General features: G+C 39.2%; 4 protein-coding genes, 1 long non-coding RNA gene and 1 other non-coding gene across 13 annotated transcripts; 2 read left to right on the top strand and 4 right to left on the bottom strand.

Moving 5' to 3' along the window:
• Positions 1-4082: 4082 nt before the first annotated feature.
• On the bottom strand, positions 4083-6059 carry LOC126597045 (uncharacterized). Its single transcript, XR_007614115.1, has 3 exons — positions 5776-6059; positions 5555-5651; positions 4083-4294 (listed from the first exon to the last, which is right to left on the bottom strand). It is a non-coding gene; the product is annotated as an uncharacterized LOC126597045 (long non-coding RNA).
• A 12040-nt stretch (positions 6060-18099) lies between these two features.
• LOC126596557 (formin-like protein 15) lies at positions 18100-22256 on the top strand. Of its 4 annotated transcripts, none has more exons than XM_050263180.1 (8): positions 18102-18466; positions 19052-19465; positions 19898-20012; positions 20199-20511; positions 20941-21013; positions 21363-21453; positions 21535-21675; positions 21968-22152. In XM_050263180.1, the coding sequence occupies exons 1-7, from the start codon at positions 18383-18385 to the stop codon at positions 21636-21638; spliced, it is 1194 nt and encodes a 397-aa protein (XP_050119137.1). In that variant the 5' UTR covers positions 18102-18382; the 3' UTR covers positions 21639-21675; positions 21968-22152. The 4 variants fall into 4 exon arrangements, 3 of the variants coding, with proteins under 3 accessions (XP_050119138.1, XP_050119137.1, XP_050119136.1); XM_050263179.1 differs by having other exon boundaries at positions 18103-18466; positions 21535-21614; positions 21968-22256; XR_007613992.1 differs by lacking the exon at positions 21363-21453 and having other exon boundaries at positions 18100-18466.
• A 672-nt stretch (positions 22257-22928) lies between these two features.
• On the bottom strand, positions 22929-28910 carry LOC126596555 (uncharacterized). The gene is made up of 9 exons (XM_050263178.1): positions 28516-28910; positions 27645-28196; positions 27228-27284; positions 24319-26708; positions 23970-24239; positions 23815-23895; positions 23553-23664; positions 23400-23466; positions 22929-23218 (listed from the first exon to the last, which is right to left on the bottom strand). Exons 1-9 carry the CDS (start codon positions 28628-28630, stop codon positions 23122-23124), a joined length of 3741 nt encoding a protein of 1246 aa, XP_050119135.1. The 5' UTR covers positions 28631-28910; the 3' UTR covers positions 22929-23121.
• A 520-nt stretch (positions 28911-29430) lies between these two features.
• TRNAP-UGG (transfer RNA proline (anticodon UGG)) lies at positions 29431-29502 on the top strand. Its single transcript has one exon. It is a non-coding gene; the product is annotated as a tRNA-Pro (tRNA).
• A 576-nt stretch (positions 29503-30078) lies between these two features.
• Positions 30079-35148, bottom strand: LOC126596802 (uncharacterized). 2 transcript variants are annotated; one of them, XM_050263462.1, is made up of 3 exons: positions 34890-35148; positions 34245-34344; positions 30079-33548 (listed from the first exon to the last, which is right to left on the bottom strand). In XM_050263462.1, exon 3 carries the CDS (start codon positions 33383-33385, stop codon positions 30479-30481), a length of 2907 nt encoding a protein of 968 aa, XP_050119419.1. In that variant the 5' UTR covers positions 33386-33548; positions 34245-34344; positions 34890-35148; the 3' UTR covers positions 30079-30478. The 2 variants fall into 2 exon arrangements, with proteins under 2 accessions (XP_050119419.1, XP_050119418.1); XM_050263461.1 differs by having other exon boundaries at positions 30079-33539.
• Positions 35149-39422: 4274 nt separating this feature from the next.
• LOC126595168 (chromatin structure-remodeling complex protein SYD-like) lies at positions 39423-60468 on the bottom strand. 4 transcript variants are annotated; one of them, XM_050261549.1, is made up of 35 exons: positions 60327-60468; positions 59443-59562; positions 59260-59321; positions 58300-58388; positions 57384-58205; positions 56832-57007; positions 56247-56413; positions 56079-56143; positions 55359-55967; positions 55022-55191; positions 53185-53282; positions 52516-52701; positions 52183-52363; positions 51907-52101; positions 51788-51831; positions 51447-51503; positions 51160-51256; positions 50901-51073; positions 50604-50817; positions 50336-50461; positions 50144-50233; positions 48536-48652; positions 48378-48458; positions 48107-48214; positions 47787-47956; positions 47050-47128; positions 46885-46959; positions 46655-46752; positions 46470-46577; positions 45874-45931; positions 45511-45741; positions 44180-45395; positions 43928-44086; positions 40677-43816; positions 39423-40372 (listed from the first exon to the last, which is right to left on the bottom strand). In XM_050261549.1, the coding sequence occupies exons 2-35, from the start codon at positions 59545-59547 to the stop codon at positions 39620-39622; spliced, it is 10119 nt and encodes a 3372-aa protein (XP_050117506.1). In that variant the 5' UTR covers positions 59548-59562; positions 60327-60468; the 3' UTR covers positions 39423-39619. The 4 variants fall into 4 exon arrangements, with proteins under 4 accessions (XP_050117506.1, XP_050117505.1, XP_050117504.1 ...); XM_050261548.1 differs by having other exon boundaries at positions 40677-44086; positions 55359-55403; positions 55482-55967; XM_050261547.1 differs by having other exon boundaries at positions 40677-44086.
• Between the last annotated feature and the right edge of the window lie 10779 nt (positions 60469-71247).

The following is a 71247-nucleotide window of genomic DNA, read 5'->3' as shown; positions in this document are numbered from 1 at the left end:
TGTGACAAAAGATCTCAAGCGGTTGAGAGTCAAAACATTTGTAATGTGTATGCCTTCTTATAATAACATTTCATTCAGTACCTAGTCCTCCACTTTGAAAGAGTGAGGCTTGGCCCCATAGTCATAATAGTCGACGGTACGTTCACTTCTAGTTGTCTTGATACGAACTTTTATACCTCTTGTTGTAATGGGCTTGCTGAGAGTAAAAATCATTCCTCTTACCAAGAGATAGATACATTTAATGACTTAACGAGTAGCTAAATGAGGCAGGAGATGATGCAATGGGTGTCTGAATGGCCAAGATCTCCTCACTTGGTAGAACTTGACTTCCACTTCCCACTTGTTGATAAGGGTTAACCATATAAGGGTTCCCTTGGTATGTGCTTGCTTCGGCGGAGGCGTGGTTGTAAGCCTGTGCCATCACCTCAGAGTAAGTCTTCCAAGTGTTGGCATTGATCATGTACTTGAAGAAACAATCACGTAGGCCTGCCGTGAAGGCCTTGAGGGCGGTCTTGTCATCTGCCTCAACGCAGCGAGAATACTCATGGCTGAAGCGACCGGCATACTCTCGTAATGACTCGTCCGGCTTCTGGCAAATAGTGTACAAGTCATCTGCAGAATGCAAGTGATCGGTTTGGAAGATGTGTTGAGAGACAAACAGTTTCCTCAGTTCCTCAAATGAGTCTACTGTCTCAGGTGGAAGACGGTAATACCAGTTTAGAGCTCCGCCAGAGAGGGTGGAGGGGAAGAAAAGTCATTGCTCTTCGTTGGTGTGCATCTGATATGCCATGGTGGACTCAAAGAGGTTAAGGTGTTCAATTGGGTCCTCCCTTCCAGTATAGAGTTGTAAACCAAGCTGTTGTTTTGTCTTTGCTTGAAGGGGGGTGTCGAGGATCCTCCTTGTGAGAGGGCCAGGCCTGGGTTGGTTCCAGTTAGGTATCTCGGCCTGACGTTTGGCCTTCAACTTGTTTACTTCCTTAATGAGCTATAGGACAAATGAGTCCTGAGTGGAGTCATGTACCACTGAAATTTTCTTTCGTAAGTCTCCATTGCCTCTTGGAAGTAGGAAAGTTTGAGCAAAAGCATGTGGTTTTCCCTTGGACTCGCTGTACTGACTTCTAGGGCGAGTCTGTCAGAATACCTCAGAGTCATTTGTACCTTCATGTTCCTCTGGGACCTGTTGTTCATTCTCTAGATTGGCAGCTAACCTGGGTCGTGGGATGAGACTGAGTCTTTCAGAAACCATTGGGTCATTGATCTTCGAGCATATGTGGAGGGGATTCTCTCGACGTTGCTTTAGGAAGCCTCGGCAGCCGCGATAAACGGCTTTCGATCATTCCAACCCTTCTGCAAGGAGGTGTCTTCTTCCACTTCTCCTGCTTCGGGTCGAAGCATCTGGGTTGAGAGAAGTCTTATGTTGATCAATGTTTTGATGATTAGCTCGCTCCTCATCAGGGATACCCATGTCGAATGGAGGTGACCCTCCGTGTTGGGGGGCACCCAGATGATGGTTGATGTCCACAGGGGCAACGAGCTCGCGTGTTTGAGTACGTCTAGTTTTGTGGAGCGTCTCAAAGAGCTTCTCATACTGCTCCTGGAGGACCTCATTCTTCATTGCTATCTTATTGTTCTGAGCTTCTAGCTCATCGACTTTAGCTTGAAGAGCAACCTTCTTTCCTTTCTTCTTTCGTTGCTTCGCACTAGGTGCAAGAGGGGTGTCATTCTATGTGTTGTGGCTTCCTTCGCTCCCCATGTTGGAGAGCGATGCCTAGTCAAAAGAGAGTGTACGAATGGTGGAAACCACCTTAACAAAGTTGAAGAGAGTAGGAATAAGTGTCGTTTCCCACAGACGGCGCCAAATGTTGATGCACAAAATCAGTGAGGACTTTGGTACAACAGAAAGTGTTAAGTTTGTGACCTTCGCTAGATTGCTCCGGTCACTAGTATGGATAAGTATGTAAATGGATAAAGATAGGGAAGCAAACACAAGATGTACATGATTCACCCAGATTGGCTACGTCCACGGAGTAGAGGAGTTCTCATTAATTATGAAGGGTTTACACAAGTACATAGGTTTAAGCTCTCCTTTAGTGAGTACTAGTGAATGATTTAATACAAATGACATTAGGAAATATTGTGAGAGAATGATCTCTATTTATAGAAGAGAGTTTCTAGTTTCATTCTGACATTGACACGTGTCGTGTTATGATTGGCTTCTTATGTTGACACGTGTCGCGCTATGATTGGCTTCTGATGTCGACACATGTCGCGTTGTGATTGGCCTCCTGGTTGAAGGGAAACTCTTCTGGGTCCTTGACGATATAACGTTGACCGGTGCTCAGTAGTTTCGAGATTGGTTAAGTATGGTACAAACAAAATATATTCGTAAATCCGTAGAATTTTATATACGAAAATCCAATGATTCATAACCTTTCGTAAAACGTAAATTCGATAAATCATAAATAATGCATAAAACATAAAATCATGAAATCATGCTTTTCGTGAATGCAAGCCTAATATTTTATAAAATACAATAAAAAAAACATGCAAGTTAAGAAGAGGTCCACTCATAGATTTGCCCGAGAGCCGCTCGAGCTAGAAAGGACGGTGTCACTTCCCACCGACGAACCTAAACACAAATAGAGGCCATTTAATAAAACTCTACTAAAATGACATAATTTGGAAAAGTGAACAGCAGATTCAGATTCGGCATGTTGAAAAACCTGTCGCCACTGCACGTACCGAGACGGGCCACCAAAATATTAGCTGGCGACGCTGTGGACGGCAGCGGAACATGTTACCCTCGGGGGAGGCGCGTATGCTCCATACGCCGGCCATGCGCACCTATGCATCGACCATGGAAACTGGGCTTGGGTCTAGGTCGAGTCAGATCTGGGCTTGGTCAAGCCGTTGGGTTGGGCCAAGGGCTTGGGTTACATGGGCCAAAGGTTTAGGCTAATTTTGGATTGGGCTTGGTTTGGGTTACGGGTCGAGTTTGACCCGATTGGGCTCACTGGTTGCACTACCGGAGCCAAAAGTAGAAAAAGGCCAGAAACTGGAGAAATTTTCTCAAGCTCCGATCAAGGTCAAAACTCAACCATTTTCAGCGTATAAATAGTCAAATTGAAGCTAGGGAGATAAGAAGTAAGATTATACTGTCGTGGTCACTCGTCGTGGCCTGACTTGGCAGAAAAAAGGTTTGAAACCTTCGAACTTCGCTGGAATCTAGGAATTAGTTTCCCCGTGCTATTTTCTGTCATAAAACCAATCCAAAACACACAAACATGCTGAAAATCAAACCACGAAGACGAATGTATAAGATTTAGAGTATTCCCGAGGCTCACCTAATCAGAGGTGGTGGAACTCGCCGAATTCGTCGACAACGGTGGTAAGTCTTTGCACTTACAGAGGGAGAAGAGGAACGAGATATGCAAGAGGGTTCAAGAGGGATGAAGGAGAACAGAGAAAGAAGGTTGGTGGTCTGCATGTGTGTGGGTGTTGCTCGGAGAAGGGGAAAGAGTTTCCCGAGGAGGATCAAAGAAAGATAGAGAAAAAAATAAAGAGATAGTTCCAAAGAGAGAATCAGGGAGGGAGAACACAAGGAAGAATGAGAAGTGAGGTATGGACCCCATGGGCACACCAAACAAAGTAAGAAAAGATGAAACGGGAAAATATCTCGTGGGACATAAAATTACCAAAATACCCTTATCGTTTCAAATTTTGTACTCCAAGGATAGCCAAAAAAACGAATCTTACGGGACATGACAAGACGGTCAACAAAAGTCAACATTTTTGCCTCAAAGGGCATTTTTGTAAAATCACGTTTAAAATTATAAAAACCGTAATATTTGAGGCCGGGTCGTTACAAGAAAGATAGACTGGTAGGATACAACCGGAATGGAAGGGACAAGTTTTGGTCTACTAGAACACCCTGAATTTGCTATGCAACGGGATGCTTGATGCATATATTTTGGCAGCAAGGTTTTAGTTTTGTAGCCATGGCACATAGAGAGCGAAGAGACAAAACAAGAGTAACATAAATTTTCTCAGTGTATTCATTCGTAACTATAGATGCATACAAGAACCAACCAAAATGGCTACATTCATATTCTTTCAAAACTGTTGATCATGTTCCCCAAGACAAGAACGATATAAGTTAAGTTATATAAATCGAAGGAATGAAATAATTTTCGGGATGATCAAGGTCACCTCTCACGTTGTTCAACTAAAAGAAACAATGTCATCTTTTACAGTATTTCTCAATTGATCTCCTGCCAGTACTGTTATCTTCTTCCTGCAAAGCCACACAAAAAAACTGTTTAGTTTTTAATAAACCGAACTTGTTTACAGAAAATCTTCAGCAGTTAGATAATGTAACAAGCAAGTAAACCGTAGGTGCAGTTTGGAGAGTTAAAATTCTCATAAATCAGATGTTTTGTTGTGATACTTTCCATGCATAGTTCAAGCCGAGTCAATAAACATATTCTAATACTATCAAACTATCATCCAAATTTTGTAAACAAATATATTAGTAAAATCAGTCAATCATGGAAAGAAATGGCCACGTCCATAGAATAATGTATGTGATATGTAACTCTAATGGATTATTTGAAACAAAACAAGGCAGCTAACACCCTCAATAAAAATGGTTTAGAATCATGACCCAGCCAGAAGTTGAATAAGAAAACAAAGAAAACAAGATAGTGAATTAGAGTTTGCGAGAAACTGTGAATGTCAACAAGATCAAGATGTCCATAAGTAAAGCCAGAAAGCACGCAACAAATCAGCAAATAAAATCTCCTAAAATTGAAACAGTAATGAGAAACTCCATTAAGCAAACAAATTGCAGATTTCCAAACAAGTGAAAGAGCAGTTTTAGACAAAATGTCCACATATGAAAGTAACTTATCTTCTGTAAAGATGGGCCACTACAGATTGGAGGCTTTTTGCAGAAAACAAAAAGGAACAACTTAGCTTAGTGGAGACCCGAAGTTAGAGGGCGGTGGGAGCAAAGGAACAACTTAAATGGCCCAACCATTGTAAAACTCAAAGGGCACCTCCAATATCAGTTCAAATGCGGAGCAAGACAGACCAAAGGAAATATTTAGTCAAGACAATTGTTCCCAATGATCAAACTCTAAATCTTTCAATCCTCGAAACCACTTGGGGAGTAACCAGTACAACAACCGGTAATTGGTTACATTTGCACACAAACTCCAATTGAAATGGTTCAAAATTCGATAAAATCCGAGTGAATGTGAAGTCTCATCTAAGTTGAGTTCAACCAACACAAATGATATGTTTGTATCCAACAATGAAAGCCCACATGAAATGTTGTCTGAGCCATTTTCACAATTTCCTATTGCAACTCTGTTTTCTTATCTGACAAACTATAATCTAATTTACAAAACAACAAAGTACAAATTTTGAACAATTATTTGCAATATTGCTCCATCAATTGTGTCACATAAAAAAAAAAAAAAAAAAAACACAGCAGGTGCATAATCAGAAGAAAGAAAGACAAGGGTAAAGATGAAATGGAGAGTTCTCACACAGAAGCCGATCTCGATCATGAAAAGCTCCATGGACGCTCCAATCAGAGCCGACCCAAATGCGATCTTCAAATACCAATCCACAAACTTCATTTTCCACTATACATAAACAAGAAATCAAAACTTCAATTTCAGCAACCACTATGTATATATAATACATATTATAATCAGGGCATGCTTTCGCTTAAAGAATTACAAGGTAAGAACGAGAGCTAGATATTACATGGCCGAAGTCTGAACAGTAGGTGGAGCTCTGGGAGGCTAAGACTCTCTCCGGCCGCGAAAGTGGCGAATTTCTCCGTCTATTCGAGTTTGGACTGGACAACTTCGGAGATGGGCCTGTGTTTTGGGCTACAGGTGTCACATCCCGGCCCAGGACGGACCACTTCTCGAGCCCGCTCCACCACCGTAGCACGATATTGTCCGCTTTGGACTCCGACTACACCCTCACGATTTTGTTTTTGGGAACTCAAGAGCAACTTCCCAGTGGGTCACCCATTCTGGGAGTGCTCTAATCTCCTTCTCGCTTAACTTCGGAGTTCCTACGGAACCCGAAGCCAGTGAGCTTCCAAAAGGCCTCGTGCTAGGTAAGGATGAGAATATACATATAAAGATCATTTCCATGAGCGATGTGGGATGTTACAATCCACCTCTCTTAAGGGCCCGACATCTTCGTCGGCACACCACAGCCAAGGTTAGGCTCTGATACCATTTTGTCACATCCCGACCCGGGACGGACCACTTCCCGAGCCCGCTCCACCACGACACGATATTGTTCGCTTTGGGCCCCAACTACACCTTCACGATTTTGTTTTTGAGAACTCACGAGCAACTTTTCAGTGGGTCACCCATCATATGAGTGCTCTAGCCTCCTTCTCGCTTAACTTTGGAGTTCCTACGGAACCCGAAGCCAGTGAGCTCCTAAAAGGCCTCGTGCTAGGTAAGGATGAGAATATACATATAAGGATCATTCCCCTGAGCGATATGGGATGTTACAACAAGTTTTTATGTCAAACCAAACTAAAACCCACCGATATTTGTTTTCTTTTGTGAAAAGTTTAGAAAACGTTGGATATCTATTTCGTTTTTTATTTTTATTTTTCGATTTTTTAAAAACTGAAAACTCATTTTGTTATGTAAGTCCTTTTAGTTTTCAGTTTTTAAAAGACTTTTTATTACAAATGGTCTTTGAGATTGATCAAACTCATCATTTTGGTCTCTCACTTTCAAAATCAATCAATGACGTTCCTAACATTCACTACCACACATCAATTTAGTCATTTCATTAAGATTCCGTCAACTATTTTATTAGTTTGTATGTGGGCCCACAAATCCAATAAAATGGTGACAGTTTTCAATATTTGGTACATGAAGTTTTTTTCGTCCCAGAGTCATACCTAAAGTGTTAATTTTGGGACGGTCTCATACATCCGTTAGTCTGGCTGTTAAGTTTCCTATTAACTAATGACGTGGCACTCATGTGGACAATGATTGGACGCCACGTGTCATTAAGGTCCACGTGTCATTAAAAACCTAGAAACCTTCATCTTTCTGTTCGAAAAAAATTCTCCCAAACCTTCACAAACCATAGCTCTCAAATCCTACTGCACATGAGGGCGGTGGTAGAATGAATCCACTCCCTTTTTTCCGTTCCTCATATCTGTAGCCAACTCTCTTCCCTTACCTCCCGTCCAACTGGAATGAGAAAGAATTTCGTCCATCTGCTTCTCAAGAAGTTGCAGGTGTATTGGCAGCAGGAGTGACACCGGTCTTCGATTTGGCGTCCTCCGTCATCACCAACTCTGATTCCGAAGACAACCCATCGCTGCTGCAGCCTAATCCGAAAAATCCAGTTGGCTGGCTGGCTGATAGAAAGCTCAGTCTCGAATAATGCTGGGTGTTTCACGGTCAAATGCACGACCCAGATCCCAACCGGATTCCCGATTCAGAATTGCAGGGGTCGAGGGGCAGGGTAATGGGAATTGCAGGGGTCTAGGGTCGTCTCTTACCCTTCAATCCAGGTTCAAATTTTTATGCCAATTTCAATATGCAATTTTGTCGAGTTGGGTTTGCAGGATTATGGAAAAATGTCAAATTTGTGGAGTTGGGTTTGCTAGATTTTGAGAAATATTGAAAATTTGTGAAATCATATTTGCTGGGTTTTATGAAGAGTTGAAGATTAAGCAACAGGAGCTCCTAGAGATAGTGATGGTGGAGATCAAAGAAGAGAGATGAAGGTTGTTGCTGCTTTGAACAGAAAGATGAAGGTTTCCAGGTTTTTAATGACACGTGGACCCCTTGATGACACGTGGTGCCCAGTCATTGTCCACATGGGTGCCACATCATCAGTTAACGGGAGACTTAACAGCCAGACTAACGGATGTATGAGACTGTCCCAAAATTGACACTTTAGGTATGACTCCGGGACGAAAAAAACTTCATATACCAAATGTTGAAAACCACAAAACTTGAGGATAGTAAACTGAGATTTACCTTTTTTTTAAGATTTAAAACAAAAAGTAAAAAAGAAACTAAAAACCAAAACTAAAAGAAAAAAAATAAGCCATCGTCGTCTTCATCAGTGTATACTCAAAAGAAAAGGAAGGCACCATGACACCACTAAGTACTTAGTTTCCTAAACTCACTCCTTATTCTCTCTAGTTAGTTATAATCCTAAATCCTATCAAATTTGAATTGAATTTGGATTCAATTTTATCGAATTTAGATTGAGTTTTTCTTCCAATTGGAGTTATGCGATGCGAGAAAAATGACAGCCCGGAATACTCTTCCTTTGGTTTACCCTTAAAAAAATAATTTCTTATAATTAATCCACGTTGAGCCATATAATTGGATTAGTGGGACCACATTAACGGAGGAAATAAATTGATGTGCGGTAGTAAAAGTCAGGGACCAAATTTATCGATTTTTGAAACTCAATGACCAAAATGAGGAGTTGGGTCAATGTTAGGGACCATTTGCGTAAAATCCCTTATTTTGTGTAATCCACGTGTCACCATTTTATTGGATTTGTGGGTCCCACATACAAACTAACAGAATAATTGACGGAATCTTAACGGAATGACCAAATTGATGTGAGGTAGTAACTGTTAGAGACGACATTGATTGATTTTGAAAATGAGAGATCAAAATGATAAGTTTGCTCAATCTCAGGGACCATTTGTGATAAAAAACCGTTTTTAAAATGAACATTGGAAAACTTAAAACTACATTCTTGAAGTTTTCAAAATTTGGCCTTGAGTTTTTCATTTTCTTAAAAACTGAAAATTAAAAATAATTACCAAACAAGATTTCAGTTTTTAGTTTTCAAAAAAATAAAAACTGAAAACGAAATAGTTCTCAATCCGCCCTTAGAATTATTTCATGTTGAAAGTTGAAACCTCCTAAAATTGCACAACTTTCGTAAAAGTAAAATAAAATAATAAGAAATCGGAGTCTTACTTGTGAGTGTCCTAGATTAAAAAAGAATGCTTTAAAGTTTTAATGAAAACTTTACAACATGCCTCCCAATCCTAAATCATGGTATAAATTAGAGTAATTTTACCGCTTGCAACAAAACTTAAACTAACCAAATCAAGTTTCAATGGATTGACCTCAAAACAGCCTAAACACAACCAAATCGCGTAATCTGTATTATTTGTTGCAACATTTTTGATATTTTCTTATTGGTCATCATTATTAATGTATAACATAAAAAACCAAAATCCATAGAGCATTCGAATTTGATGTCGCCTCTCACAAAATCTCAAATGTACTCATCTTCAAACAGTAATAATTTTTCTCAACTATTATTCAATGTACGCGTATCAAGTGTAATATGATTAGAGTAGTGATATTGCTTACAATAAAACTTACACTAACCAAATCATAATTTATTTGGCTTGACCTCAAAACCACATAATCTATATTATTTGTTGTAACACTTGTGATATTTTCTTATTGTTCATCGCCACTTATTAATGCTTAACATCAAAAACCAATATCTATAGAGAGCATTTGAATTTGACGTCATCTCTCTCAAATCTCTCCGTCTTCGAAAGGTAAACCTTTATTCAATGTAGCACACATATGAAGTTCAATACGAAACTATAACAAAAGATAAACTATTATTCAATGTACACGTAAATATAAAGTTTGATATGAAAAGAAAAAGAATCTGATACCATAATAATCATAAGTCGCGGAGGACAGAGGTTCGTAGGCTCGTAGCTTCCCTGGAAGGATCCTTTCCTTTGTGCTTCCCCTTTCTCTTTTTGGTTTGTCTTTGATGATGACGATGCTAAATATTCAATGGGAAGGGCCCCACACAACCACAAGTAGGTTATTTGTCATCATCTCATGTATACAAGTAGATTGCTTTGCTCTATACTTTACAGGAATATTTTCATTCACTACTCTTAAATGATGGTTGGTAACATTCGTCACTTTATTTATTACTGTTTGCTTGATGTATTTGAATTTTAAGATATATACAGTGAATATATATAAATCTCAAAATTAAACTCATCAATAGTAATAAGTAAGGTGGTGAGCAAAAATGTATCACAACTTTGAAATAATGGTAATGCTCACCACTTGGAAGGTGATGAGCAAAAATGTATGGTATCCTCTCACTTGGTGAAACAAAAAGGGGTACAAAAATGAGGTGTTGCATGCCTTACTTATATCACGTCTCTTGATTTCATTTGATTTACTCAACTTAAAGGTAAAATACAAACATGAGTGGGCAAGGGAATATCATTTCCAAATTGCTTTTGCCACTTTGAGCTCAACCAACACAGTTGAGTACTGATCTGTAAAATTTTAGAATTGTATAATTATATGGATATCACAATATACGTGTGTCTATATATATATATATATATATATGTATGTATATATATATTTATGTATGTGAAATTCTTAAGAACTTTTCCATCAGTTGGTAGAAGGCAGAGGCAAAGGCATATAAGTTGTCCTTGTTCACTCTGAATAATACTTGTCTTTGTGTAACTCTATTATTTTGAAAAGGCCAATGGCAAAGACAAGAGCAAGTACTATTCACAAATATATATATATAGGAATCCCTTAACAAGAGGGATCCCCATTTTTCAAAAAAAAATGAGGACACCCTCTTAACCGTTGGATTGGCTTTAATGAAATTGTGTGGTTGAGATTAAATCACAGGCCACACAATTTCATTAAAGTCAAATTTAACGGTCAAGATAATGTCCCTATTTAAAAAAAAATGAGAATCCCTCTTGTTAAAGGATTCATATATATATATATATATATATATATATGTTGTAAACATTCCTAGTTTAAGTATGATTGTGTAAATCCTAGATAAGATTTGATTCTAGTTATCCTTTCCTATTACAACTTGTATTACTTGGAGAAGAAGGAATATCTTCTCTCCCTTTACTACTATAAATAAAGGCACAATGTAGGAGGGATAACAACACACACATTCCCTTACAATTCTACAAACACACATCTCTCTCCTTTCTCTCTCTGCCGCCGGCCCTAGTCCCTCTGTCAAATAAAATAGACCACAACACATTATCAGCACGCTCCTACCGCTGCGCTTAGGAATCTGACGTTGGAGATTTTTTCTGCATCAAACCAGTTCATCCATATCATCACGCAATCAGGTTCTTTCCAAACAACGGCTTTTAACTCGATATTTTGCAAGCCCTGATAGCATGAACATTCACCATGATGCATGACCCAACTTTACGTTTAACGTATTTTAGATTCTACATAAATTGTGTATGCTTCATCATCAAAATTGCTACAATTATGTGAATTTGATATTTGTCATGAATTGAATCCTACATATGTACATGCATTGAAACTATTATTTGCATATGCATCAACGTAAATATGTGATTCATTAAAATTATACATGCATATAATATAATTGAATACAAAAAAAAAAAAAAATATATATATATATATATATATATATATATATTTTAGGGCTGCACACAGCAGCCCATTCCCCTCTTCTCACCCCGTGGGCCTGTAATCCCACCCGAGGGTTCTTGGCTTATACTTTTAGGCCCCGAGATTTTATTATTTAATATTTTTTTTTAAATATGGGTTTTTATATTTTCACCCACACTTTAATTTGGCCCCGAAGACCAAAAATAAATTAATTCACTTATCATTATACAATATTTCTGCATATATTCTTTGCATATTTGTTTGCATATATATTTGTGTTTGCCTGCAGGAATATATGAACCTGAAGTTCATAATTACTTTGAAGCCCGAAGTTTCTTATACACATGCCTTGTTTGAAAACCCGAAGTTTTCACTTAAATATATCACCCATGAAAACCCGAAGTTTTTCATGCAAAATTAAACCAATACATGTCTACTAGAACCTGTATGTTCTACTCCTATGTGAATGGATTGATTTTTCTCCATTACACTAACCACATCTTGTCCATCTATTTTGTGATAGGAACATGTCGAATTTGAACAAACTCGACTTCACCGCTTTGGAGGTTTCTGGAATGAACTACCTCAAGTGGGTTCAAGATGTGAAGCTCCACCTCACTGCAAAGAACTTGCGTCCTGCTATTGAAGAAGCAACAGATAAACCTGTTGGCGAAGCTGAAAAAGCCACTGCTATGATCTTCATTCGAAGACATATCCATGACGCTCTACAAACTGAGTACCTTGCTGAGGAGGATCCACGTGCATTATGGGTCGCTTTGGCTGATCGTTTCAATCACCAAAAGGACATATTCTTGCCTGAAGCAAGACACGACTGGCAGCACTTGCGCTTCCAAGACTTTAAGTCTGTGAATGAATATAATTCTGAAGTTTGTCGAATCCGATCACTTCTCAAGTTTTGCAATGAAACTTTGACTGAAGAGGATCTCCTGGAGAAGACCTACTCGACCTTCTCTGCTTCTAATATTGTCCTGCAGCAACAATATAGAGCTCAGAAGTTCACTAAGTTCTCGGATTTGATCTCTGTTTTACTTCTTGCTGAAAAGCAGAACCAGCTGTTGATGAAGAATCATCAAGCTCGACCTACTGGGGCTACTGCTGTGCCTGAAGCACATTATAGCACTAATCAGCACCCAAAACGCCAAAAGAGGCATGGTAAGGGCGGCCAGAAGCCATCCCACCAAGGTCAACAGAGCCAAGGCCCATCCAAAGGAGGAAACAAAGCCCAGAAGCGCCCAAACCTCGCTCCCAAGGCCCCGAACTTCAAGAATAAGGGCAAAGCACCTGCCACAATGAATGACGATATGTGCTATCGTTGTGGTTCCAAGGACCATTGGTCCCGTATTTGCCGTGCTCCCAAGAAGGTTGTGGATGCATATCATTCTCGTCGTATGAAGTTTGAATCAAACTTCCTGCAAGTGGACGAACCGGAGACTACAAAGATGGAGGTTTCTGATTTTCAGGAGGATACCACTCCTATGGAAGATTAGAATCTTAGACATAGACTTATTTTTCAGTTAAAATAAGACAATTGGGGCCGAATTCCACCTAGTGGCTGAACCCCACCTTGTTTTTGGTTGATTTTGAACAATTTTCCTTTATGTTTTGGATTATTAGTTGGCGATTTATTTTGGATATTAAGTTTTTTCCTTGAATAAATGAAATTATTTTGAATTGATACTTGTTTTTATAAACTTTTATGCATGTGACCGATTCAAATTAATTTTTCATTCTAGGTATGACTAGTGGGAAAGTTAGTTGTCTGGCAGATAGTGCAACCACGCATACTGTTTTGCGTGCACGCATCTATTTCACTAACTTCGTACCTAAGAATGCACCTCTGACAACCCTCTCAGGCCCATCCAACCTGATCGAAGGATACGGTAAGGCACGTATAATGTTGTCCAATGGTACAATCTTGACCATTGCTGAGGCACTCTATTCTCCACGTTCCGGAAGAACGTTACTAAGTTTCAAGGACATTAGAGATAACAATTACCACGCTGAAACCCACGTAGAAAACGGAGTTGAATTTCTGTGCGTAACTTCCTACGAATATGGCCAGAAGCGTATTCTAGAGAAGATGGAGCGTAACCCGAGTGGTCTGTATACTACGACCATACGCCCCATAGAATGCCACTATGTGGCCGGCCCTACCACAGGGACCGCGCACGAAATTACACTTTGGCATGATCGTTTGGGACATCCTGGACGAATAGCGATGCGCCGTATCCTCAAAACTTCACACGGGCATCCACTAACCCGAAGCTTAGGTTCGATCCATGAAATTGCATGTCAAACATGTTCTATGGGAAAGCTTATTACTAAGCCTTCTTATGACAAGATTCGTTCGAATCCTCCCATTTTTCTACAACGGATTCAGGGGGACATTTGTGGACCGATTCAACCTCCCTGCGGACCATTTAGATATTTTATGGTTTTGGTTGACGCTTCTACACGTTGGTCACACGTGTGCTTGTTGTCCACAAGGAACGCTGCATCTCCAAACTGTTGGCTCAGGTTATCAAGCTCAGGGCTCACCACCCTGATTATCCGATCAAATCTATTCGATTAGATAATGCTGGAGAATTCACATCTAAAACTTTTGATGACTATTGCATGTCGGTTGGGGTTGAAGTTGAACATCCTGTACCCCATGTTCACACCCAGAACGGCCTGGCAGAGGCTTTCATTAAGCGTTTACAAATGATTGCTCGATCGTTGGTCATACGTACCAAGCTCCCGATCGCTGCTTGGGGCCATGCAATATTGCACGCAGCAAAGTTGGTCCGCCTGAGGCCTGTTGCGACACAACCATTTAGTGCCCTTCAGTTGGTCACCGGATGCGAACCCGACATATCGCATCTGCGTGTTTTTGGTTGTGCGGTCTATGTGCCGATCTCGCCGCCCTTACGTACAAAAATGGGGCCTCAGCGAAGGATGGGAATCTATGTCGGATATGATTCTCCTTCGATTATTCGTTACTTAGAACCTTTGACAGGCGATCTGTTTACCGCTCGTTTCGCGGATTGTCACTTCTATGAGACAGTCTTCCCGTCGTTAGGGGGAGATAAGAACGTCAACGTTCCTAATGAACGACGCGAATTATCGTGGACGACTCCCACTTTGTCTCATTTAGATCCCCGCACCGCTCAGTCTGAAGCTGAAGTGCAGCGCATATTAGATCTCCAGAGCATAGCTCAGAGCATGCCAGATGCTTTCACCGATCTAGCGCGCGTGACAAGATCACATATTCCAGCTGCGAATACGCCTGCAAAGATGGATGTACCAAATGTACGACGGACTACCCTCTTGGAAGCCCGGGACGCCAATTCTGGTGATCCACGTACATTAGCGGCTAGCCAATCATCTGCCCCTACACAAAAGCGTGGCAGACTCCTTGGTTCAAAGGATTCACACCCCCGGAAGAGGAAAACCACGGCACAAGGTCCTGAAGAGCCTACCGTGAATCCGACTATCGCTTACTTATTTTACCCAACTTATGAGGAAATTCTAGATTATGGAAGCGTCCTTGAAGAGACGAATCCTCCTCCCGAGAATCGTGAGATTTCGGTCTATTATGCTAGCTTAGATGATGTGTGGCGTAGAAATGAGATGATTGTCGACGATGCATTAGCATTTGCAGTAGCTACTGAGATCATGTTGAGCGATGACATTGAACCGCGTTCCGTTGATGAATGTCGACGTAGAGCTGATTGGTCAAACTGGAAACAAGCAATCCAAGTCGAACTTGATTCACTTGCGAAACGTAAGGTGTTTGGACCTGTAGTTCCTACTCCTCCACATGTGAAGCCCGTTGGCTACAAGTGGGTTTTCGTTCGGAAGCGTAATGAGAAGAACGAAATTGTGCGTTACAAAGCTCGTCTTGTAGCACAAGGTTTCTCACAACGCCCCGGGATTGACTATGACGAAACTTACTCACCCGTTATGGATGTGATTACTTTTCGATACCTTATCAGTTTGGTAGTTTCCGAAAAACTGGATATGCAGCTGATGGACGTAGTAACCGTGTATCTCTATGGGGATCTTGATACGGAAATTTATATGAAAGTTCCCGAAGGACTTACATTGACTGGTTCAAATATTTCCAAACCCCGGAACACGCTCTCAATTCGGCTAAGGCGTTCACTATACGGTTTGAAACAATCCGGAAGAATGTGGTATAACCGTTTAAGTGAGTATTTGACTAGTCAGGGATATGTGAATAACGAACTATGCCCTTGTGTGTTCATTAAGAAGTCACATTCCGGATTTGCGATTGTTGCAGTATATGTCGATGACATGAATCTCATCGGAACTCCTGAAGAGCTCGCGAGAACTGCTTCGCACCTGAAGTCGGAATTTGAGATGAAAGATCTAGGTAAGACTCAATACTGTCTCGGCCTCGAGATAGAGCATTGTTCGGATGGAATCCTAGTACATCAATCGAACTACACCCAGAAGGTGTTGCGCCGTTTTAATGAGGATAAAGCGAAGCCTTCGAGTACTCCTATGGTCGTTCGTACGCTAGATGCAAAGCGAGATCCCTTCCGTCCGAAGGAGGATGATGAAGAGATTTTGGAGCCTGAAGTTCCTTATCTAAGTGCGATAGGCGCTTTATTGTACTTAGCTCAATGCACTAGACCCGACATCTCCTTCGCTGTTAATCTTTTGGCAAGATACAGCAATGCACCAACACGCAGACATTGGACTGGCGTGAAAGACATCTTCCGTTACCTTAAGGGTACTACGGATTTGGGCTTATTCTATCCCTACGAATCCTCGAGTGATGCCGCACCCTATGCTCATCGGGTTGATTCTCGCCTTGTTGGTTATGCCGACGCTGGATACTTATCTGATCCGCACAAGGCGCGTTCTCAAACGGGTTATGTCTTTACCGTTGGAGGCACCGCAATATCTTGGAGGCCAACTAAACAGACCTTAGTTGCCACTTCGTCTAACCATGCTGAAATTCTCGCCTTACATGAAGCAACTCGGGAATGCTTTTGGTTCAGAGCAGTAGTGGGCCATATTCGAAGCTCCTGTGATCTTCATCCCGCCGTTAATGCCCCGACGACGATTTTGAAGACAACGCAGCTTGCATCGAACAGCTCAAGAAGGGTTACATCAAAGGAGACAACACCAAGCATATTGCGCCGAAGTTCTTCTTTACACATCAACAACAAGAGCATCAGAAGATTGAAGTCACGCAAATCCGATCACAAGACAATCTGGCCGACCTCTTCACCAAATCACTACCGAAGGCGACGTTTCAGAAGCTTGTTCATGGAATTGGTATGCGTAAACTTTCTGAGTTGTAACTTTGCTATTTCTCTTTGGAATTATGTCAAACTCAGGGGGAGTATCTTCTGGATACTTGCTTGATCTTAATGTACTCTTTTTCCCTACGATTAGGAGCATTTTTCCCACTGGGTTTTTGCTACCTAACTAGGTTTTAACGAGGCACCCACCTTGGGCTGGTCATATCCCTGATGACGTCCTGTAGACGTTTCTTTTGACTTTGCATTTCTCACGCATTTTTCCTTAGACTATGGATTTTGTCCCTACTTGGGTTTTTGCCATAGCCTTAGGGTTTTTTAGTGAGACTTACTACTTATGCAAGTTCCTACCTTATTGAGAATAAGCGTTGTTCCTTGGAATCAGTGCCAACGAGTCGACTTCCTCAACTTCTGCATGATGCTGAATCTACCTTGAGTATTTACCCACTCAAGGGGGAGTGTTGTAAACATTCCTAGTTTAAGTATGATTGTGTAAATCCTAGATAAGATTTGATTCTAGTTATCCTTTCCTATTACAACTTGTATTACTTGGAGAAGAAGGAATATCTTCTCTCCCTTTACTACTATAAATAAAGGCACAATGTAGGAGGGATAACAACACACACATTCCCCTACAATTCTACAAACACACATCTCTCTCCCTTCTCTCTCTGCCGCCGGCCCTAGTCCCTCTGTCAGATAAAATAGACCACAACAATATATATATATATATATATTCATGCTTTGAAAAATAAAATGATTGTTTAGTTTCTAATAAATTATTTCAAATACAAGACAAAAGTATAGTATCACAACAAACATAACTACTTAAAAAAAAGAAAAAAAAGTCCCTTAATAATATAACCAACTATGAAATTGAAACAATCTTATTATTCTCAATAGCATTCAACCTAGGGGATAAAATCACTATGACTGCCACTTAGTACTATGATTTAATGGTATTCTTCTTCACTTGTAAGTGAAAGATATTAGGTTCGATTTTCGCCTAAGGCAAATTTGGACGATATTATTGCTAGCTCATTGTGAGAGTGAACTCATCGTCACTTTTTAGTGTAGATAATATCATCTTCTGTTAAAAAAAATAAAAAAATATCAGTGTGGCCCAGTCCGTCTTCCCTTAAAATGTAAGGAACTTCCTCATCTTCCGCGAGGAATCCTATTCCTACCTGATCTTTCTACACTGCATACTTCCTTATCAAAGATTGACTTGTGCTTAATAGAAAATTGAGCTTCATAGAAGCGTTGAAGTAATGTTTTTATGAAGCAGCGAGTAAGAAAGTTTACCAAGAAGGGCGCGAGTGGGGGAAGTGAATGCGGCAACGAGACGAAAGATTCTCAAACAAAACTTGTCGTCATCCTTCCTACGCAAACCGGACCAGACCAGCGTCCTCCCAGTCCCTCCCTCCCAATAATTCCATGTTTTTTTTCTCACCAATACAATAAAGTAATAAAAACTTTCCACTTTCCAAATTCCTTAACAAATTTTTCATTCCTCGCTCTGTCAGATTTGCCACTCTTTTTTTGTTTTCTGGGTTTTTTTCTTGGGGAGGGGCCTAAAAAATAACAATGCAAGCAGCTCAATCAGTCTCCAATGGAGCTGTAGAATCTCCTCCTCCTCCTCCTCCTCCTCCTCCTCCTCCTCCCCCTCAGGTTTGTATCTCAACTACCCCACCTTTTTACTGTTTTATTATGTTTCCATGTTTGCGTTTACTGTTTCTGTACCTATTTGGATGCAACTTATGCTTTCTTCTTGCAAGATTTGAACTTTTTTGTGGACAAAATGCAAGATTTGAACTTTGATTTTCATTCTTTAGCTCAAGATATCAAGTGGGTGGTCTTTTTTTGTCTGTTTATTTCCTCCCACTTTTTCTAAGAATATTTATTTGGTGCGCCGCTTTATTAAATTAGAGTTGGGACTTTTGGTGATATTTTGGATTTCAGATACCAAACTGTTACATTCTCTTTTGCCCTCCTTTATTAGTATTTTGCAGATCTTGATTGTGTTCTGCAAACTGCTTTTCTGTTACTTTTTGTAATTATTGCAGATCTGGACTGATTTAAATAACGGTTAAAAACCCCGGAGTATTACCAGAAAATCCCTCCATCTTTACAGCCATTTGGGTTGTTTTTGTGAAAAAAAAAAGTGTCTTTTTATTAAAAAATTTACATTGATATAAGAAATCTTATGAAAGCTTATAGACCAAATGACAAGTAGTGTTAGATGTTATGATGTAGGGTGGTCTCCAAAATCTGAAGACAGTAAAGGAAGAAGGCACCGAACCAGAACCTCCCGGGAGGCGCCCGGATATATCACTTCAGATACCCCCAAGGCCTGCAGGTTTTGGCAGTAGCCGTAGCGGAAAGGGTTTACTACAGTCTCAAGGTTCCTCTAAGGGTAGCTCGCTATCAGGCGGCCTCTTTCGGGGTTTAAGCTTCAAGAAAAAAGGTAACCAACCGGATGGTGAGAAAAGCTCCCTCCTTAATTCAGGCCCCAGTAGAGCTCCTGAAAGTCCTACAATGGCCAATTCAGTATCGCCATTTTCTTGGAAAAGATGTACCTCTCTTCCTGTTACGCCGGCATCAAATTTGTCCCCCTCTGTTGCTACGCCTATATCCGCAAGGATGTATAATGAAGCGCACAAGCAACATGTAAGTGGTCATGCATTCTAGAGTTTCCCCTAGATTTTGAAATTCCACATCAACTTCTTTACATTTGGAGGTATAAAACTGGTGTGCAATAAAAGATCATAATCTTCCGAACAAAAACTGTGATCGACGATTTACCTACAGACATTGTAGATATCTCTTTCTTTTCCTCTCTTAAATGCTGTTTCCAAGAATGGTGTCTGTACATTCATTGTTCCGTAAGTGGAATCTGATTTACATTTCCAGTTCAGACACTCAAGATACCTCGTCATCGTTTTATATGATAATTCAGGTCAACTTCGCAATTAACCAATCTTTGTGCTTCTTTTAATTCTTTTTCCGCTGCTAATGCTTAAGCTTCCATAGAAATGGCTTGTAAATCCGGAAATCATCCATCCGAAAAAAATTGAGATGGTTGTGATTAATTTCGTGCAGAAAGAAACTACAACAGTTTCGAGATCCCTTTCTATGCCTGGACAAAATAAAGTCATTGTAAGATCCGTATCTTTTGCAACTAGAAATGGGCAGACTCAAACAGATCCTAGTGATGGTATGTAGTGAATCTATTATTCTGGTTTTCTGTTCATGCTGCCTATGCAACTTACATATTTGTAACCATGAATGAATTTACTCACTATATTTCAACTACTTTTTGGCTTACGTCTCTCTCTCTCTCTCTCTCTCAAAGATTATTCACTATACATAATCCCTTTGAAATTTATTTTCGGCAACTCAGATCAAATAACTCCAGTTCCGGTGGAGGCCAATGATGAAGAAATTCCTGAAGAAGAAGCGGTGTGCAGGATATGTCTTGATGTATGTGATGAACAAAATACGCTCAAAATGGAATGCTTTTGCAAAGGTGCTCTCAGACTTCTACATGAAGAGTGCGCCATTAAGTGGTTTAGCACAAAAGGAAACAAGAAATGTGATGTATGTGGTCAAGAGGTTCAGAATTTACCTGTAACATTGCTTCGGGTGCAGAGCACTGCTCAAAGGGGTAGCAGACAGCAGCACAACCAACAGGGTTTGCATCCAGAAACGATAAGGTATGATAATGCAGTATTGAGATCCTTCTGTTGAGGACTTTGATAGGGGGATGATATATATAGATTCATGATATCATGACTATTAAAGGTAAAGAAAAAACAGGTAGAAACCTATTTGCGATGCATCCATTTCCATTCATTCACGATTGAACAGTCATGAACGTCCAAATAGAGTTCTTAACATGTAATGTCAGAAGAGGATCTAAGTCATATCGTTTGGATCCAAACCATAATTTCTTATCTCGTAGAGACAAATGTCAGCCATCATACCCACGTCATTGATTTATGAATAGGCAGGCGACAGTGCTACCGTACAGTTTTCCTTTTTATCATGTCACCCCTCCACATTATTTGTAGAATCCAACTTATGATAGATATCGTGCTTCCTTTTTACTCTTTTGTAGCTAATAAAAGTCATATTTTATGCAGTGCCTGGCAGGACTTTGTGGTACTGGTTTTAATTAGCACCATATGCTATTTCTTCTTCCTTGAGCAGCTACTGGTATGCCATTCTTCTATTGAAAAAAAATTAGGAACTAAGAATTTGATTTCCACTATACTAACTTGTTCATGTCTCCTGATGAGTTCAATATCCCCCAATGAAATTCAAAATAATCCAATTGAATTGTATATAATCATACCATACCGAGTGCTATGCAAGACATTGTGTAACCTAAATTATGCGGCTCTAGGTGCCATGAAATATTATCTGTTCATTTGTATGGTCTACAAACTATCTGAGATCATACAGGGTCCCAGAAAGTACGCATTGAAAGGAAGGACCGAGCTGGTTCAAATTGTGACTGATAGTTGGCATAACGATGCTAATTCTACTCTTTGCAAATGTGTAGATTCGTGACATGAAAAATCAAGCCATTGTAATTGCAGCACCATTTGCATTTACATTGGGCCTCTTGGCATCCATATTCGCCATCATCCTTGGTATAGCAGAGCCTCTGAGATTTCTGGTTCTCTTCTCTTTATAAGTTTATAACTGTAACCATTTGCTTGTTTAATGTGCAGCAATCAGGGAGTATATATGGACATATGCAGCTCTTGAGTTTGCACTTGTCGCCCTAATCGTCCACCTGTTCTACAGCACAGTGAGTGATGCATTCGATTTCTGATCCAAACCCTGTCATTAATATGCTCCATGGTTTGCATGTGTGTTTACATTGCTTACTGCGGTTTTTTCTAAGGAAAACTAATGAAAAGGGCTTGAAAACTTTGAGTTTTAATGATAAAGACAAAATAAAGGGTAAAGTGAATAGTACAAGGATTGACTTTTTAGTGTAAAAATGTGGTTTTTCGTTAAAGTAAACAGTACCGGATGCTTTTCATTAAAGTTCCCTTTTTTCTATGGTGCACCAAACTGCCTAATGCCAGACTGAGTGCTTTGATTACTAATTACTTCACTATGCCTTGGGAAGTAAAGCATTTGTGTTCTTTCTTTCAGCTTCATCTGACTGCCATTTACTCGATATTGCTCGCTGCGGTATTGGGTTTCGGGATAGCGATGAGCCTCAACTCATTGTATATCCAATATTACACCTGGAGAGTTCAAGTCGCACAAACTCAAAGCTCTAGCCCTGTATGACTGATTCCTGTAATTAACAAGCAATTGCATTTTGTGTTGGTAAATTGTAATCTTATATACTCTGGCTGGCCAAGTTGAATGTACGAGTTTTTGTATTATAGAAAGATGAAGCTTGGAGTTAAATAGTAAAGTGCTAAATGTTGCATCCCTTCTTCTGTCTATATTTATATTTTTTTACTTTAGTTTTCTAAACAATGTCGTGCCATTTGGGGCGGGAGAATGGAGCACAAGACCTCGAGTACAAGGATAGACCTCTTACCCACTTAGGTTTGGTTGAAGGACGTAAGATTTACACGTTAAAGCAAGCGTGGTTTGCTTTAGGAGCTCCAAACCAAAACTCCCATAAAATGAGAGCTCAAAATTTTTCGGGAACCATTGTGTCGAAACAGTAGAGCAATTAGTGCTGGAACGACGACTCTGAGGCATTGAGTTTAGGTCTCGGCGGTGGTTTGTATTGGATTGGATTGGATTGGATAAGCTACCACATTCTAGGTATGTTGATACAACAAATGGATGTCGACTTTGAAACCTTGTTCAAGCTAAAGGTGGACGATGAATTAGACATGAAGGAAACTTACCCCGTCCACCTTCGTTGGATTGGAATGAGAAGTTTCCTTTCTCTAATCCATCTTCTACCTTTAACTTGGACACGCTTGGAAGTTGATATCCATTTCTTGCTTCAACATAATCCAATCCAATCTGATACACACCAAATGAGGCCTCAAAGTACAAGATATGTACGATGGAAAACCAGAACTTGATGCCTTTACAGTATGCAAATCTTTAGATGCAGTATCCAGTAACTAGCTACATCACCCAATTAAAAGGGGAGAACAAAGAAACCTTTCCACATATTTGCAAGTAGTACGGTTATATACAACATGGAGATTTTTACAGGGAAAATTTAAAGAAGAAAACTCAACTCAATTAGTAATGCACATCATCACAACGAAAATGCCTGACTGAAGGAGGAAAAATATTTGAGGAAAAAAGATGAACAAATATAATTGACCTTATCTATCTTTCGTCACAGGGAGGAACTTGTTGCCATTTTTCCTCAGCCATATGGTGGAACGGGTTTTCTTAACTTGATCTGTAAAGAGGCGATGCCTGTCACATAATTTGTGCAAGCGTGTTAGGAAACTAAGATTTGAATCCTCAATACACAAAATCTTCAGTTTCTTCCATTTTTTTAAAGAGGACAAAACCAATTGAATACAACGATGAGTATACAAGAACAAGAGACATTACTTTCTAATAACAAAGGTAAAATCCAGGAAGTAAAACCAACCTTTCAAACTTCAGCTTCTGAGTAACAATCCCATTCAATAGCAACTCTGAGCTGTAAACTGTAGCTCCTGAAAGTATAAAGCAGTGTCAAAACAAAAAATAATAATCTTGTCTTCTTATAAATACTTGGTAAATAAAAGAGATGGCTGCTAACCTTTTTCGAGTAAAGGCACACAGATTTCATAATCTTCTTCACAAGATACAACCAACAGATCATCAGGAATTTTATCAGCCTCCAAAACAGATCTACCAATTCTTTCTATAGCCTAATGAGCATTTCGAACAAAATCAAAATCATTTCTGGAATTAATCGCAATCAACAGTTCAGATAAAAAGGATGAACTTTATACGCGCATGTTGCTGTATATACGTGCATGTTGCTGTATATGCGTGCGCGAAGAGAAAGAAAACCATACCTGGCCACGGACTGCTTTGACCAGACTTGAAATTATATCTTTACCAGGCTTCGTATTTGGGGTGATGAAGACTTTACGACCCTGCAAAACCTTGTCTTAATGGGAATGCATAATAAGTCTCTATCTGTGGGGACAAACATTAGGTTAATATTTACCTCCAGAAGTGGATGCTGGCACGCACGTGCCAACGAAGCTGGCATGCTAAAGCCAAACTCCTTCTCCTTCTTAGTATCCCTTAGTATATAGTTTTTCTCATCGATGAAACAACTAGCTTGTCCACAGCTATCGAGCCATAAATGCGTTACCACTGGTTTTCCAGCAGCAATAGCTTCTAACATATTCCTTGTACGCATGAATTGATCTGCTATGAAGTGCGTGGCATCTGTCATAGAGGATGCTACAGAAACTCCTAGTCTGGCCAAAATCTGCAAAAAAAAGATATGCAGATAAGATTAGTTTAGAACTTACAAATTTTAAAAGAGACTAAACTCACTCACAAAATACCTTTTTCTGATGCTTAATTACATCGTCATCCAAGTGGTGGCTATACAATACTCGAACATCAGTCCTATCTCTGTTTGCTGAAGTTGGTGTATTCCCGTTTGCACTTAAGTCACGGATTTCTTTTGAAAGTCCTGGCCTTGAAGGGGTCTTCTTGCATGTCTGTTTGAAATATTCACTACCCATACAAACTGGAGATGCATCATTGGCAGGCACCTTACTGTTAACTGGAGTAGCACAACCTGAATCCGATGGCTTGCATTTCCCTAGTGGGGATTCATCCCTCATTTTAGTAGTAGAAGATGGATTTGCAACACTCCTGTCAGGAATTCCAACTGCCTCTTCACCAGTTAGAATCTCCGATATCATTCTCCCATTCTTGTGAGAAGAATTACAATGAAGAGGAACTTTCCCAGGATCACCTTTTAAACTTTGATGTGCATACTTTCTAGCCAAATTCTGGTCTCCACGTGTACATGATCGGGTTCTTCTTGTTGATTTTACATCAACAAAAATTCTTTGAGCAGCACCCTGCGATCTTGTGTGCCTGCTGAAACGCTGTCCAACTTTGTCTGGCTGAGCAAATGGGGCAGATGGATCATTTAAGTTATCAGGCCCACAAACCTGATCAGATAACTTTCTCCTAGATCTTTTTCCTTTGGAGAAGCTTAAAGTATCCAATTTGATGCCATCGCAAATAGCTTCAAATTTGAGATCTGAACCATCATGTTGGCTTCGTTTATTAGTTCCAACTTCTCCGGATCGACTGGGACCCGATTTTGAAAGCTTTGCATTCAACGCATTAGACACCTTACCACCTGTGAAACTAAATATTTTCTCTCTAGTTGCAATATACTGTGTTTGAGCGCTTGACTCTTCTCCACAATCACTGGATGCTTTGTCAGCTTTCTTTAACTGATTTACCACCATAGACCGTCTTGTTCGACGTGCAATGGGTGTAAAAGTACCAACATCCTGTTGTAAATTCTTTTTTTCTGTTCTTAGGTCAATAGCAACAGAAGGTATTTTCTCCATGTTTTTGTTCCTGTCAATTTTAAGATGATTTTTACCAATGGACTTCCCCTTCTTTGATTTTGTTATCACCACCTCTGTTTCACACTGTTTCCTAGCATTCTTAGAAAATTCCAGAGGTGAAATTGAATAATGTTTGCATAATCTGGCACCAACCCTTGTTTTCTTGGCTTGTCGAGTTTCTCGAGAAGCAACCCCTGTATCAGTAAAACGCCCTCTTTTTCGAGAAGAAGGTTTCGTTGAACAAATTCTGTTCTTTGATTTTTCTCCCATTGAACCTTCAGGAGGACTCTTTTGCTTTCTTCCAGCACCTTGATTTTCATCACTAGCATCACAATTGGAAATCCCTACACCACAACACAAGGCTTCTATAGCTTCAGCTGCCATTTGAGTATCAAAGCCTACATTCATCATTTCAGGCGCATCGTTCTTATTAACATTAGTATCCAACTGCTCTCTTGGGGAGTCATTGTTGAACTGTTCGTCGAACTCACTGACAAGATTCTTTATATGCTTCATTTCATCTTCATGTGCTGTCTTCTTGTCGACTTTTGATTTATGCAACAATAGTTTTGAATCAGAATGAACTACACCTATTCTCTTGTTCTTTCCTTGTAATTGTGTTTTGAGGTCCTTCTTCTCCTCCTGTCTTTTCCCTTTAGACTTCTGGGGTTGGGGAAGAGATCTCCACCCATGGCTTCCACCATCAAAGAAGTCTGCTTTTCTTCGGCGGAAAAATTCACCTCCTTCTTCATCCTCTCGGTTATTATCCCAATCAAAAATCCCTTTATCTATGCTTTTGTCATTGGCTTTCTTAGCCAATATTTGTGGCCCTTTTGCACTTGAGACAAATTTTGAAGTGTCCCTAGCTCTCTTTCCATGGCCAACTTCTTTATTAGACTCATCAAGATTATTTTGGAGGAACTTATCCACAAAATTAAGTGCATTAGCTTGTGACAATTCACCTGGTTCTTGAGAGTCAACATAGCTTAACCCTACCAAATTACAAGGAAACTGAAGCAAATCTTCCCCTTCTTCACCACTACCGCTGTGATGAGAAATTTCTGTGTTTTCAGCATCTGAATCCTCAGGAAAAAGATTTCTCGCTGTTGAACTTCCAGTCCTGCATTTTTTCTCATTCCTTGAACCATGTTCCTGCCTGACTTCGTCTCCATTTATGGCTGAACCCCCTAGAAGAGATACTGCATTATCTTTACCGGAAAGTTGATCCAAAGACTGATTATTACTTCTAACAGAACAAGACTTATTGTTGGTGCCCTTCAAAACCATACTGCAAGCTGCTAGACCAGAGGCCTGTAAGGATGCGGCATGAACTGAGGTAAAATGCTTATGCACAGAACCTGATTAAAATGGCAGAATGACTTATTAGATCGTATCAGGACTCAGGAGAGCATTATATTATTAGATCGAGCAGTCATGAATTCTGACTTTCCCAATACTCCTACAATTAGGACCAAAAAGACAATCCACCAGAAATTCCAATGTAAGTAGCCAGACAATAATTCAGATAATGTTTCCTTTATCATTTATTTTATTTTAGTAGAAAATCAGTTAAACATATCAATAGATAATAGACCCAGACATCTGGCTTTGAAATAAAAAACCAATAGTATGCTCAAACAAAATGACATTGCCATAAACCAAAACCAGTCTAGCAAAATATATATGATACGCCTTCCATGCAACTTGAGTCTTATAAAAGACGCAACTCTACGAGGGTCGAGTCTTTGCGAGTTCATCCCAAACAAAGCAATGAAGGAGTTACTAATACACAACCATGATCTTGATCCATAAAACTTTACCCAATTTCTGATTAACAAAAATGCAGTCTAACCATGAAAAAGTGGGATAGATCATACCTGGTCTCAGTTCCGGGGAGCCTTCAACCACAGGTGTTGCAGCAGAAACATGGAGCCCTAAAAGATAAAAGCCCAACTTATTTTTTAAGATTAGCACATAATGAGTGCATGCAGAATTTATATGAAAATGAGAGCTTCATTTGAATTCACAAATTCCTAAAAATGATGAAATAGAACAAACATTCGAAAACCAAGAAATTAAAATTTCATTCAATAGAAGAATCAATAATAAGGAAAATGTATTAATTTGCAATCTATGAGGCCATTATGTAAATCATGAAATAGCAGATAAAGATAAAGAATAAGGCATCAATTATTTAATCATGCATAGTTAAGATTTAGACCGTGAATGACAGTTTTTAAAATAAGGTAGTTATGAAAGGATTAGTATTCTTGCCTAGATTAAAGAGGTCAAACCTGCATTGTGTTGATTGTCGACCGAATAATTGGCTTGCTCCATTAACCCATTTACACTATTTTCACAAGGAGTGCGGCTAATATTCTCCTCATTTACTAATTGACCAGAACCTCTCCGTACTGATTCATCATCACTTAGATCCTTACTATCATCCAAAACTTCAGTTGTATCCGACTCCTCACTGTCAGTGTCACTGACAACTACATCATCAAACTCTAATAACTGGGTCTCCTCCATGTTCGCATAGCAGTTGATATCATCCATTACTTGTGTTTCACCACCAAAACCCATTGCTTGTGTATCACCGCCGAAATCCATCACTTGTGTGTCCCCACCAAAATCCATTACTTGGGTTTCGCCATCAAAATCCATTACTTGGGTTTCCCAACCAAAATCCATTAATTGGGTTTCACCACCGAAATCTATTAATTGGGTTTCACCACCAAAATCTACCATTTGGGTTTCAAATGCATCTTCAACTGGAACAGTGTCATTACAAGGCACGGTGTCTCGCACTAACTCATCCGCATCCCTCGATTTGCCCTTTTCATCTAATTTTCAATAAAACAAAAAAGAAGAAAAGAAATCTCAACCACAATTATAATCCTACACCAAAAGACAACAGCATTCACATCCCAACATGCGTGAAAGACATACTAAAGCACAGTCAATTTCAAGTCACACTTCAGCTCAAACATGTAACAAAATCACACTTTTCCATGAAAAAATTCAGAGAGAAAAAACACAACAGAAATCTTTGAATCGAAAGTTTTACCATGCGAGCATGAATTCAACAAATTTGACTCCTTGTATATAAATTCACATTAAAATCACCATAAAAAGCAAAACTTTAACAAACAAAAAAATTACCGGACGATGGAGGGCTTGAAATCTGAGTGTCAATGGGCTCGGTGTCTGCGCAATCGGCGAGTGAGTTTGTCTCCATCGGCATGATTTCATCGTCGCCGTTCCAGAGAGAACCCATTTCAACTCATATCGGAAACTAGATCAGAATCCACGGGGAACCCCAGAAAAAAAAAAAAAAAAAAAAAAAAAGCATTGAAATTTCAGAAGGAAAAAATACGATAAAAAAAGAAGAAAATTTGATGGAGAGGATCGAAAGCGGAGTGGGAAATGCGGAAGTGAGAAAAGAAAGACGACCAATTGGGAAAGAGAGGAGCGAGAGAGAGATTAGGGTTAGGGTTTTTGAGGTGGAGGGAAAATAGTGGGGGCGAATAATGAAATTTTGGAGGGAAAATTAAGGCGTGTAGGACAATACTATGTGACAGTCTGATTTAACCGGAACCCAAGTTTGTAACTTCTTCTTTGTTTTTGACATGGGTAACTTCTTCTTCACATTCTCTCTTTTGTTTTTACTTGTCGGACACCTGTACAGTAAAACTGTGAAAACAAAAGTACTACAAAAAAACGAATTCGGATCCTTTCCGTATCCTATTTGTGACGATTTCAGGAATTCGGAAATCATATATATACATCGTATATCATGTTGTCAAAAATTATTTTAAATATTTTAATTTAAAATTAAATACAAACAGTATCTGATAAAAATTAACTGCACAATATACGATGAACAGACACAATTTATAGATCCCTAAGATCCTTACCAAAAGGATCCGGAGAATCCTGTTGGCAAAAAAACCTTCACTTCACCAGTTACAGGAAACGATAAAGTCAAGATCGAACGGCTGAAAATCATCAGCCTAATATAGAGCATGTACTTGATAATCGCTAGTGTAGTATTACATATAACACAACAACAAGACCGGCCGTTTGGTCTAGTGGTATGATTCTTGCTTTGGGTGCAAGAGGTCCCGAGTTCGATTCTCGGAACGGCCCCTTTTTATTTTTGTTTCTTCTTCTCTGTTCATTAGTAACGTTTTGTTTCTTCTCTCTGTTTATTAGTGGGTAATGAGTTAAAATTAAAATATGTTGTTTAAGTTCCCCTTTTTATTTTTGTTTCTTCTTCTCTGTTTATTAGTAACATTTTGTTTCTTCTCTCTGTTCATTAGTGGGTAATGAGTTAAAATTAAAATATGTTGTTTAAGTTCTAGTCCTCCAATGTAATATAATAAAATACGCCGTTTAATAAATTTTAGTAAAGAGATAAACTTACATGCAACATGAGTATACAATCGGGAAGCTGATACGGCCTTATCCTAAACAAGAATGCAAGTGTATACAAAAGTATATGGGATCTGATTGGATGCAGCACCTACTATTGTAGGACTATATAATCCCGAGTACAACAAACATATGCTATACAATTGCCTTTGAACTTCCCGGCAGCTGCCGGACATGGTCGGACCAAAGCACTTACTTGAAGCCTTCCATGTCCAATGAATTTGGAAATAACTAGGAAGCCAACCTGTTGGAAGAACAAACATCAAAGTAAAAAGCTAACAGAAACGTATATCTAGGAAGATGTGGTTGTTCATCAGAAAATTCAAATACTAGGTCCCAGATACAGTAAAAAATTTCAGTTTTTCTTTTTTGAACTGTTTGGCCAACATTCCAGCATTGGTAACCCAGGGTTCAATGAAAATTAAAGGATCTATAAACAAGATATTCAGAATACGCAATACAAAAAACCAGCAGAGACACCTCCTCCTTCCTCACCAAAGACCAAAGTCGGCTACAAAATTTGCCTGCCTCATAATACCAATCAAAAGACGGCTGGTTGATTCGTTAATCAGAACTGGGCAGGCTCGGTCGCGCTAGAATACATCAGAATCTTCTCCCAGACGGTTCCATTTCCCACACCGGCATCCTGGGAAGAGGCCCTATGAAGCAAAAGGCTAGTCTGGTTGCCAACTCAAGTCTGACTAAAGAACCGAAGCGGCAATGCAGCAGGATCAAGTTCCCAGCACCCTCTGAGGCTGCCGCCTTTTTGGTCTGTTAGCTTGAAAGAGGGAATCATGTGAGAAAACCTTAGTAGCTCAACCCCACGGATGGTCATGGTTTCAGCTGATCCTCCTTTCAACTGAGTCTTGAAAACTGAGTTGAAACCATCCACACGCTCTAAAATCAAGACCTCTCTTTGAATATCATTTTCTGTCCACACTGCCACTATGTCATACTCGCAGGTATCCAAGTCAGAACACGAGAGATCAGCTGTCCAGTTCTTATACAACGCCCAAACCTCACCTCTTTGAGGATATATTTCAAAATCATTCTTACCAATAGAAATTGCATTTACCCGGTGTGAAAAGGACAGAGTAGAATCATAGTCCTGGAGCGTACTCCTTCTAACCCTAAATCTCCCGCAGCAAACAGGCATCCCCTCATCATGCCATCGAATCACCCTGTCTGGTAGTAAGTTGGAAGCAAGCCATGCAATATGCAATTTGGATCGGTGACAATCAAGGTTTTTTATCTGGCCATAGTATTTTGGCAAGCCATCCTCATCACTATACAATGCCCAGATCTGACCAATCTTAAACTTTTCCAGAGATTTATCAGCATCAAAGTTGTAGAACTCAGCTTCTGGAATAGCGATGCCTTCTGGGGATGACCCTTTGGGAACATTACTGTCTTCATTCCTTGTATCCGGAGATTTAGAAAAACCATTACTTTGAGTACTAGCCTCTGTTTTCCGATCTCTAGAAATAGTAACTTCTTCAATATTAAAAGGCAAAGAGGCGGGATCAAGCTCAACAGATCCTGATGGAATTCCTACTCCTTCGTCACCAGTCAATGTATAAGATGGAACTCTGTGGGAAAACCTCAATAATTCTCCTGGTGGAACTTGAAATGTGCCTTTCCCATCCTTAACCCTTCGACAGAAAACACTCACAAAACCTTTCACCTTGTCCAAGAGTGCAACAGATATTCCAACATCCTCAGAATAGTCTGATAAAATATCAACAAATTCGTATTCAAAGTTCAGCTTCTGATTAGAGTCTGGATCAGTGTACAAGTTTATGTCCCAGTTCTTGAAAATGGCCCAAGTCTCTCCCTTTCTTGGATATATCATGTAAGAACTTCTAATCTTCCCCCAAGTCATCAAATGAGAGAACATGGGAAGATCTTTCGTGATTTCAGAGTCACCTTGTCTGAATTTACCACAAGAAAACGGCAAGTCAGCTTTGGCCCATTTCATTTCATTATCATCATCGGGGTCAGGCTCTAGCCAGGTTATCTGCAACTTGAACTCAGGTGAGTGAACTTTCTTGATTCTAGCATAGAATCTTGGCATCCCATTTCGAGTATCATAAATAGCCCACACCTGCCCAGCTTCAAAGAGTTCTTCTTTCCGGTACCTCTCAAAGTCGTTGAAATCACTATCAGGAAAAGAATACAAGGGGTCTGGTTCTTGTTTTTCATTGGAGCTTTTATGTGATGCAGAATTCTCAAGTGCCTCAGAAATTTTCTTAGAGTCAAATACTTTCACCCTTTCTTTAGCCCCAGACTTTTTTTCCCCAACTCTATTTGTCAAACACTCTTCTTTCTGTTTCACCTTTTCATCTCCTTTAGTGTCAGCGACACGATCAGATTTATTATTCATTATAGATTCCTCCACTTTAGATGCGTCTTCATTTTCCTCTTCAGTGGCACAGGATGAGACATTCCTCTTCTCCCTTTTTGATAGAGGAGTGTCTTCACCATCGCTTAGATTTTCCTTATAAGAAACGTGCTGCTTATGCCGTGAAGATCTCCGTGGTTGCTGGTCTCCATAAATTCCAGATTTCAGTCCAGCCTGAAGAACAGCATCATCAATGACCATATCTTCTTCAGAATCACTGCCGCTTGCATCATCAATGACCATATCTTCTTCAGAATCACTGTTGCTTTCAGAGTCACTGCTTTCACTCGATTCTACTACACGTTTCCTGTCTCTCTTACGCTTTACCTTTTCTGAGCGAACACCTGAAGAGCTACTTGACCTTTGGTCTGTCTTTTGGAAAGGTTTAGCTTTGGAGTTTTCAGCTCCAACATTCCTCTGAAGTCTCACTTCAGGAATGTTAACATTGACTTTTTTGGGGGGGAATGCCTGCTGACTTAAGTTAGTTGGTGGTGGTGGTGGTGGTGGTGCACCACCTGGCACATTTGTGTCATATGCAATGAAGGGCTTACCGCAGCCTTGACAACGAAGAGATCTAAGAAGAACTTCTCTATAATACTGGTACTTAACTGAACAAAATGGGCAGGCAGTCCAAAAAGTCGATCGGGCATCTGAATACCCCGGTGGAAAAGGCTGTTGTTGCTGCTGGCTCTGGAGATTAACGCCTGTAAAGTTGCCTCTGGAGTTGTTTTGAACTCCAGGATTTGAGTTCCAACTCGCCCTATGTGGGGGTCGATGTGGCACACCTGTTTTACTCACAGAAGTCTTGCGTTTCAGGTCATGCATGCTCCGTTTGTCACGGTCCAAAAGCACTCTTTGAGCTTCACCAATCAGCTTAAAAGCAGCTTCTGCACCAGAAAACTTGTTTTTATCAGGATGAAGTTGGAGAGCAAACTTCCTGTACTGCTTCTTAATTGTTATCTCATCCGCTGTTTGATCAATCTGAAGGATACCATACCAGTCCATCTCAGTCCCAAACAATTTCTCAGCAGAGCAATGCACATCACAAACCATAAGCATCTGAGACGCATTCTCCAGATCAGGATAGAGTTGTTGCGCCTTTATAGCAATCTTACGAGCCCCCACGAAATCCTTGCTCTGCATCTTCTTCTCAGCAATCACCTTGGCCCTAATGGCCTCTTCCTTATTGCAATCCATCACTAATATGGAGAACCTGAGTTGACTTAAGCTGATTTAATAGTGCATAAAGCAACAGGAAACATTATAACCCCAAAAGCATGCTTCTTTGATGAAATGAAGCCAAGTTTGAATTCCGAAGTTTTCAATATCACAAGTCACATCCAGTTGAACCCTGCCAATTCTGTATCAACTTAAGAGTTAGGACCAATTAAAAGCCTTTAATCAACATAGAGAAAAACAAACAAGGTGTAAGCGACTACAAGTGTGCAACATTTTACCTCCAGTGTTACTTATTAAGTTGATATTCAAACTAAAGAAAGGTAATGGAAAATGCATTTTTCAGTATAATAGTAAATCACTAAGCACTTATGTGATGAAACTTAAAAAGATGAGGTGTGAAAAACAAAACCAAATTTGAGTAATAAGCAAATAACCGGTGCAAATATTATCATCGCATATCAGAAAACAACTCAATTAACTCCATAAGCCGCCCAGAACCACATTCAAAATAATTAATGAAAAACAGGAAACCAAAGTTCAAAAAATAAATATAGAAAACCGCAATACAATGAATTGCTTTCTCAGGAAAACCATAAAATAATAACACAATACGAATTAAAACAAAGGAAGAAATAAGAACACGAAGTTCACAATAAAATATCCCATTTCCCAGAGCTAGACATAGCAACTTATCTCACACAGTCCCCTATGCAACAGTCCCTTTGGAACCCAAATGAAATCCTTGAATTTATAGAATTTCAATTCCAAGTATTCTTCCTCATATTTCGAAAGCTAAAACTGTGCAGAGTTCATTCTCAAATTCATGAATTGTGAGAATTTTCAAAATTCCTCTCAAACTGAGACAATTGTGTATTACCTCAACCCGAACAAGTACAAATCTGTACAGCGGGCGATTGTATACAGCCGGCACAATAGAGAAAACTTGGTCCAACTGGAAGGATTGGTCTTATACTAACCTGCAGCAATTACGACTTGTAAGTTTAAATTAGAGAATTATAAACATTGAACTCTGTCCTAAACATTAAATTCCATTCACAAATGAATTCATTTGCAAATTTAAAAAATAAAAATAAAAAATAAAAAAACTTATTTTCTTTTGGTCCTAGAGCACAATTCACTTTATAAACCAAACACATCATACCAACCGGTCCAACATAGAAGCCTTAATCCACATGCAATCCAGCCCCAAAAACACCCATAACATCACAGTCCAAAAACCAAAACCCTTGTAAAATTTGGTAAAATGGGGAGGCATAACCCTAATTTCACCCAAAAACTAAAAAAAGAATGAAAATTTTGAAAAATTACTGTAATTTGTTGGCATATTTGAATCGTACCCCAAAAAGTATGCGTAATATAATACAGCGAACAAACAGAGTCAAACATCGCTCTTCAAGCTAAAGATGGAAGCTTGAACAACTTTGGGAAAACCCCAGAAAGTAAATAAATGGTAAAACGAATTCACAAAAAAAAAAGGGGGTTTTGAAAAAGAAGCGCTTACTCGTTTGTTTTGGCTGAGAAATCACAGGGCTGGATTTGGGAGACAGGAGTCCGGAGGGACCTGGGGCTTTCAGAAGTGGGGAAGAAGAAGACCTCTGATACTTCGGCTTATTTCTCTAATGCCACTCATTCAGTCTCTTGGGTTTATTGGTAATTAGAGTTGTAATTTATTTCAAATTGAGGGGGATTTATATTCATTGGATTTTCGATTTGCCCCTTGGTCTTCCCATTGTTGTGTTTGTGAAGAACTGCATTTTGCTCTAAGAAAGGGAAACGTTAGGATTGAACTTCAATGACCTACCATGGAATTACAATTCTAGCCTCTGTGGAAATTACTAAAAAGGACACTCATCAATTAGGGCATAGGGATTATCAATGCCCGGGCCCGACCCAGCTCTTGGAGTTGAGGTCTGGTCCGGGTTGGGTCGTTTTGAGCATATAGATTATTTCAGGTCAAGTACGATTTCAATTTTAAAGCTTTAACCAAAACTCGCAGATTTAGGTCAAAGTGAGCCCGAATAATGAAACTGTGCTAATATGGAAAGCGGGAAATCGAACTCATTATTTCGAGTGCAATGGCGAATGCACTTAACCATATAAGCTACAAATTCCTTGTAAACTACTAACTAAAGATGTATAATAGTAGGACTGTGTTTGGTACAATTACCGAACCAAAAATAGTATACCGATTATCATACCAAACATTTCGCATGTTAAAATTGGTTACCATGGTCATGCTGCAAAGTTGGTAATTGAATGATCCCATTTGGTTGGAGTAAGGATCAAGTTAAGTAGATGTTTATCATTGAGTTAGTGATCAACCTCATCCCTTTGATATATGAGGTAGGTCTTTGTTGAGACAAATTGAAAGAACTGATTTTTGAGTTGGTGTTCCAACTCTTTATCTACTACTAGCTATTATATAAAAGACCACTTGATTTACAAACGCATTGCGTATAAGACCACTTGGATGGATTGATACGCATGTTTTTCATTCATTTGTCAAACGCTAAACTGATTATCTTGAGTTGAGAATCTTGTAAAGGAGAAAGGGAAATGGGTAATGATGAAGACTGTTGTGTAGTTGAGTCTAATTCTTGGCAAGTACTAGATCTCATGTTAGCCCCAAAGTGCCCATTAAATCAGGGTAATATTTGGGACCGGCAATAAGGAGTTATTCAAGAGTACTAGCAAAAGGGAGATGTGGTATATTGGGTTTGAGACAAAGAGTTTGAAAGAATGGTTGTTGTGCATTCATACATATCATCTATAGATGCGTTTTGATTACATAGTGATGATATACTTTTGTATATATAAAGGTGTAATGACCCTACTAGCTTTTTAAGCTCATCCTAATCAAATTTTGCTGGTATACAAACTAGGCAATTCAAGAGGGTAGGGCAGATGATTTTGAATTAAAAAGGAGGCTTGAATTTATTTCCTGTAGCCTTGTAAAAGATTTATGATAAGAGAAATTATTTCACTCTTGTTTTGGTTAGGAGCTCATTAAAAATGCTCTAAATCAAAAACTCAAAGTTACAAACCAAATGAAAATTGCAATAGAGCCACATGCGATCTCAAGTGAGATGTGATTCCGAAATGCCTGCAGAAAAGGGACGGGGATGAGGTTGTACGAGGTGGTGGATGCAGTTATTCGTAGCGGAGCAATATGATTAATGGCAGCAACCCGAAGGAGGGTCGCAGAACCTTCACTTGTTGCTGAAAGAGATGAAGCATGGCAAATATTGGTGAAGCTCGGATTGGTTGGAAATCCACACTTTGCTGCCTTGAAATTTCTACACATGTTATGCATGTGATGATGGATGTTATGAGAGAGAGAAACTTAACGAACACAAAAAGGTACATTAGTCATTTCACCCTCTTTGTTCAGCACACCATTATTTATGGAGGACACCACCATAATAGATAAGTTTTTTTTTTAACAACATAATAGATATAAAAAAAAAATTAAACAAACAATATTATCTATATTAAAAAAGAAGAGATGGGCTTAGTCTCACGATGGGCTAGCAATAATTTGGTTCAAATTTGTCTTTGGTAAGGATCGAACCTAAGACCTCTTACTTACAAGTGAAGAGGAATATCACTAAATTGTAGTGTTAAGTGGCCATAATAGATAAGTTTTTAGAACTCTTGATTTGAAAGAACCATTGAAGGCAAGTGGCCCTCTACCATAGTGGTGGAGAGGAGTGTGGTCCTTGCACTCCTGGCATGGGTTCGAACCCCATCGATTCCCTAGTCTAATATCTAATCTAACAAATCTATCGTTTGACCCAAAAAAAAAAAAAAGGCGACATTGAAGAGTTCAATTATATTCCTCGAAATATCTTCATGAAGCCACAATCAACACTGTAGATATTTAACCCGTCAAACTTGATCTCTACAAGTAACCGGTCCGAACTGTTTGATTTTGAAGATTAAATATTGAGTATTTTACAGTTATGGGTAACTGTTTCGTAAATTTCTCGATTTTGAATTTGGCTATGGTTATTTGGGGCATCCCAGAATCCAAACCGTTTACATTTTTAATAATAATAAAAAAATTATTACATGGAGAAACAAGTCATCAATAATAATGGATTATTAAATATGGAAGTCCGTCCTAGTAATTATATGCATTATCATTGGTACAAATATTTAATATTATTTATTATATGCATTGTATCAGTTGTATTAATGATGTGTTGTTTAAATATTAGTAATCTCTTTTTTAATGTTATTTATTATATGCATAGTATCAGTTGTATGATTTAGTAGTATTCTACTTCACTTGTAAGTGAGGGGTCTTAAGTTCGATTCTCGTCAAATGCCACATTATTGTTAGTCATTGTGAGGCTTAGCCCACCCCCCTAAAATTTATATATATATATATATTATTCATTATATGCATTGCATGCTTTATATCAGTAACCTACTAGTCTTCTTTTTTTTTTTTTAAATTTAAAATTCACTATTTAAGTAATAATGTAAATAAATATAAATATTATAATGGAGAAAATCGTTATTCAATGGAAAATCTGTTATTCGACGGGCTTGGTTACGGAGGGGAATTCTACGTTAAAAGAAATAAAATAAACAGAATCGAATATGAAGATGGTACATCTGAACCCGATCCACTCCATTGCCATCCCTAATCCGATTCATTTTATTAAGTTGCTTATTTAAATGGGAACTTTCATGAAAAAAGCTTGGGCTAAATTTAATTAATAAAAAAATCAGACTATAACTTTATTTAATTAAAAAGACTTAAATTTTAATGAAAAACCCTTAAATTTTAATAAAAATGACAAAAGAACTTAAATTTTAATGAAAAAGACATAATTTTAATATTAAAAAAAACTAACGCACGGACCCACACGTCCTCACACAATTTGTTTATGAAACTTTTTATACTGTTTATGAAACTTAACGGTACTACAAACTTTTTATACTGTTTATGAAACTTAACGGTACTACACTGTTTATGAAACTTAACGGTACTACACTGTTTATGAAATTTAACGGTACTACACTGTTTATGAAACTTACTACACTATTTATGAAACTTACCACATTGTTTATAAAACTTACTACACTATTTATGAAACTTAACGGTAATACCTTCTTCTCTCTCCTCTTCTTGAATTTGCTTGGCACATTCTCACCTTCCAAACACATTTTCTTCTTCTAATTTTCTTCGATACTCATCAAATTCTCTCTGTATCTCTTCAATTTCTTAACTTTCTACACCAATTACTTAATTTTCTTCTATTGTCCATCCATGTTTTATCTGAAACTTACTACATGTTACTTGAAGCTTCACCCAACTATTCAAACATCAACACTCATCTTTTATCTAGCCGCAATCTTCGATCATAGCTCAGAAGTAGTCCCACTCTCCAAACCCACCTCCATTTTCTCAACACCATTGTATCCATCAACAATTTTTCCGAACACAACGTGCTTTCCGTCAAGCCACAGTGTCATTGCAGTGCAAATAAGAACTGTGAACCATTAGTATTAGGTCTAGAATTTGCTATGAACAATATTCCAGGGTCGGTATGCTTCAAGCGGAAGTTCTCATCTGCGAATTTCGCCCCATAAATCGACTCTCATCCAGTCCCATTGCCTCTTGAAAAATCTCCACCTTGATACATGAAATTAGGAACAATGCGGTGAAATATGGAGCCCTTAAAGTCTTTAGTACAAAGAGCACATAAATTTTAAGCATTTTCGGGTTTTTTTATCAGCAAATAACTCCATCACAACTCGACCCTCATCCTCCTCACATGCATGAGGCAATTCTGGAGACAATTGAAATTTAAAATGAATGCAGCCAATAATGTAAAAGACGAAAGTATTTGTGCCTTTCTGTTTGTTGCAAGTTGGGGGCGTATTTTCTGATCATATAAAAATGCAAAATCCGATTTCTCTCTTGGTTTTGCAATACAATTCTTCAAAAATGGGTTTGTAAAAGGTTACCAGACGGAATCGTAATGACCAACAAGCAAAGCGCGCGTTCGAAACCCAATGATAAAGCAGCAAACCCAGAAGGAGCTTTTTCCACAAAAATAAGTCATATATGAATACTTTTATCTACATAAATATTAATTAGGAACCCAATTCCCTTTACAAAGGGCAGCAAACTATAATTTACTGAATAGTTAGTTCAGGTGTTTTTATGCTCCAACAAGCTCTACTAAAACTCTCTAGTCAGGCAGTTAGTTAACTTCAAGGCTGTTCCATTGAGTTACCACCAACAGGTCCCTCAGCTGGTAGCCCCACATTTTCACCCTCCGATGGCTCAATATCCATGTCTTCGGATGCATTTTCTGGCATTGTCCCACAAACGGGAGCAGCATCGCCAACTTTAGCTTCAGATTTTGACTCCTCTGGTGGTTCCGAGATGCCCACTGGCCCTGCCTCCGATAAGCCTTCAATATTGTCACCCTCCACGGCCATGTTAACTGGAGGCTGATCCGCATTTTCAGATGCAAGTTCTGGCATTGTCTCAGAAACCTGAGAAGCATCAGCAACTTTAGCTTCCGATTTTGACTCCTCCGGTGTGTCAGCAACTTTAGCTTCGGATTTTGACTCTGGTGATTCAGAGCTGCCTACGGGCCTTGCCTCAGATAAGCATTCAACACTCTCAAATATTTTAGCTTCCGATTCCAACATCTCTGGTGCTTTGGAGCTGACTATGGGAACTGCTTCTGATGAACCTTTGACATCATCATCCACCATGGTCGAGGTAACCGGAGGCATATCCACAGATTCAGACACAACTTCTGGCTCCCTCTCACAAGCATCAGGAGCATTCACCTGAGCATCCTCGTCAGCTACAGGTGTTTTTGGACCCTCCATCACTGAGCTGCCATCTAGAACCTCAGATGGACGATCTATACCTTTTCCTTCAGTCTCTATCGAGGATGCAGGCAGGTCAACGTCCTCCGCCATTGTATCTTCTAGTGGTACCATGCCAACCTGAGTCATACACATGACATTATACATTAGTAATGAAATTAATAGCAATAAACCAACTTTGTGATTGTCTGTGGACATTCATGTGCATTTGAATTTCATAAGTAATTGTGATATACTTCGAGATATTACAGTTTATAATTCTGTTTAGTAGGAAGTTCTGAGATAAGAGAGGTTTGGCTTTGTTGGGTGACGGGGAGGAGGTTCACTCTTGTAGGTTCCAACATTAAGGTACAGACCTATTTATTTGAAAAAATAAAATTTTGATAAAAATTGTTCATCTTAGTTCCCAATGAGTGCAACGAACCTTGGATGCATCGGAATGATCACCCGTTTCAGGTTCAGAAACCATTGATTCCAACAGCTGCGCTGAGCTGCTTACAGCTTCCTTCTTGGATAACCGTTGAACCTCCTCTTCTGAATCAACACTTTCTGTTACAAGCAAATCCCCAGAATATCTGGGTGTTTCCTTTGGATGATCCATTTCATCTTCCTTTCCAGTTGATTCCTCAAGTTGTACTGAGCTGCTGCCATCTTGACCCTTCTCAGAAGAGCCCTCAGTACTTCCATGCTCTTTTGTCAAGGTAGATAAAGGCATATCTTCTAGCATCCTTTCGGGCACAAATGTGTCAACCTCAGAGACAACCATTTTATCAGAAACTAAAGCTTCAGATGCATCCCCCAGCACTATTGATCTGGCTGGACCGCTCTCAGATAAGCACTCAACCTTTCCTTCCTTAATTACAACAGAAGATGAAGACAGAATATCACTTTCTGATATATTTTCGGGCTTCAGCTCACTAACCAGAGAAACATCCACTTCAGTATCAGATCCTTTCGGTTCTCCTAATAAGTCTGAACTCCCACCGAAATGTTTCACAGACGTTCCATCAATCTTTTCTTCTTCCACTGGTACTGGACTGCCGACTGGAAACTTTCCAGATATATCAGTATTTCCTTCCTCTGTCACTAAAGATAGAGGAGAATCTAAGTTTCCAGTCACGCTCATTTCCGGTAGATTCCCATCAATCTGAGATGAATCATTTAGAGCATCTCTTTTGGCTCTAGAAACTTCTGGTTCCTCCATAGGTAATGAGCTGCAAACTTGATTGGTCTTACATATGTCCTTAGTCATCCCCTCCTCAGTCATACCTTCTGATACAATATTCTCTTGCACAGTTCCATGAACCTGAGAGAAATCCATTTGAACAACTGTTAAACCTTCAGAACCTTTTGTGTCTTCCAGTAGTACTGAGCTGCAACTTGGCCTCTTCTCAGATGAACCCTCAATCTTTTCTTTGTGTGTGTCTAAAGATGAAGAAAGATCAATTTTTTCAGAGATATGTTGTGGCGATTTAACATCCATTTCAGTGACAGCGTGATTCTGTTCCACTAGAGATTGTGAGCTGCTACTTTGGCGTTTCACAGATGAGCCCTCCACTGTTTCCGCTTCCCCTATGGAAGATGACGGCAAGACTTCTGATTTATCTTCTGATACAAATATACCATCCTGAGAAACAACCAAGGCAGGACTAGAAACTTTTGGGTTCTCTTGTGCCTTGTAGCTGCCAACTTGAGCTCTATCAGATGATTCATGAATTTCTCCCACAACTACCAATGAAGATGAGGGTAAAACCGTGTCCAATACTTTTTCAGGTGGACAACTACCAGCATGAGAAATATCCATTTGAGCACCCTCAGCAGGGTCCACTTCCATATTGCAAACATCAATACTACCATCCCCAGTCATTTCAGTTCCAAGTTCCAAGATGCCCTTTTCAGAAGGAATTACATGCAAAGTGGTATTACACCCTGAATCGCCACCACTTGATTCATGAGAAGCTTCAGAATCATCAATCTTGGATGAAATTTCTGAATTTAAACAAACACCTTCACCAGAACAATTAACAACTTCAGATTCTGTAAAAGGCATGTCAACTTTGTCAAGAGAACCCCCTCCAGAATCAAGATTTAGCATTGCCGGAATAATTGTGGAATTATCATGGCTCAGAGGAGAGTTTTGTGCGCAACCTTCTGAAGCAGGCTTATTCTTTCTTCCAGGGTCATCTTCAGCCATAACAGGAGGCACTACATCCTCTAAACCCACAGACAAGGGTGCACTTCCTCCAGGACAAACATTTTCAGATGACATGAATAGAATGGTTTTTCTATCATGGGGGGAAGATTCTTGGGACTCTTTAGAAGAATGTTCTGATTTGTCTGCTGAATGATCTGGACTTGAAGTAATAGGTGAAGGGTCTTCAGAATGATGGCCAGCATCCTTGGTAATACAAGGAGATATTGGATTCTCTTTAGCATAACTCCCTATTTTGTTTTCAGAATCAACCACAACAGGAAGGCCCACCTCACTTGACTCAACTGGGACCCCTGGAACAGGAGGTGTAACAACAAGATGAAGACTAGCATTATCAGTGTCCTTGGAAATTGAAGGGTGCTCAACAGCAGAGGATTTATGAGACTCTCCTGAAAAAGATTCAATTTTCTTTCCGGAATCACTCCCAATCACCAGAAGGTGCTCACTATTACTTTGAAATACCAAAGATGAATTCATCTCACCCCCAGAGGACCCAATACTAGAATCAGGCACATCAACATCTCGAGACAATGTCTGAACAACAGTCTCTGTTTTACTCTCCATAGTTGAACAATCAACACAGAGTTGTTTTGAGTCTTCCATTTCTTTAGTGGAACCTACAGCTGTCGAGTCTTGGTCCATATTTGTGATGGGAACATGGGTTTCATTCAAAGCAGGTGGTTTGTCCCTCTCCCCTTCTGCACTAACACCAGTCCCAGATTGCTTTTCGTAATTCGCTGGAAGGTCAAGTAGATGGGCTGCTGTTTCCAAAGTTGACACAGTTGGAGATGCCTTATCCTCCAAACATTGGTTTTTGGCTAATTCCACAGGAGCCTTGCTTGATACAGGTACACAAGGGACAACCCTACCCTCTCTCCCAGATGACTCGGGAATTTTAGGTTTTGACAAACGTGTTCCAGAAAAGACCTCCTTCATCACACGAGCAACATCACTTACATCAGCAGTCTGGATACGGCCCAAAGCAGAACTCTTATCAGGGAATCCTGGAGGAACATCAAGCGTTGATGATGAATTTGCAGGCTGCTTATTGTGGGTTGAAAAGACTGGCTGCTCTTTTCTCTTTGGATCATGACCCGCTAAATGTGCTTGACTTGCCTGGTCCTGAGTAACTTTTGTCAACTCCTGTCCATCAGTACCTTGCTTACTTCTCAGTGCAGCAGACTTACTCCCGTATGTATCAGCAGATGCATTCTGTGATTGTAAACTTAAGTTTGGATTCTGACCAGCTGGACCATCAGAAACAGATGGTAACACCGGAGCCTGCTTCCTTCCCCTACGACGAGGTGCTTCGGCTCTGTTTGAAGTCTTTCGACCTTGTCTTTTGACTTGTACTGTTTCAGAAGAGCAAGGAGTGAGAGATTGAGAAGCTAGAGGAGCAGAAGGGTTGGAAGGCATTGACTGAGAGCTAGGAGCAGTCTTAGCAACATCATATTTCGCCTCACCGGTGTTTTCCACGGAAGTTGATTTGGGAAAGGATTCAATTAAAGGAGTACATGGAGGTGCAGTTAAGGGAGTTGGAATAGCTGGTGCTGCAGCACCTTCATTCACTGTAACAGAAGAATTGCACGCGACAACATTTTGACTTTCTCCCAAAGCAGGACCTGTCAAATGTTAAATTAATTCATGTGAGGAAAACATAATCATGATTTCAGTTGTAAATTTTTTTTCAGGCGTGCATAAATGAAAGTATTTACCAAGAGATCTGACGGATGTATCATGCATCATTGTTGAGCTAGTTATCTGCTTGGCTTGGGCCAAATTTACTGACTCTTCGGTTAAGTTCAGATCCTGACCAGCTAAACCATCAGCCTCTTGCTTACTTTGCATGGCAATGTCTTTGCTTCCAGATGAATCCCCAGGTTTATCCTGTGGTTGCAGATTGGGTTTCAAATCTTGACCAACTAACACATCAGTAACAGCAGGTGATATTGGCGCCTGTTTCTTTCCCCTACGTCGCGGTGCCCCTACGCCACCTTGAACCTTCCGGTCTTGCCCTTTCATTTGCTCGGGTACAGAAGGGGAAGGAGAAGACTGAGACAAAGGAGCAACAGATGGAGAAGAAAGGGCTGGCTGAGAACTCAAAGCTACAACATCACCAACTTGATGATCAGCCCCATTCACACCTTGTAAAGGAGCAGAACCAGAAAAAGACTCAGGTTGTTGGACTGCGGAAGTACTAGAAACAGTTCCACTCATGCCAATGGCTTGATTTTCTAGTGGATTCACAGATATGTTCTGTGATGCTTCATTTTGTTTTGGATCAAGACCAGATACTCCACCAACACCAGGTGATACTGGCGCCTGTTTCCTTCCCCTACGCCTGGGTACTTCTGGTCCACTTTGAGCCTTCCGACCTCTTCCTCTTGATTGTGTTGATGGAGAAGGGCTAATAGTGGTCGTCTGAGAATCAGGAGTAACAGAAGGTTTAGGAGCAATTGGCTGAGAATTAGGTGAGGCCACAATACTAGTATGTTGTACAATTCCACCAATATTCTGTGCATTAGCAGAAGTCGGTGTTGAATCAGGGCCCGAGTTTGTGGCAGGGCTAGATGTCATCCCTCTTTGCAACCCAGTATCCACTTTATTAGTTCCAGAAGGTGCTGTAAGAACCATTGCAGCTGGTGATTGATTTAATGTTGCTCTTTTTGGCCTTCCACGGCCTCGTTTAGCTGGTGGGGTAACCTCTTTACTTTGCTGCATCTGGGAAAGCTCCACTGAGGGTGACAATATGTGTGGTGGGAGTGGAGCAGGAAGTTCTGTTTCACAAACAGCCACCACAGACCCACTGTCATCTTTTGGCATGTTTGACTCAGTAACTTCTTCTTTTGGTTTTGTAGGGGAATCCGGTGATTCGGCTTGACATAACTTTTCAAATTCCTCTTCTGTCCATTGCTCTTCATACGAACGCACCTAAAAAGCATTCAAAGAAAAGGGTTCATACTCAACTATCAAGTTTTGTGGTATAAGAAACACAAGGATATAGAGGAAACATTTATGCTACTATAATCCAATTTGACAAACAAACCTCTCTTGCCCGTTTCCCCCGGCCATAACGTTGAGTATCAAGGCCCCCGAGAGATCCACCCTTCCGCTTTAACCCATCATTAGACTTTTCACCAGTTTTTGGAACCTCATATACCTTCATTGCTTCACAGAACTCCTTCAAGTCATCATCTGTAACAAGGCGAGAAGGCAAGGGAAGTAGAGTCTCTGAACTATCCATGCTTTTTACACATACCAACTTTTTCCATGTTGCCTGCAAAATTAAATTTTTTATAAAGCTGCCACTTAAGAGAAGCAGATAGCTTTTGATAATATTACAAGGATACTTGTACAAAGTAAAACCAAAGAGATAGAAAGCATTGACAGCAAATGATTAAGTGGATACCATCTCTTCTTCTCGCCTTCTTCTGTCAACTGATTCAAAAACATCAATTTCTGGCTCACTACAAGAAAAGGGAAAATCATTGATATCTACTTCAAACAAAAAATCAAGCAAAAGAAAAACAACAAATAAGTAAATAAATTTTACCTCATTTGAAGGGGGAGTAGCTTTTCAAACAAATGAATGTTATAATGACAGTTAAACCAGTGACAAACAAAATCAGACAGGAGAACAATGGTTTTGCAATTTAATCAGTAATAAATTCCAACAATGACTTGTGATTGCGAAATTTCCACCGCTTCTCAGTTTGTAGATAATACTACCAGGAGGGAAAAAATAAAAAATAGGGGGGCACACTCATGATTGCTTTATGACAAACATTAAATGCCAACAAAGTCAAAAGAAAATAATTAGGTACCATAGTCTACAGTGGCTCAATCTTTTCAAGAAACCCATGCACGGAAATTTTTTCTCTAAAATGATGGGGATGCTTTAGCTGGAACATGAATGATGGTTCTAACTCGTCCACCTTATTTAGATGAACAGTTGCATAAAAGAAGGGGCAGAAAGGTAAACAACAAAATCATCAAACTATCTACCTGCGAGCTAAAAGATCATTTAAGGCATCATCATCTAATACAGGTGCAGCTTCTTCTTTCTTACACTCACGCAAAAGGGACTCCAAATATTCTCTTCGGTCTTCAGCACTGTGGTAAAAGAATTTCGGGAATACTTAGAAACAGCTTTAGAAGTATTCAACAGAGCACGTATATAGGCAACTAACCTTGTATTGTTGTCAAAGAAACCAGCAGTAATGCTCTGATTCGCAACTCCCAGCTTGTGCTCAGCTGCAGCTCTGACTTGTTCTTCAACGGTTTGAACCTTGTGCAAAAGAAAAAATTCAATTTGTTAGATATAAGACTCTAAAGTAGCAACAATTTAATTTCAAGATATAAACACAAGAGTTATAGATGTACTTTGTCTTCAAACATAACCAAGGGGGAAAGTGTCTACCGTTTCAAACCGAAGAACAAGTACTTCCCTCTTCTGGCCGATTCTGTGAGCCCTTGCCTGTGCTTGCAAATCAACCTGAAGATTTACCAACCAAAAAACTAAAAACTTGAGACTTGGAATTGTATGTTTAAAACTTGTAATTTAAATTAATGAACAATGATTTGCCTGTGGATTCCAATCAGTGTCAAATATGATTACTGTATCTGCAGCTTGAAGATTTACTCCAACACCACCAGCCCGAATGCTATCAGAATCATACGAATGTCAGTACCATTATAACAGACAACAGCACATGCAGACAAACATCAAGACATGTGAACAGCACATCAAAGCTTTTATAGTTTCCATTTGCTATTTTCTACTTGCTAGCAAACCCCTAAAAGTGGACTCAAGCACTAAGCAGCCTAATTTTAAGGGCAAAAATATAGCAGTAGCGTAACTCAGTGACATTAAAAAATTAATGCAGGATTATTAGAGCCTATTTGGGAGTGCTTCTGTATAAAGTGCATCTATTAGAGGCACATACGAACTTTCATTAAAAAATAAAAATAAAAAAATGGATCCTCCATATATACCTAGCAGTGCTTCCTGAGAAAGTACTAAAGGGCTCCTCTCAACCCCCAAAAACCTATGTCCATTTCAGACAAACAAAATAAAAGGCACCCTTATCTGAAAGTGCTTTTGACGCCACCAAACACGCCCTTTTTTGCTTCCCCTTCACATGTAAGGTGTAACCTAAATCTCTCCCTTTATGACTTCTCAGGTAAAACAATAAAAACGGGAAATAGGGGGAGGGGGATGGTTATCTTAAAACCTCCTAGAACCCAAGGTTCCAGTAACTATTGAACCACCTGGTAAAAGCATACAAAAAATAATAATTTGCACAAAACATAAAGAATCACCTAAGAAGAAATATAAAATAGGGAGAATCCGGTTTGTTGAACATATCAATTAGGGCACCGCGATCACCCCCAGATGTGTGTCCATCCAACCTAAGGTACTGATATTGCTTAATGTGAAGATATTCCTCCATAACATCAAGTAGCCTAGTCATTGTTGAAAAGAAAAGAACCTGCACAATGACAAGTTTCATTAAGTTGTAGTCTGATATCACACCAAAATACTAGAATATTCCAAAGAGACATGAATACATATTAAAGAATGAGATGACAGTTAAACAAAAAAAATCATGTCGCTAGAAACGGGAAAAAGCCTTCCATACCCTATGATCTGTAGCTTTTAGCTTGGGAAGTAATCGATCTAGCATCTCAAGCTTCCCACAAAGCCTTATAACTGGGGGAAGATAATGCTTTGGTATTAAGTTATCAACCTACAAGAAGCAATAAGATAAAGCAGTTTATCTTAATTGGGAACTCAGTAAGAACAAGGGAAAGCCTTGAGAGCATAAGGTAACAACGACAACTGCTTCTTCCCCCTTTCAATATCTTTAGAAAAGCAATTTAGAACTTAAAATGAACAAGCAAAGAACATACCTCCTCTGCATGAAGCTGGCTGAGATATGGATGATTACATATATTGCGAAGCTCCATAACAGAGTTGTGCACTGACCGCGCCTGCAACCAATATGCAGATATTATAATAACATACGGATTAGAATTCACCTGTCTAATGGAAGTGAGAATTAAAATACCTTAGAATTTCCAATTGTACCCAAATTGTCTTCTACCCTCTTCATTAGAAGCTTCTGATATGCAGAAGCCTCACATCTTACAAGTCTCTCAATCTTTTCGGGTAGTTGATTCTCAACCTGAAATATTTAAAATTCCAGAACATTAACATCGTGACTTTCCATACTCAAGTTTAATAAATTGAATGGTTTGTTAACGATAACACAGAAACTTCGATAACACGTCGCCAACACCCCAGAAGCAATATATTTTATACCAAAATTTCTCGATGTAACAAACACCATAAAAATTCAAATTTAACCAGTAAAGGCACTAAGCACCCAAATAAAATATCCAGGAGTCAAGCCATATTGGACCTCATCAACCATGCAACATTAAATTGATGATCGACTTACATTTGCATATCCTAATTAAGCGGCTAAGTCTATACATTTCTTCTAGACAAAAATAAGGAAATTAACAAGGATTTTTTCGTTCAGCACCCATCTCCGCGTTCCTAGTATGAACAAGCTAAATCCTTTACAAGCACATGTAACCCGGAAAAGACGCTGGCTGGCTTATTTAAGAAATTATCACATGTTTGGTAGTTAGACTAGAAAGGGCAGGTCCACTTCAGAGAAGAGTCGGAAGACGCGGGGATCGCACCCACTTATTCTGTCTTCTTATTTTGGTAGGGTTGGGAAACATTTAATCAGCATTTTTCACATTCACAGACTACGTTACCTAAGCTTTATTATCATATGAAGGAAGCCAACGAACAAAGCTGGCTGCAGTTTACATGTATGGCTTGGACCGATGAATTATTAATTTCTGGATAAACTGGATACAGGTGATAAAAGTTGGCTTGGAATAAAATAAATGAACTTATATAACTGAGTTCATTGTTCCCTAAAAAAAATAAAAAATAAAATAAAAAAATAAAAACTAGTTCATTGAAGAAACAAACTATACACTATTTATCTATGTTCAATTTACTAAGACATTTAATTTATCTTAATTAATTTACTTACCTCAGATGTTTCATTGTATTTGGAAAGTTACCATTAGTTGATACATATATGGTCATTTAAATCTTAAGAACTATAGCAGTACAGCTCAATCATATGAAAAATACAAGGTGATAATATATAGAAATTTCTCTAGTTTCTTAGTCCAACACTGAACAAACATAAGACAATACTAAACTGGGTCCAATCCAAGTCAGACCAGCCCAAAACAATAGTTCAAACCAGTCTAGTCCTGCGCACTAAGGAGCCCCTAGTTCCTAAAATGACTGACATGTGACATTCTCATGGAAAAGACACAAAGTCATTTACAAAAGTTATGATGGCAAAAAAGTTTCCTTGCCCGGAGCACCAACATAAATGGATACACAAAGAACTCCAGAGAACCACAAACATGGGAGAACCCCAAACATGGATGCCTGTATGAGTATCTGATGAACCCAATATGGTGATACTAAATCCACACAAGGACATATGAACCAACACATCATAATAGTGATACTAAATCCACACAAGGACATATGAACCCAATATGGCAATATGTACCAAAGAAACACGTTTCGAATGGCAAATGCTATTAATAAGCCAAAAACACATTTTCGGTACCTTATGCTTCAGCCTCCGGAGGACAAATGGTCGAAGTACTTGATGAAGACGGTTTATGACCAATAGATTTTCTTCCTCAGACAGCAAGGCCTTGTCAACATAAGAAAACAACAAATACATAACTATAAGATTTTCATGCAACAGGAGTCATAGAGAATGTCAATGAATCAAATACAATATTCCAAAGCTCACTTGTTCAGCTGAGTTATCACCACTACTTTCAAATGGTTTGTTGAACCACTGAGAAAAATCATCTGACGAATTAAAAATATTAGGCAACAAGAAGTTTAGTAGCGCCCACAACTCCTCGAGATTATTCTAATCAAACACAAAAATAAAAGGTAATCAGGATACCACATTAATACACAAACCAAGGAAAGACAATACACATTCACTACACCATCACAGAACGAGTGCCAACAACAACAAAAGAAGAGCACAAGATAAAAAAGCCTGAAACCTGTAATGGAGTTCCAGTTAACAGCAATCTGTGAGAGCTCTGATAATGCTTCAGCTCGGCGTTTAACTTGCAGGAAGCATTCTTTATCCGGTGACCTTCATCAATTATTATATAATGCCAGTGTATTTTGCTTAGTTTTGGCCTGTCATGCTTATTCATCAGATACTCATATGTCGTAAGGAGGACATTAAATTTCTGTTGAACTATCCTTTCCCTGCAATGTAAAGTAACTCCTGAGCCACTGTATACCTAAAGTAAAACATAAAAAGAGGTAGCTGCTCGGTTTTATGTGATTACTTGAATAGCCTACGTCTCTCCTCAGGGGTGCCAGCATAGACAATTCTAAGAATACTAGGGGCCCAAAAGTTAATTTCTGACTCCCATCCAGGTAAAACTGAAGATGGCACAACCACTAGAAAAGGTCCTCGATCATTTTTTGTTTCCATCAGGTAACAAATTAATGAAATTACCTACAAACAAACATGTTATAGAGTTTAGATGTGTAAACAGGAAACAAATTGCCAACAGTCTAGGGAGATTGAGAATCAATCCCTACCTGAACAGTTTTACCTAGGCCCATTTCATCAGCCAGAATACCATTCAAATGATTGTTGTATAGTGATACCAACCACCTTAAGCCATTCATTTGATACCTGAAGATCAAAAATACTGTTATTGAAAAGCACTTCCTCAATCATTTCAAATTGGATACAACAATTATAAAATTATTATTGAATAACACCATTTTACAGTTTAGGAAAAAATCCAAACTTTTACCCCTCCAAAACCACCAAAAATATATATTTCCAAATACATAAATCTAACAATGCACATTCAACTCACTCTCTCAATTTTCCACCGGTAAGAATAGATGGCTGCTGAGCAACAGTCTCTTTTATACTGCAAAAATCAATGTTGATTGTAAGCTACTTTGGCAGAGCAAGTAAAGGGGAAAGTAGTACAATTGACAGCCTCAAGAAAGCCAGACTTTATTTCTTAAAAAAAAAAAAAAAAATGTTCCAAGAGTTATGGTCAGAAAGGAAATTTTTTAAACAGGGATTAATAAAAGGAACGAGAGCTTAACCACCACTAAGTAAATGTTAGGTAGTGAGGAATAGCTATTCCAAAGCAGCAAACAAAGTTTAATCAACAATAAACCCAAGACAAAGAAGCCATATCAGCACCTATGAGCCATCAAATAGTACTTCTCATTGCTCTCCATGTAATGCTGCAAAACAAAAATAAAATAACAAAATGAGCATGGACTTAACTAAGAAGTGAAGTGCAGAGAGAATAAACTTGCCTTAGCCTGGTCACTTTCATCTTCATTTTCAAAAGTAGGCTCACTCTTCTCCACTACACTTGCAGTTCCACTTTCATCCACATCATGCTCAAATCGGCTTGCCAAAGCCTTTGCATCTCGTAGTTTGGAACCAAGCTTTTGAAGATATTTCTCAGTCTCTTTGAGAAGTTGCTTAACACGGTCAGATTTGGCATCCTAGCATGAGTTTCAAAAATGTTATGTAAAAAGAGTAAACTTAAGAAGCAATGCTGAAGTCAGTAAAAACTTAGAACATACCTGCACCATTCGCAGATATCCCTCCACATCATTGATCTTTAATAAATTTATCTTTTCACGTTGGATCCTATCAATCTTCTCACGATGGATACGTTCCTTCCTTTTGTGGAACTCCTTCACATACTTATTGAAAACCTTCCAACGTTCTCTCTTAAGTTTAAACACATCGTCCAGTCTTTCCCTGAAGTCCAGATTAGAAAGCAAGTCAGAAACTGCGCAGAACACTTCGGAAACCAAATCAACTAGGGAATGGAATAAATGATTGCTATAGCTCCTCAAAAACATAGAATGCTATAAATATTTACGCGCACTGGACAAAGATATAATACGTACTTGTGAACCTCAATTTCACCAAAGAACTCCTTTTGCCTCTCCCGAATTCTCTTTTGTCGCTCTTCCTTCATCTTTTGCTCAAACTTTTCAAGTTGTTTTATCCTCCTACCATGTCTATATTTCTTACAACTTCTCAAGTTATCCATTTCAGTATTGATTGGTTTGAAGAAATCACCCAAGAATTCACTGCCCAAACAAGTCAAAACATGGTTTTAAGTGTCTGGGAAATAAAACAAATTAGATAGAAAAAAAAATTGCACTAATTAGACTGAAAAGATAAATTTATACTCCCTCTGTCCGAAATTAATGGTCCACGCTTCTCTTCTAGGAATTCAAAAGAACTTTACCCACGGTAAAAGATTAAATAACTTCTTTCCATTTTTTCCACAACCCTTAGCCATCTATTTAAATGAATTTGATATGAAATACTTCATAATTTTAGATTTAAAAATAAGAGAAACAATTGAATGCAAACACCTGAGAAGTAGGAAAGCATTAAATGGTTACTTAAATTTCTATAGAAAACCATTAAAATAGTTCCAAATAATTTGGTAAGAAAGCATTAAAGTGGTACTTAAAATTTATGTTTCTGCAACGCAGATAATTCTTTAAAGGGACAGAGGGAGTAATTGGTCTTCACTTGGAAGCCTGTATAGGATAATCAATAACCTTCGGAGACGGCGTTGCAGCTCCAAGAGTTGTAGTTTTTTCAGTTCTATGACGCTTTTGGTTTTTGCAGATATATCTTCAGAAGAGCTCACATTTTCCTATGAGTAGTAAAATGCAGTACATGAGGCAAATACAATATTAAGAATAGAATAAATGAATCTATCACACCATGCATTGAGTTGAATATATCATTTTGCAAAGATATATTCATACGCATAGATGAGAATTGAGTATATATAAGATAAGTATTTGGTCAAAACATGATATGGAGATCATTTTAACAGCTTCAAAAATACAAGATAAACAAGATAATTAGTTGAGTAAATTCCTTTCCATAACCGATGTATTGTTTGAAGAGTGAGACATAGGAATAATGAAAGTACATGAAAAATAACAAAAAATAAATAAATCAAAACATTATCCCTTCAGTGATGTGAACATTACGATGTGCTGTGCAACTCTGTACAGCGTCATGTAAACACAGTTGTGATGCAGTTCATAACAAAACAAACACGGCAATACATGGTTGGTTATGTTCTCTTCTTTATGCGTCTCTTACAATGTGATCCGTGCTTCATACAAGCTATGAGGTGCCAACTCACTGAATAAGTAAACTGGCCCAAAGAATTTGATTCTTCTATTCTTCCAGCAGAGAAGCACCTATAATCAAGTAATTTTAGTGCAAGCATTGCTTTTAAATTTTGCCTTTAAGCCCGACCCGCAAAACCTTCTATTAGGTTTTTCCAGCCCATGATAAGTTGTCCTAAGTCTATAAGGAATTATAGTCTTAAAGGATTAAAATGTTTTTCCCAATTGGAGTTAGTTTATCAATTGGAGTAGGATTTATAACTAGATTCCAATTAGGATTAATAATCCTTATTGAAGAAGACCTTTATTATGTCTATATAAAGGGGCTATTGTACTAATTTTGAATAGAAGGGAGCAAAACAATATATTGTATACCACTCAAAAGATTAGAGTGAGAAAAAAGCGCAAAGTGTGTGCAAGAGAAAAGAAAAGAGATAGTGTATTTCTTGTTCTTGTTCTATCAGGTTTTTCGTCAAGTCCTAGTTCTAGAGATTTGGCAAGATTATTGGTTGTACTCATTATTGATGTAGTGAAAGATTGTTGTTGTTGTCCCGTGGACGTAGGCACATATTGCCGAACCACGTAAATTCTTGGTGTTATTTATCTTGGTTATTTGTTTTCGATTTCCGGAGTTTGTTCTATTTTTCCCATTCTTAAACGTGATATTCTCAACATCTTCTTTATGCTACTCTCACAAAGAAACAAGGTACAAAATTTATAAATGGTTAAACTTCTCTGGATGGCTCTATTGTTTTCATTGCATACATACATGGCACTTAGCATTCTGGAGACATTTTTCCATACCATCCACTTTCTTTGAATTCACTCAATCATACCCATGAAACTTCTAACACAGTTGGATCAGTTTTAAAGTACAAATAAGCATAATACTTTTTTAGATTATTCTAAACTACTCTATTACTAGAGGGGGGCTCGAACTTGGGTGCAAGGGTACACTGCCCTAGCCAAATGGCATAGCCCACATCTGCATCAGCATAATTCTACCTGAAATGTGTGAAGATGATCCCTTTTGTATTTCACAAAAGTCCAGAAAGGGGACTAAGGTATCGCTCCCAAACCCCAAACTCTCTCTCTCCCCCCCCCCCCCTCTTTTTCTTTTCCCCCAAAAAAAAACTCAATAACTACAATTTAAGCCTATAACAAATACCAGGCAGGAATATAAAAAAATGTTTTGGGGTAATGAAAGAACAACCAATATTTAAAGCCACATAATGTTTTTCTAACAGACCTTTAATTTGTGGAAACATGTCGCAATTTTTCGCTTCGCTTTTTGCTGTTTTAGAATCCAAGTTTGTTCATCCAAAAGCTTCTTTTTCTGCTTATCCATAATCCACTTTTCTGACATAGTGTACTTTGGTGAAGGTGGCAAATCAGTATGGTTATCGTTCTTTACTTGTCCTGCAGTTGAAAACGGTATTTTTTCAGAGTCAAAAAAGATTTCATACACCCAAAAAGCATTTCTTTTGAAATACTAATACCTATAAACCATCTACACCATAATTACCAGAACTAGCAAGATCAGTACAAAGAAAAAGTACAGACTGATTTAAATATATTGTTCTCACCCTGATATAAATGTTTCGGCAGGATATGAGCATCCTTTGATGCACCTGCTGTGTGATGATCATTTCCAATTCCAGAAATCGGTTTCCAAGAATCTCTGAGTGAAAAAGAAGCCGGGTGATTACCTGTATGCTGATTCCCCATGACATTGCTGCTGCTAAGATTTGGGACCCTTCCAAGTTGCAAATGTCCATTTTCCATATTGTCCAAAGGATTATTGACAGTTGAACCACTCCTTGCACCTGAAGATTCAGGATGCTGTGATGCAATGGTTAAACTTGCCTGCGAGATTGTGGTCTCATGGGTCTGTATTTCAGATTCTGGTTTCTGTATACCAATAAGATGGTTTCTTTCTTCTGCAAGTACAAAGTGATCTGGAGGTGGGCCATTTTTTTCGTCCATTTTCGGGTTCTCAGTTTCTATGAACAGAGAATCAGTCTCAGGGAACTTTCCGGTGGACAAGGCACCGGGCAGCATTTTATCAGTTTCCCTCTCATTGCTAAGTCTTCCATATGGTGTAGTAGCATCAGAAATGATATTTGGCTCATTTGAAAACTGCGCTTTTCCTTTATGGTCAACGAACTCGTTACGAGATCCATCTGTATTGCCACCTGAAATTTTTTTAAATTAATACATCAAGGCTGATAATACAAAGCTATTGCATTCTAGGGCGGCAAGTCAGTAAAAATTGAGGATTTAGAAAAAAAAATGAAAATAGTTACCTTCTTTAGGGAAAATGTTACCGAGTGCAATTTCAAGATGTAGTTTCTTTGGCATCAAACCATTTCTGTATGCAAAACACCACAGTTAACCCGACTACGACAAAGATTTGAACTGGATAGCATCTTGACCAAACAGGACAACATCATATCTGAAATATAACTATCTACCTGAAGGCTAAAAAGACAAGGCACTGTGCTCTGAGCTGCTTCAACTGCTGTTCCTGGAAAGGCATGCCAGGAGATCCAGAAGCCAAGTGAACTGGGGATTTACCAGTATCTCTCAGAGCTGCACTTCTCAGCATACTCATTTCTACTGCACTATTTTGCCTTCCAGCCTATGAAGAAATGTGTCAAACTTGCAAATTGCCATATGCACAAACTTTCAAACATCAGAGGAGCAAATAATTTCATGTGCAGAACAGATTTCCACATAATCTACAGGTATCAACTAAACACAAGGCAATGCCAGCTAAGCAGACTGCTAAAATGAAAAAACAAAAAACAAATAAACACAGACTAACCACATGCAATATACGCATTCTAAAAAATAAATGTTCCCATAAGATCTGAAAGAATAACACAAATAGTAAGTATATTGTACTAGCTATGTTTTCTTTTAGTATGTCTTCCTCATATATCAAGTAAGAATACTAGAAACAACTTAATTCAGCATGATGGACACAACTAAACACAATGCCCTTGTTTTGCCTAAAAGTGGAGAACATAATGGAATAATGGATACAGATTTAGTACCTGAGATGTCTTATTTCCATCTGCTAATATATTAGTATTTCCTCCATCATGCTCAGAGACCTTTCCAGTCGAGGCCAATGTGCTGCTGTAATTGATTGGACTTGAGAATCCAGGTTCTGCTACTTGGTAAGAACCAGATGCAACTGGCACGCCTCCTTGAATCTTGCCAAAAGAGCCTGAGGTTCCAATATTATCATGTGAGCCTTAATTACTCAAAAACCCAGGAGATAGTAGAAGAGTTTCAGCCTTAATAAGAGTAACCTCATTTAAAAATAATTTATTTGTTTGTATATTAATTCAATACAAAAGAAAAAGAAGATATCTTTCCAAAATATAGATAAGTCATCTTCAACATGATTCAACCATACTTGACATTCAAATAATCCCGCAGAGAGAATATTGTTTAAGGACATAGTCCAAGGGGTCCATTTTTTAGTACCATTTTAATGCTGGTTATTTGGAAATTTTCAATTTTGTGAGCTGAAATTTCAGATGCATTGATTTCCAACAAGTTAATTCCACAATAATATCAACGCTTTTCCAAATTCTTACTTGATCCAGGTGATGGAGACGTTGACTGCTGCATTGGAATCTCTGCTGACATATTACCTGGAATGGCAACATTAGAAGAAAATCTGGGAACTTGAGATTTTTCAAATGGAAAGCCAGCTTTACTTTGATTCCATATGCCCATAGTGTCATGTATAGGAGGTATGGAAGTGGCTTGCTGCTTTGTTAAAGCATTATGAGTAGAGGAAACTTCCATTTCTTCAGGGTGATTTGAACTTAGAGCCCGAGACATCGAATTGGTAGTATTTGTCACGTCCAACTGCTTTTCTGAAGGTTGACCTTCTTGCTTGGCTCTGAGCAGTGGTCTCATACTTCCAGAGAACGATGTAAAATGTTCCATTTGACCACCACCCAGACCAATATTAAAACTAGCAGTTTCACCACCTTTACTTGAGAAACCAGCAGGTGGTTCAACCTTGTTTGTCTTTCCCTTCCTTGTATTAACTGCAGCATTTCCAATATCAAGATGTTGAGGGTTTTCAGGATGCGGTTCCATAGGCATGGATGTATCTCCCCTCTTCCTCTTAGTGGTGGGTTTTTTACCATCCTTTCGATTCACCTGTTTGTTTGTATCACGCCTTTCTTGTGACTGTGAATTGGCAGACCTAGAGTCTAAACTAGATGGACTTTCATGATCAAAAGATTGACTACTCCGATGAGCTGCGGATCCTTGATAATAATCATTTCCTGTACTGCTAGGGCCAACAGGCGGTCCGCTTAAAGAAAACTTGTCCATATTAGACATCTCATTTTCAGCCAAGCCTGCTTTGGAATCTTTTGCAACAGCAACAGCATGAGAAGAAGCTGCAGAAAAGTGGCTTTCAATTACCCCTCACTGACCAAGCCAATTTGATTGAAATAAAACAACATTGACCTCCAAATGTGACTGAAAAATTACCTGTTTGAGTTCCACCAGACATAGGAAGGCGTGAGGACTTCAAAGCTTCAATATCAAGACCATGCTGATTAATAACAGTCTCCATGGCCCTAAGTGGATCAAGGAAGATAAGTTAGAGAAAAGTATAAGAACCCCCCCCCCCTCACAGCCCCCAGAGAAATGAAGATGATGGAGGAAGACCCAATTGACAAATCAACAGTGAGAAACCAAAATTTTTCAGGTTATGAGTTGACATTCTACACAGAAATAATTGATTTAACAAAACAAAAGAAAACCCACGAAAAATAGTAGTGTTGGAAAAAATTTAAAACAATAGGTAGTGATAAGAAAAGCTAACCACAAAAAAAGAAAGAAACATAGCTTAATGTAAAACAATCTCCATACTAAAGCAGTTTAATATTGAACTAATCTTATTTTTTTACCAAAACTAAGTAAACTATTTAACTACCTAACCAATATTATTGGATATAATCCAACAATCCTCAATATATGGCGTAAATAACCAAATAAAAGAAAATGCAGCCGCACCCTCCAGATTAAAAGGTATAGACAACTTATTTTCTTGGACACAGCAAGCTCGATGTTATCAGATAATTAAGTAAATTATCATTAGGATTCACCATATAAATGATAACAATGCTAAGTAAATTATCATTAGGATTCACCATATAAATGATAACAATGCTAGCACAGTTTTGAAATTCTTTCACAGGTCTAGATAATAAAAAAAGGTCGTACCCAGTGCACAAGGCTCCCGCTTTACGCAGGGTCTGGGAGAGGTAAATGTCGGCTAGCCTTACCCCCATTTATGGAGAGGCTGCTCCCAAGTCTCGAACCCGAGACCTACCGCTCATGGGCGAAGGCACTTGCTAGATAATAATCTTAAAATTTCTGATTGCCCTAAGATAAGTCCAGTAAGAAAAAATACCATCAAATAGAGTGTACAATATTAACCTTTACCTTGATATCACTTGATATGGCATGGAATGTTCCTTCCCACTTGACTTCATGTGTTGTAGTATCTGCATTTCCCAAACACAATGCAAATAAATACATGTACATGCGTGTCAGAATAAATAGGAGCAAATAGTGGGTGGGGGTAAGATTTAAAAAGACCATTTGTCAAGAGAAAACTACACGAACCACGTAAAGCTTCGTAGCAAGTTTGGCAGGCTCATCTTTAGAATCTTGAATGAGTTTGTGGAGAAACTTGGCTGCCTCCAACTCAACATTATGTGAAGATGCCATCTAATTCGAACTGCCCTGCAATTAGTGAAATCAACGAACAGTATAACTATCATAGCATACCAATCAATGAATTCTCTGGTTCAAATTTGGGAGTCAGAATCGCAATACATATATATTGTTGAGAATTACAGTTTTGATGTACCGCCTATTCAGCACCTAATGGGGGAAACATATCACAATGACTACCTAGCGATTACAACTGCTTGTCAACATCTCATACGCACCCATGATTAGTGTGTTAGAAGACAATAACACCTCTCCCCCTCAACTACTGGGAGGGAAAGGGAGAAGCATTGATTGCAGTGACGAAATAAGTGCATTTTGTTTAGGTAAAGTAAACCAATGATTAAAACATCAAATGGTGTCGACATACACTTTCTATTTGAGAAACGGTGACAATAATTTCTAAAATTGACTAAAGCATTAATACTATCAATTTCAACCCATTTTTCCAAATTCAATTTAAACAAAAACCCAAGTCAATTTTCACATACGAGAACACAAAAAACCCCAAAAAAATCACAAAAACCCTACCTTGGACCTTTTGCAAGAAAATTGAGCTGAAAATTAGTAAAACACAGGCAAATCCTGTCCCAAAACCCTAGAAAATTAAATTTACGGCGTAAATTTTAGGTCTCAAAAAACAAAAACTGACACTGACGGGTCTTCGAATTCGATTAATCAACTTGTCAGCGATTGAGTTCAGGAACAGTAAAAATTGTAGACGGCAATATAAAATACTAGGAAAAGCGGCAGCTTGAAAGGCCAAAGGGGTTTACCTAATCGGAGATCCGACCCGGAATTCGAAGGCGATGCTGCTGCGAGCTGGAGAGCTTCATAAATAAGAGTCAGAGCGAGAGAGAAGAAGCAGTTGTGGAAAAACCCTCGCGCTAAGAAATGCAATTTGGCTTGAGAGAGAGAGATTTGCGAGAAATTTAACTCCGTTTAAATTACCAGACAACCCTTTTAATACCAAAATGGTCCCTACATTTTTCAATTTAGCTGATTTGGTCTGTTTTTTTTCCAATGTTATCAAAGTGATCCTTTCCATCTAATTAGAGCAACTCTAGTGTGGGAGGCCTCCCAGGCTATTCACTATTTAATCCACCCAGTAAACAGTAATTGTCCTTAATGAACAGTAATTACCTTTTACATCTCCACGTTGCACTTGAATAGAATTGGCAATAGGTAATAAAATTTTTTTTTTTTAAATAATACAAAATAATTTTTAATATATTTCCTTTTTCCTTTTTCCTACTCATTTTCCTTTTCAACTTTTTCCATAACACTTCTCATTTTTTTTCCAGAACACCTTTTCCTATTCCCCCCCTCTCTCTCTCTCTCTCTCACACATATGAATCACAAAATGGACCGACGCCAAGGCACAAGCTCAGATTCCAATCCATATATCCTTCCTTTTCCAACGCCAAGGCACAAACTCAGATTCCAATCCATATATCCTTCCTTTTCCTTTTCATCTCCTTTTCATCCTTCTTCTTCTTCGAAACCGAAGCAAATCAAACTAACAAACTCTGAAATCTCAATCCCCTGGATGAGAGGAACTCGAATATATCCTTGCATGCATCATAAGAGCACCATTTGGGTCATCCACCATTGAAGCCGAGAGCTTCAAGCTTCCATTGCTCAAACCCATATGAGGTTATTGCCCTACTTCAATTGCTTGAGTTATTCTCTGGTTTTTTATGTGTTTCGAGTTGAAACCCTTGGGTTTAGTCTCTGTCATTTGTTTATGGGTGTATCATCAACCTTGGCGACGAACTCCGGCGAGAGTCGTTGAGTTCGAAGCCTGGATTTTCTTTTATATATATATATATTAATATTTTATATTTTTATTAATTTTATATTGTGACTGACGTCAGCCCACGTCACATTCCCTTCGGGCTCTCGGGCTGGCAATCCCTGCCGAGCTTGTCGCTCGAGCCTGGCCTGTCCCTCGGGCTGGCATAAGCTGGACCTTTTCCGCCGGCCTATTTGGCCCTATTCCATCCCTAGTCCACCGGGTAATACACCATGGTGGAACTGCTCTTACAATTTAAAATATCAAGCTGAATCCGACAAGTGAGGGTCCATTCGATGATGTTTTACAAAATAATTTTTTGAATAAACCGACAAACGAACTTTAAGATTTTATGGGTGCGTTTGTTGGACCGTACTATCTCGAACTGAACTAGTTTTGTTTATACCATATTTAATGTCTCGTATTTAGATCTCGTACAAATACTCGAATGACTTAAATGTAATTATATGATAAAGGAATGGGCAAATATGTAATAAGTGAGGAGTCCTTATTCTATAAAAGGACCCCTCACCCTCACAATTAGGATAGGCCATTTCAGAGGCCAATTCCTAAGCCCTCTCACCCCCTCTCAACGCTCTCACTCTCAGAGCTCTTTCTCCCTCAAATAAATACAATCAGTGTGGACGTGCCCAAACATTGGGGTGAACCACGATACATCTTGTGTTATTTACATTACTTGTAGATTCACAGTCGGATTTACGTTGTTCCAAGACCTCCAGTTTTGTGCATCAACATTTGGCGCCGTCTGTGGGAAACGACACGAAAAGCTGTGTCGGTTTTTTTTTTTTTTTTTTACCTCCCCCATGAATCTACAAACCAAAGCTTTCCCAGATCCCACACGAGAGAAAGATATGATCACCTGCAATAAATCCCAGATCCTATATTTGGTTTTCTTTCCTCTCTGTTATTTCTTTCCAATCCAAACAACCGACTTTCCAAGGAAATAAAAGGGAACGACGAGAAAAGAAATGGGGCTCCCCATCTTAAAGACCTCAATCTTTCTAATTTTCCCGAGAAAATAAGATAGAAAGATGATGCAGAAGTAGCAGCGACAAGACCAGTAATCTAGGGTTCTTGTACGAGTTGTCGGCTCTAGTTCTCAATTTCCTCCATCTTCTCCCACGCCGATTCAATTCTCTGATAAACTCCACGGTGATGATGCCTCCGACTATGTCTGCATCGTCATTAAGGCAACCGTTGGCGGCGTCGCAGACCCAGATCTCGATGGCTTTTATGCTATACGAAACCCAGTTGAAGGATCACAGTTCAGAAGAAACCAGTTGGAGGATCACAGTTCAGAAGAAACCCAGTTAGAGAACAACAATTCGGATGAAACCCAAGAGCCGATTGATCTGAAATCCATCGTCGAACAACACAAAGATCAGAAGATTGAATTGTTGGGTTCTTCTCAGGAAGAAGAGGAGGAGGAGAAGATTGAACTGCCGCCGGAAGATTGCGATTTGTTCAATGGAGATTGGGTTTTTCGATCCTGCAAAACCTAGCAACCCAATTTCAGTTACAGTCGCCGCCGCAATCACACAAAAAAGCTAGTTTTCAGTGGCGCGTATCGTCCTACCGGTGTCACTGTCAGTGCTGGTCTTAATTTATAAGTACTTCAGATCCGGACGGGAATCAGAGCTTTCTGAAGGCGTCGATCTTGAAATCCTTGATTGGATTCGGGCACTCAACCGGTCGTGCTCAATAGGATTAGGAATGGCGACCCTACCCTCCTTTATGTGATTCTGAACTTGGACACTTATTTTCCCACGGTAGGGGTGATGCCTACTCGTTATCGTCCTCACCACTCAGGTAATTGGGTATGGATGGGCTGGGATTCTCAGGAAGTACTTGGTTGACTCGGTGGAAATATGGTGGCCTTCTAACGTTGCTCAGGTTTCTTTGTTTAGAGCACTCCACGAAAAAGACCATAAAGCGAAAGGCCTTACCCCGATGCAGTTTTTCCTCATTGCCTTGACAGCAAGCTTTCTCTACTATGCACTCCCTCGCTATCCTTTCCCCATCTTGACGTTCTTCTCATGGGTCTGATGGGCTTGGCCACATAGTATCACAGCTCAGCAGATTGGCTCAGGTTACAGTGGACTTGGTGTTGGTGCTTTCACCCTCGATTGGGTTAGGATTTCTGCTTATCACGGCAGGCCCCTCGTCACGCTATGGACTTCCATTCTCAATGATGGGTTTGGATTTGTCATCTTCATCTACATCATTATGCCTCTTTGTTACTAGAAGTTTAACACTTTCGATGCTCAGAAGTTCCCTATATTTTCCAGCAAGCTCTTCACTTTTACTGGGCATAAATATGACACTACCAAGATCTTAACACCCCAGTTTGATCTTAATATTGATGCCTATAATAGTTACGACAAGCTTTATCTTAGCCAGCTTTTTGCTTTGTCCATTGGATCAAGATTTGCAAGATTTACTGCAACCCTCGTTCATGTGGCACTGTTTCACGGAAGTGCTATTTTGAAGGCAAGCAAATCGGCAATGCAGTATGCAAAAATGGAATGTGGGTTAGAACGTGAATCAATCCCACAACAATGATGACTGGATCTGCCCTGTGGAAAAGACGATGGCGTCGGCTGAAGAGCTTAGGGCCCTAAAGAGAGATCTAGCTTCGTCAAGGTTGAGCAGCAGTGTGGGAGCGTGCAACAGGAACGAAGACGACAAAAGCAGTGTTTGCAAAGCTTTGGTCAAGCAAAGAATGTGATCGGCTCCTCCCTTTCCAGCAGTGCCTACACAACATCACCATCGTGGCCAACCTGCAGATTCAAAGGTGCACATGCATGACAGCTCAGAGACAGAAAGAGAGGAAAGTGAAAAGAAGAAAGCAAAAGAGGAGATATGAGTATTTTCTTATTATCAAATCTATTATCATTCCTTATCTTCCATATTCATCAGGGTCAAGAAACGGAAAGAAAATCAGAAAGAAAAGCAGAAAGCAGAAAAGGAAAAGCCGAAAAGCAGATGCTCCACTATTCCACTACTCCACTATCCCACGGGATAACATGATTAAAGATAAGAAGATGCCCACCAAGGTTTCCCGTCTCTACTTTCTGTTGGACCAGAAGATACCCATTAACATGCTGAAAACATGTAATTTATTTTTCTTCTCTTTCGGAGACGTCTGTATAAACCCCATCAAAGGGTAATAATAATAACGCCAAAAAAAAGGGCAAAGCCTAAAATAAATGGGCTGAAATGTTGTGTAGATGGCGAAGGCCTATAAGCCCAAAATAGCACCAACCAGGTCATCAAAAGTACGCCCAGTACTTCACAATTATTCGGCAACCCGCCGTTATTACCACTAACCAAGTGATCAAAAGTACGCCCAGTAATCCACAATTATTCGGCAACCTGCCATTATTACCACTAACCAGGTGATCAAGAGTACGCTCAATACTCTAAATATCACTTGGCAACTAGCCATTCATGCCATCAACCAGGTGATGAAATATACAACTTGTACTCTAAATATCATTTGGCAACTAGCCATTCATGCCACCAACTAGGTGATGAAATGTACAGCATGTACTCTCCTTCATGCCACCAACTAGGTGATCAAAAGTACGCCCAGTACTCCAAATTATACATGAACATTACTCATGTCATTCATACATAAACATTCATGAGCATCACTCATGACAATCATACATAAACATTCATGACCATCATTCATGTCAACATTCATGAGCATCACTCATGTTAACATTCATGAGCATCACTCATGACAACATCCATGAGCATCACTCATGTCAATCAACATAAACATTCATGAGCATCACTCATGTCAATCAGCTTCAAAAGCTTTATTTACAGAGTTCTAGCTTCAAAAGTTCCATTTACAGAGCTCTAGCTTCAAAGCTTCATTTGCAAAGCTTCACCTACAAAGCTTCAGTGCAGGGTATACAAATACCACCTCCAAACAACCGCCACTTCGGCCCATACATGGATTGAATTTGAAGTATCCAGCCAATAGACTCTATTGACCGAAGACTTGGGGGGACTACATTATGTACCATATATTGGGCCTCAACTGAGCCTCATGAAAAATAATTGGGGGGCTTAGCCCATTATTCATGTACTGAAAAGCGAGCCCTTATTTTATAAAATGGACTCTCTCACCTTCATTAGAGAGCAACCGCCTCGCCGCGAGCATCACTCCTAGCTCATCACTTATGTATTAAGGAGCAAGCCCTTATTCTATAAAAGGGACTCCCTCACCTTCATTAGAGGGTAACGCCACCAATTGAGCAACCACCTCGCCGCCAGCATCACTCCTAGCCCATCACTTATTTATTGAGGAGCGAGCCCTTATTCTATAAAAGGGACTCCCTCACCTTCATTAGAGAGCAACGTCGCCAAATGAGCAACCGTCTCGCCGCGAGCATCACTCATAACCCATCACTTATGTATTGAGGAGTGAACCCTTATTCTATAAAGGGACTCTTTCACCTTCATTAGAGAGTAACGCCGCCAGCTGAGCAACCGTCTCGCCGCAAGCATCACTCCTAACCCATCACTTATGTATTGAGAAGCGAGCCCTTATTCTATAAAAGGGACTTCCTCACCACCATTAGAGAGCATCGCCGCCTACTGAGCAACCACCTCGCCCCGAGCATCAACTCCAGCCCATCATATATGTGTTGAAGAGCGAACCCTTATTCTATAAAAGGGACCCCCTCACCTTCAACGCCACAAGCCGAGCCAACCAAGGCAACATAAGCCACGAGCCAAGCAGCCTCACAGCATGTGCTACTTCTAGTTGAGCATCATTTCAGATTGAGCACCGCCTCACATCGAACATCAGTTCAAGACAACATCTAGTTACTTCGTCTCACACATGGACTGAATTTCAAGTCTTCAGCCAAAAGACTCTTTTAACTGAAGACTTGGGGGACTACTGTTTATATCATATTTAGGGTCTCGTATTTAGATCTCATACAAATACTCGAGGGACTTAAATGTAATTATGTGATAAATGAAGGGCAAATATGTAATAAGTGAGGAGTCCTTATTCTATAAAAGGACCTCTCACCCTCACAATTAGGAGAGGCCATTTCAGAGGCCAATTCCTAGGCCCTCTCACCCCCTCTCAACGCTCTTACTCTCAGAGTTCTCTCTCCCTCAAATAAATACAATCAGTGTGGACGTAGCCCAAACCTTGGGGTGAACCACGATACATCTTGTGTTATTTACATTACTTGCAGATTCATGGTCGGACTTACATTGTTCCAAGACCTCCGATTTTGTGCATCAACAAGTTTCAAGAACTAAGTTGGACTAACTTAATGAAGTGTTTGGTGCAATGTCGGACTAAGAAACTGGATAATAACAAATTCTAATATAATATTGTTGAGCAAAAATTGTACACAATATGTAAACCAATAATTCACTCGACATAATTTCACCCTCGTTCATTTTTCGAAGAGGGTTTTATTAAATTGAGTTCGACCCATTCTAGGCTACGCGCCTATTAATTACAACCCTTCTTTTGGGAAAGGAATACCCTTTGATTCCTATGAATAAATCGTAAATTGGAGATTTGGGTGTTTATTTGATTTTGTGACTGCACCTAGGTAGAGCCCTAGGTTGCCTACGTACCCTCGTTGAGGGATCAAGTCACTTGTAGTTCCTTATGTATTTGTTGGGGTTTGATGCCTTGTGCAGTTTCAGCTCGTGCAAGCAATGAGCATTTGATGCCTTATGCAGTTTTATCTCATGCGGGCGAAGGCTTTAAGCCATTGGAGCAAAACACGGCTTTGTGCCATTTGTATCGTCTTTGTGCCATTTAAATTGGCTTTTTGCCATTTAAGCGTCAAGTAAAATTAACGGGTTCATTTCTGATAAACCCACTAATATTTTGGCATTTGACTTTTACTTACTATCATTTCTTGCTCCATGTTTAACTTTAACTTGATGGAGGTCATACTTGTGATGAACTCACATGAAAGGTATTTCATTTTTCCTCTTCCTTTGCAGCTTCCTTCTCCAATAGGTTTCGTATGAATTCAATACTATTTGAAATAGGACTTTGAAAGCATGAAAGTCAGACCCTTTTTTTTTGTTGTGAAAAAGACTTGTTTTACTTGTCATTCCTTTTGAGTTGTAAAATCTTTCTTTTCCTTTGCTTTTGGTTTGTAACTTTTGTTTCAACTTTGAACCAACATTTAACGGTGAGCTGCTCATTTGGAAACCACCATGTGCTAAGCTTTTTTATTTTAAAACAAGCTCTCTTTTGTCCATGAATTAAATCAAGCTATAGCTTCCTGTTTGGATTTGTTCTCGTAGTATCAAACCAATCTTTAACTAGAGTCACGACAAACTTTACCTCTTCACCTTTTTATTTGATTGCTGGAGATCATTTCTTTCAATTCCTAATTTAGACAGAATTTGAAAAAAAAAACTTGGTCAGCAACAAGCAATGCCCATTCTTCTTTGGCTGGGCTTTCTTTGGGCTTGTCGCAAGGAAGAACACCAAGCGCTTTTGAGGATAACCATGATCAATAGGTTAAACCGAGATTTTGATGCTTCTCTAGGTTTTGATGTCGATGGCGGTGAATGGAGTTCTTGGGTACTCTTGTTCTCTTCACATTTAGACAAAAAGATAACTTCTTGCTCCTGCCATTTTTTTACTGCTTCGTTTACAGCGATCGGGTCTTCAGTGACCTCGTTACGGCGGACAGAACCTTCTAATAGCAATGCTACGGCGGCAGGTGGCACGGATCACTTAGATTTGATTGGAACTTCACGGGGTGGTTTAGATCACCCCAAAGAAGATTGGAACTTCACGGGGTGGTTTAGACCACCCCAAAGAAATTCATGGGACTAACTGCAACGGCACGAAACCACCCCAAAGAAATTCATGGGACTAACTGCAACGGCACGAAGCGGCACAGACTGCTCATTTTTCTTCTCGACATGGACGAACTTACTGGGCAGAGGTCACGACATGGTTGTTGTTGGTGGAAAGTCCATATATTATCTTTCTTCGTTTTTCTTTTAAGCAGTGTTGTTGGCGGAGAAGAGTAAGCAGAGGATTGGGTGTCCATGAAGCCTTTAAAGTTGCGGTTGTCTGGGCTCTGAGGAAGTCGGTGGTGGTTGCTGCTAGTGCGTCCATCTTTACGCTGTCGGCGAGCCCCGGAACCATTGTTGGGCACGATGGGTTGACGACGAAAAAACCAGTTTCGAAACTTCTTTGGGCACTCAAGCAATTGTTTCTTCCTTTTGGTTAGATCCAATCACTGTGTTTTGCTGAAATCTTCGTTGGGTGTCACTACAGCGGCAAAGGAAAATTGTGGTTTTATTGGGTTTGTTGGACTGCAACTCGAGAGGAAGCAAGAATTTAATGACAACGACGTGGAAATTTAAGAGGCTCCGATGTAGGGCTCGGTCAAAGAAATGATGTGAACGAGTTTGAAAACTTTGGGTCTGCTTCTGCATTTGAGGGCGTTGATGGTTTTTGCAGAGTGCCCATCTCCCTTTTATTTTGCTTCGGGAATGGAAGAAGCAAAGTGCTTCTTTCCTGCAAAGTGAAGCAACAACACCCTAGAAAAAGAGAAACAAACACAAAAGAATAAATATGTAGCTTCTAAGTCCCCTGCTTTTCTTCTTTTGCTTTGATTTGCTTTTGTCCTTACCGTGTATCTCCTTCCTCTTTTCTTGCTTTTTTTTCCTCTAATGTTGTGTACTTTTCCCCTTACTGTCTCTTGATTTTTGTGTTCCTTTTTTTCCCTTGCTTTTGCAGTCAATCTCCCATTTTATAGACTTAGGGTGACAGGAAGAGTAGGGTGAGAAAGTGGGTAGTTTTCATCAACTCCTGTGGAGCCAAAAAATAATCAAGAGGCGACATATGGATTTTTAGGTGAAGAAGACAAAATTACCCTCGAGACACACCGGGTTTCCTACACGCGAGCAACGGAGAATCATCCATCAACCAAGTCAAGAGTGCCCAAAATAGGTAACAAGTTCAAATTTATCTCATCCATCTTTACTCTATATCCTTTACAAGAAAATCATTCCATAACCTTCAAAACCTTCCATATAAATTAAATTAATTAGGCTAATTAATGGATTCATTCCTAATGAATCCATTAATCACTAAATTATCACCATTACACCCCAAAATACATCCAAGGGTCAGCCATGCTCTATAAATAGGACTCCATTTTCTCTGAAAGACTAGTTCCACACTCTTGCAAAACTCCCAAAAATTCTCCAAATACTTTTCTCTCTAAATTATAACTTTGGCATCGGAGGTTTTTCGGCCAAAGCCCCTCGCATTCATCGTGGGCGCGTGAGGCTCTTGGCCTTGACCTAAGGTGTTAATTGTTTTGTAGGTGCAATTTTGTCCAAGAAGAAGAAGACAAAAATTTGCATCCACAACTCCCTTTTGCACATTGGAGGAAATGGACAACTCCTCACACATTCCAACAACATGGCTCTTTAATTTTTTTGATTTAATTCATTTTTTATTTGTTTAAAAAAATTGAATGGTGTAGATTTTCTTGGTTAATCTTCATCGTGGATTTTAATTGCCACCATCATTTCCACTTTCCTTGAATTAAGGAACCATTATTATTATTTTGTACCCCAACAAATATTATTTAATCTAATATATATTAATATTTTATTATTTAATCTCTTTTTCTTTTTTCTAAATTCTTTTATTATCTTCTGAAAATTCATTCCACACCTGCAGATCATTCAAACAATTGCAGAGCAAATCAAATGCCAATTCCAGATCACATCAAACCCAGTCGAAATCAAAACACAATTTAAATCAAAACCAAATGAAAACAAGAATCCCAAGCCACTACCCTTAGTGGAGAACACGTATCTGTCGTCCCAATCCAGCCAATGTTTTTATCGCCGTTGTAAGCTTTGGCATTTTTGGCCTCCCATATTCCTTCAAGCACACTTGGTGACTCACCCACTGTTGGGTTCACAAGATCCCGTTAATCGTGTGAAGTCGACAAGTCCGAGGTCGAGTTCGAAGCGCAGCGACGTAGACGGCTAGAGTTAGACGGATGACAGTAAGAGTGGGATATTCCTAAGTTTGAAATTATGGGTTCAGGGTGAGGAGAGAGGGAGATAGTGGTGGTGGGTTGGTGGTGTGATCACGCCAGAGTTGGCGAGTTATGGTGTGATGGTGGCTGTTAGTCCACAAAAGAACAGAGAGCAAAGAGAGGATGAGATGGAACAGACGAGGTCTTAGCTATCCCATGGGTATTGGGGGGTCTCGCTAAGAATTCCTAATGAAGGAGTTTGTCCAATTGAGTCCCCTTTAATCTCATTATACATATTCCCACTACGGAACAAACATGGGATTAGACTAATAGTTAGTCCAGTCTAGTCCAGTAACACTTAGTGAGGGCAAACAAACGCCCCCTATATTTTTAGTAACCTTTTGTCAATTAGCCTTTTTTTTGTTTTACTATTTTGTTTTTCTTTAATTTTACTTATTTTAAATATTATTGTTTTTATTAAAACATATTTTGGAAAATAATGAACTAATCGAACAATTCATATGAAACCTAATTTTATCTAAATTAAAAAAATTTAGGTTGAAAAGTTCATAAATGTAGTGGCCTATGTTTAACTGACAGGGGAAGGGGGTCGGCAACACAGAAAGAGAATAAAGAGAAATGTGTTTGTAGAGTTGTGTATAGGATCTTGTTATTCCGCTAGTGCCTTTATTTATAGTAATAAGAGAGAGAAGAAATCCTTATCCTCCAAGGAATACAAGTCCTAATAGGGAATAATAACTAAAATAAAAAATAATCTAGGATTTACACAATCACACTTAAACAAGAAGTTTATAACACTCATCCTTGAGTGTGTAAATACTCAAGTAGATTTGG

Source organism: Malus sylvestris, chromosome 13, assembly GCF_916048215.2.
Source record: "Malus sylvestris chromosome 13, drMalSylv7.2, whole genome shotgun sequence".
Classification (NCBI taxonomy): domain Eukaryota; kingdom Viridiplantae; phylum Streptophyta; class Magnoliopsida; order Rosales; family Rosaceae; genus Malus; species Malus sylvestris.
This window is presented reverse-complemented; position numbering and strand designations above follow the sequence as displayed.

Excerpts from the sequence above, each read along its gene's own strand:
- LOC126596802 (XM_050263462.1), bottom strand. The coding sequence starts at position 33,385 with ATGGATTGCAATAAGGAAGAGGCCATTAGGGCCAAGGTGATTGCTGAG.
- LOC126595168 (XM_050261547.1), bottom strand. The coding sequence starts at position 59,547 with ATGGCATCTTCACATAATGTTGAGTTGGAGGCAGCCAAGTTTCTCCAC. Across the intron at positions 58,206-58,299 it reads GTCTGGTGGAACTCAAACAG|CTTCTTCTCATGCTGTTGCT; the intron begins GTAATTTTTCAG and ends ACTTTTCTGCAG. Across the intron at positions 51,832-51,906 it reads ATGAAAGTGACCAGGCTAAG|CATTACATGGAGAGCAATGA; the intron begins GCAAGTTTATTC and ends TTTGTTTTGCAG.
- LOC126596557 (XM_050263179.1), top strand. The coding sequence starts at position 18,383 with ATGCAAGCAGCTCAATCAGTCTCCAATGGAGCTGTAGAATCTCCTCCT. Across the intron at positions 20,013-20,198 it reads TCAAACAGATCCTAGTGATG|ATCAAATAACTCCAGTTCCG; the intron begins GTATGTAGTGAA and ends TCGGCAACTCAG. Across the intron at positions 21,014-21,362 it reads TCTTCCTTGAGCAGCTACTG|ATTCGTGACATGAAAAATCA; the intron begins GTATGCCATTCT and ends GCAAATGTGTAG.
- LOC126596555 (XM_050263178.1), bottom strand. The coding sequence starts at position 28,630 with ATGGGTTCTCTCTGGAACGGCGACGATGAAATCATGCCGATGGAGACA. Across the intron at positions 27,285-27,644 it reads CGACAATCAACACAATGCAG|GGCTCCATGTTTCTGCTGCA; the intron begins GTTTGACCTCTT and ends TTTATCTTTTAG. Across the intron at positions 26,709-27,227 it reads CTCCCCGGAACTGAGACCAG|GTTCTGTGCATAAGCATTTT; the intron begins GTATGATCTATC and ends CATTTTAATCAG.